The sequence below is a fragment of the Anastrepha obliqua genome, chromosome 1 (assembly GCF_027943255.1).
Source record: "Anastrepha obliqua isolate idAnaObli1 chromosome 1, idAnaObli1_1.0, whole genome shotgun sequence".
In the NCBI taxonomy this organism is placed as follows: Eukaryota; Metazoa; Arthropoda; class Insecta; order Diptera; family Tephritidae; genus Anastrepha; species Anastrepha obliqua.
Genome location: NC_072892.1, coordinates 62,411,427 through 62,483,515, shown reverse-complemented (window position 1 = coordinate 62,483,515; position 72,089 = coordinate 62,411,427). Strand labels below are relative to the sequence as shown.

The window sequence follows — 72,089 nt, the reverse complement described above, 5'->3', positions numbered from 1 at the left end:
GAAAAAGGCAGAGGGGCTTTCGAAAAAAAAAAAATTCCTCCAATTCCATTCCTCAACTCCAAAAACTTATACTTTCCATCCTTACTCCTGCACAATAGTCCGCGCATTATTTGCATTGTGGCTGCTAAAACAAGCAAAAAAACAAAGAAAAAATTGCATCAGTGGCGCCAGCAAGAGGAAGCGGGCGATCGCGGTAATAGTGCAGACACACGAAATTTAGCGAAGTCCTCAACCATCTGTGCGATCCTTCTGCTAGAAAAATGTGAGACACAGATGGCGCTCCAAGCAGTAAGAAGGCGTTGTTCCTAAGCAGCGACAGGTGGGCATTCCCATTACTTCATTCACCTACTCTGTCATAAATCAAAAAACAGATTAACGAAACCAACGTAAAACTGACCTCTTGTCGAGGCCGTATGCTCCCGAGAGGAGTGAACAAGGAAAAAAGGAAACACTCCTAAAAATCTCTCCTTTCTTTGGCAATCACACTAATTGTGGCAATTAAACTCCTTCTCAAGAAGATATATGGAAAAAAAGTTTTGTAAATATGTATAATTTTTTTTTGTAAAATAACTTTTCATATATTGTAAATGTTAATTAACAGCTTAATGCTTTCCATTTCCTGGCATTTTTCACATTGGCCACCCTCTATTGTACTTTGGTGGAGGCCTAGAAATATATCAAATTGTATTTATGACTTGGACAAATTTTACCGGGCTTGAAACGTAATGGGTAATAGGAAATTTTAGAAATATTTATTTAATTGTTTTCCATTTTTTGTAGATAAGCATCTGCATCCCTTGAAGAAGAAAGTAGAAAAATTTGTTTGTCACTGTTTAACCGGCCGAAAAGCTTCTAAAAGAACCCAGTAGTACAACTTTGCTTTTCTGTATGGAAGGAACACGAATATGTATACACACCATATGTACTTATATATATGAATCACATTACTGGTACACAAAATTTCTTAACAAATTTATTTTGCAACTTTAGCAAAAAAATAAGGCATAAAACACAGTTCTGTTAATTATGAATTCTCAGAAAACTCAAAACTCAACAATCAACTCATTAGCAGGCTGGTTGGGAATTCCTGGTAATTTGGTTTAATATTAATAATAAAAAAAGATACTCGTGTAACCCAATAGAACAATATTCATTCATTCATTGGAGGTACGCTCACGTGCTAATGTGCTCGTATAACGTCATTGGCGCTATTATTTCGGTTATTTACGAGTGTATTGGCAGCTTCCATGCATCACGTCATTCATACAGTCAAATTAGTCAAATACAATCAATCTATTTTCAGCTGAAGCTATTTTGGGAATGAGTTTATGTACTTTAACGCCTTTGTAAGGCAACACAGTTATTAATTTTTTTTTTTTACTTTAAATGTGTGTATGCGTTATAGTAACTATTTTTTTGCATACCTATAACTTTTAAAATGATTCATCATAACATTCGCTAAAAATATATTTTTAACTTGTACATACAAACCGAAAATAGTAAAGTTCACACACATACCTCCATACACAGCCCGCGACAAACGATAGTAGCACCGGAACATTTTTACCAGTTTTGAATTTTTTTTTCTTTTATTGAATGTTCATTTTGTGTGTAGCTCTTTGTTTAACAAAGATCATAAAGACCAACTTCTAATTTTACAAGAAATTAGGCAAATTCCATAAAATTGTCATCACAACTCCACGGTTTTATTGTATGATAGTTAGAATTTTTCCTAAAACGTTTGCTATGGAGATTTATAGCTTATTCAATTCTAATCCAATGAAGTGCAAGTTTAAAGTTGCTAAAAATCACGTTGATTTTTTATAATTTTTTCTCCTGACGGTGTTGCGCATTTTCTCTATGCAACAAACGCACGAAATGTATTTTTAAACATGCAAGACATGAATTGTGGAAAGGTGCCCGCTGGAATTTGTTGAAAGCTTCTGCTACCTCGGCTGTACTATCACACCAGACGGCGGAGCAGATGAAAATGTCAACTGTGGACTAAATAAAACAAGGGCAGCGTACGAGCGAATTCATACAAAATGGAAGTGCACTATCACCCAAAGACTACCTTCTTTCGTCAACAAATGCATCTGCATAAGCTGTAGAATATTCTGGCCGAACACCATCAGCAACGACGCGCTATGGAGCGTCGTCACATGAGGAACCCATCCTATGGCAAATCAAATACAGAAAGGGGCGATGAATAGGTCTCGCGCTTAGAAAACCACCAAATAGCATCAGAAGGATTACAATGGACTGGAAACCACAAGGAAGCAGAGGTCGCGGTTGGCAAAGAATATTTCAAGAAGGTCGATCGTACGTGAACTGTCAGATGCCGACATTACATGGGACGGCGCAAAGCAGCAGCCTAGAAAGGTGTACAATCGAAGAATCTTGTCGAGGCACTATGTTCCCGAGCAGGATAAAAATATATAAAAAAGAAAACATTCAGAAAAAAGGAAGAAACACGGGGTGTACCCATAACTTATTATGTGATTTAATGTGGAAGAGTAACATATTTCAACTTTTTCTTTATATTTTTTTAGTTTTAATTTCACTTTTGTACGATTTTTGCATACAAAAAATTATTCGCGGAATATAACGGAACTATTTATACTTTCTTTGATATATTGTGCACTCAACAAGTGATTTTAATCGCGGATAGAGGCACGTGTTGTTAAAAAATAAAATGGAATCTTCGAACGCATATAAAAGGCATATTTTGTATTTTTTCTATAAAAGTGGTAAAAAGGCAACAACTGCTGCTGCAGAAATAAACACTGTTCAGTAACTGTAAGGACTGCGCAAAAGTGGTTTTCAAAATTCCGAAGTGGTAACTGAGACGTGCAGGATGCCCCGCGCACTGGTCGTGGAAGCTGAGCCAAATTTGGCAGTCGATACAATAGCTCAGAGCTTAAATTCATCGCATGGAACAGTTCACAGGCACCTGGTTCAGTTGGGAAAGGTTTCAAAGCTGGGAAAATGGGTTCCGCATAGACTTTCCGTCGCCAACCTTCAGCAGAGAGTGAATGTGTGTTCTCAGCTGCTGCAACGGCTTGAAAATGAAAGTTTTTTAAACCGTATCGTTACTGGTGATGAAAAATGGGTCCTTTATAACAATCCTGTTTGCAAACGCCAATGGTTAGATAAAGATGAAACACCAGAACCGACCCCTAGAGATGGCATTCACTCCAAAAAGATTATCCTGTCTATTTGGTAGGATATGGCCGGTATTGTTTATTATGAACTTCTGGTACCAAACCAGATGATAACTGCAGATTATTATTACCGTCAGCTATCAAACCTGAATGAGGCACTTAACAAAAATCTACCGTCTTTAGTGAATAGACGCAAAGTTTTGTTTCACCCCGACAATGCAAGATCTCATACCGCAAGGCAAACATTAGGCGAGCTGAACGAGCTCGGATGGGACCTAATGCCGCATCCACCATACTCTCCGGATATTGCACCTTGTGATTATCACCTTTTCCGTGGACTTCAATCCCATATGAGTAACAAGAACTACTCCTCAAAAGAAGCTATAAGAAGGGATAACGAAGGGTATTTTGACTCCAAGGACAAAAATTTTTTTGAGTAGGGAATTAAAAATTTGCCTAAACGTTGGGAAGGCAATGTAAATAATGAAGGAAAATATATTATTTATTAATAAATACTTTAAACATATTTTTTATTAATTTAAAAACCCCCTTTCAAAAACGCACGAACTTATGGAGTGACCTGATGTAAATATATATATGTCCTAAGATTATTGATTCGAAATTTCAAGTCGATCAGAGAAAAATTTAAGAAGTTATGGGTAAAAAAAATGTATAAAGACTGAAGAAAAATTCAGGAAGTTATGAACAGAAAATATTTAAGAAGATCAGAGGAAAACTCAAGAAATTATAAAAGGAAAAAGTTTAAGAAAATCGAAGAAAAATTCAAGTAGTTATCAGTAGAAAAAATTTAAGAAGTTATGAGTAGAAAGACTTTAAGGAAACCGAAGAAAATTTTAAGAAGTTATGAGTATTTGAACGTCCGCTAGTCCAGGTCAAATTTCTATGCCTGCTCAATTTTAAGGCGTATTTCCAAAACTTTTTACTTTTGAAGTCTGTGTGGGTTTAACTCAAATTCTGCTAAGCCAATCATTCAGAAATTTTGATTTCTTCTGCTTTTCTTACTCACACATTAACAAATCAGTCGGCCGTTTTTAGCGAAAATTGGGTAAGTCTTATCTAAATCCTTTTTGGCCATTTCAGTTAACTTTAGAGTGCTTGTTGCTGGATTATTTATCACTTGGCGCACTAACTACTGACACTCTTTCTCTATGAAAGTTTTATTTAAGGCTTATCGTCTCTTACTTGCCATACGATTTTCATGCATAAAGCGTTCAATAATGCGCTGAACTGTTGACGAATTTTAATGTACAATTTCAACTATTTTACCATGCGATATTCCTTTTTTGAAATGCTCCAGAACTAACTCATGATTTTCTATCGAAGTAAGGGGTCCTATGGTTAAAATAAAAAAAACGTACATAAAATTTAATATATCTCTATATCAAACAGGCCCTACCCGTTTGTTGAAACTTGCGCCAGAAATAGCGGTAAATTTAACTGTATCATTGAAACTGCGGCGTGAATTCTCTTCTGTTTGGGGTTTTTTTTTTGCCTTACAATGAAATGAGTGGACACTTTTTGTATTTTATATTGAAAAATGAAATAAAGCAAAATATTCGGAAACTCCATTTTCCGATTTTCGCAAAATATTGTGAAATATAGAACACTTAACGAAAAATCGTATCTGTATCAAATAAGGCGCGAGTGACTGTATATTAATCTCGAAGCTGGACTCCAGATGTTCAAAAATTATAGCAAGAAAATTAAATTATAATATAATATTTGTTTGAGAGTTGTTCGAGAGCCATTTGTTGCCATATGACTTGACTTAAATTACCGAATGGGTTGCTAAATATGTAACCATGTTTGCATATTTTATTTAAACAACATTTTTTTCTTTCATTTTATTTCTACACGTGTTCGCAAATTAAGTGAGTCAACATTTTGGCGCTCATATGAATTTACACGATTTTCTGTTAAATAATTCTGTTTACATAGATTTGCATATATTTTTAACTATTTGTTGTTTTTTTCTTACCAATTTATCTTCACGTTTGATTTATGTCTATTTTTAAAACATGCAAAGTAAAATGACAAATGACATTCGATATGCTACGGCTCGTTTCTAAAGCTGGTTGGTTGGCTGTTAATGGTGAAGGAAGGAACGCTGGCGAAGCTAAAGCCACCTGAAGCGAGCTTAACTAATGAAATTGAGATGGATGGAAAAATATCAACATATTTCTGTTGAATTTATTTTATGTAAATTTATTTACTGCATGAGATACTACAAAGAAGTTTCATTTTGTACATAACTTCATAAAGATTCTTTGGGCGCATACACTGTGCCGAATTGGTTCACCTCTCATGAATTCAGAGCTATGACTAGTTACTTCTCATTTGAGCAATTGGTGGCTTCTACACGGTCATACACTAAGAGGCGCAAAGATAGAAATGTCCTTCCTTGTTAATACGAAACTATCAAAAATCAGCGCAAATTTTGAAATATTTAAAACTTGTACTTTGAAAATTCTGAAAAAAATCCTTGAAGTGTTGATGAAAATATGTTGGATTTGTAAACTGTTGTACAAAGCGTGAAAACTTGAGCTATATGTATTTTGGTATAATTTGAATTAAGTTTTTATTTAAAAAAAAATTGAATAAAAACATTATAAAGAAAATTGAATAAAAACATTATAAAGAAAAACAATTTTTAAATAAATAAAAAATACAAAAAAATTAATAAAGAATAAATTCAAAATTATTTCTTTAATAAATTAAAAATACAAAAAAAACATAAATAAATTACCAAAAATTTGTTACATATCGCGCTGCTATAATTGTGGTCTATGAGTATTCTAGAGGATCACCCAAGTCCAAACTAACCCTCAGTTCAATTCGAATTAGTGAGTTATTGCGTTAGAAGCTGTAGTCGGCATACAACGACACGATCGTACTATTTAATGTTCTTTAACTCTTAACCCTAATCTTTTACTCTTTTAATATTTCTCGAGACAGATGTCGATGCTTGTAACATACGCAGCCAAATGGTCTCCAATCGGTGAAAACGTACTACTTTTAAACCAGTATAAATTTCACTACTTCCCCCTCAGGATTGTAAATTTTCATTTCGTCTTTAATTTTTACTATCATTGTTCTTTATTTCATTTCATTCTATGTTTAACGCTGAATAACTTCAGAATCACTATACTGTTTGAGATAAAATTCGCTCGGTTAGAAGATACTTTTTTATGTCACAAGTTATTTTGAAGTTACAATAAAGCATGAAAACATGAGAAGGCTGTTTAAAATAGCTTTAAAAAAATTATGCGAGTAAATAAATTTCTATTAAAAAAAATAGTTAAAAAAATTAAGCATTATTTTATGATTCGCGTATACAGGGAGAAATATTAAAAAGTATTTCGTCACTAAATATTTCTGTAAAATCATCAAATAATTATAAAAACAGTGAAGGTCAAAATAACAGCAGCGCAACATACGTTAGATTTTGACTGTTATTTTTTTTATTTAGCTTCTTTTTTTATAAGAATTGAATTAGTTATTAAAAAATGCCATATAATTCACACCTTCAAACTTTGTACAAGACATGAAAAAGCTCGACAAATTTTCACATCTTTCTCAGAATTTCACACCATTTTTTCACAATTAAAACAAAAAATTCTTGTCATGCAGTTTTGTTATCCATTCAATTTCGTTATAAGCTGCGCACATTAAACATTTGTTTGACGGTGTTATGCATTTCTCTTATATACCGAGTTCCCAACATTTTTTATATGCCTTGCACAAATAAGCAAATGCACAACGCAAAAAAAATTTTCAAATATCAATGGAAAGTTGCAGCTACTACAAATTTGCATCAATCATACAAAAATTAAATGGGCTATAAAACTGCGTACCAAGAATTAAAGAATAGAAGAAAATGTAATTCTAAAAAATTTTGTTAAATAAAAATTGATAAATTGATCATTTTCTTTAATTTTTTTAAATTTTGTGCAAAGTTTACAATTTAAGTTTTGTGGTTATTTTTTGTTATATTAACTACATTTTTTATGAAAAAAGGAATAAAAAAATAAACTTTAGAGTAAACTGCGTACCTAGAAATAAAATAAAGAAAAAAATTTAAGGGGACAGATACCTGTAAACGGCCATATTTTCCCTGATTTTCATTAAAATTATTTAAAATGAAAAGGTCAATATATTTTTTTCAAAATTGACATACAGTTTATTTATACGTTAAAATAATATACTTTTTTTTATTTTAATCATATAAAATGGCGGATGTACACTCAATTCTTCCAGGAAGGTCGCAGCGGGGCTTCTCAATCGGCGTGCATTGTAGCATCAGCGTCACTGACCTGAATACAAACAACCGAAATTTTTTTTGTTTATTAATGTCTAATTTCTATATTAATTAAAAAAAATTCGCGTAATAAAATGCTTAAAAAAAATGAGTTTTAGGGCGAATTTTCCTACTACTTTTGCTTCGAAAAAATAATTTGTTCGAAAAACTTTTTTTGTTTATTAACGTCATAATTTCTATATTAATTAAAAAAAATTTGCGTAATAAAATGCTTAAAAAAAAATGAATTTTAGGACGAATTTTTCTACTATTTTTCCTTCGAAAAAATTATTTTTTCGAAAAATTTTCAAAAACTTGTAAATTCACATAGAAAGTAATATCATAAAAAAGATGTTTGCAAAATTTCAGGGAGATTGGTCAATAACTTTTCGAGTTATCGTGTACGCCAATTCGAAAAATATAGTTTTGAGAAAAACGTGTCTAAAGTTTGAATACAACGTAACTATACCTCTCCCAACGCTCGAGCGCAAAGAATAGAATCGTTACGGTTGACGATCTATAATATAAGAAATTCTTAAATTTAGGTTCTACAATTTTTTTGGCATATTCCTAAAGGATTATATTAGCATTTTATAAAAAAAATTTTTTTTTGTCGAAATTTTGCTGGTATCTATCTCCTTAATTTAAAAAAATTTTAAATTAGAAAATTTAGCAAAATTTTGATAACTTAAATTTTATTAAAATTTTTAAGTCGATAAATGTTTAAATTTTTTAAAATTTTGTGCAAAGTTTGAAATTTTATTATTTAATTATTTAAAAAAAGGAATAAAAAAGATGTAGTCAAACTTGGCAATATCTCGCTCTACTAAAATTTTGGACACCACTGTACTTACAATGAATTATAGCAAGTAACAAGACGCAGTCACAATTGATGGCATTTGCTAGCATATCAAACCATATTCGGCCCAAATACTGTTATATCGCTTTGTTGTGCGCTGGGTGCACAGGAAAAAAATCAACAATCCAAGTATGCAATGATTTTTTGCTCCTACTATCAGCCAAAATTATTGGCGCCACACATTGGAAGAGGAACTCGACCAAACATCTAGCGAAGGAAAGGTGATTTCAAAAGTGAAATTATTCGAACTTATTAAGAAAATGGTCTCGATCTTTAATAACAATCCATTACAAAATTCGTATATTTTTTCGGCAAATAATCGTCCGAAAAAGTTGGCAATTCAAAGGTTGTTGGGAAAATGTGAACAAACTGGTTCTGTCAAGGATAAATAAAGGGCAGGCGGACCAAAAACTGGACTTTCTGTTGAGAATGTAGCTGCCATTGCACAAAGTGTTGCTGAACAAACTTCAAACTCGATATCTCGACGTTCTCCACAATTAGGCATTAATAAATCGACTATTTGTCGGACTTTACCTGTAGACGTGCGATGGTCATGGTGCACTATTTAATGGTGCCATTTTTCACATAATACGGCCTCACAAGTTTTTCACAATTATATTGTAATTCTTAAGATCCATATTTTGAATAAACAAATAAAATAAAAATAGAGAAACCTGAAAGAATATAAATTTTTGCTTGTTTTATTTTAAAACAACATCGAGGCGTTACTTTTGAAAGACCCTTCATACATAATTCAAGGTCACAATACTCGGTTCAATTACGCAACTTATCTAGTGTCCATTACATGGCGCCACACATTACTTTTTTCTATAATACAGGGTGGCTGATGAATTTTGCTACATTAAGAAACTCAAATAACTTTTTTTTAGTGTATGAAATTCATTTATTTTTTTTCAAGTTGAAGGTCATTAAATTTTATTAAATGTAGCTTAACTAGTTTTAAAAATAATTGAATTTAAATGCCCCCCATGCTCGTTGACACAAGTGCGGCATCTTAGTAAAAAGTTGTTCATTGCTGCTTTGAGAGTTGCGACAGGAATAGCCGCAATTGTTGCCCGAATGGATTGTTTTAGTTCATCCAAATTTGTTGGCTTTGTTTTATAAACTTCTTGTTTACATAAACCCCACAAGAAAAAGTCAGGTGCAGTAAGATTAGGCGACTTGGGGGGCCAACGAAATTCGGAGTTTCTTGAAATCAGTTTATTGGGAAATTTTCGTCGCAACTCTGTCATAACAATCTGGGCTATATGAGACGTTGCCCCATCTTGTTGAAGCCACACAGAGTTGAAAGGAATTCTCTTTCGGCGTAGTTCTGGATAGAAAAATTCTTTCAGCATTTTCAAATAACGGTCTCCAGTAACCGTAACGGTGTGACCATTTTCTTCAAAAAAATAAGTCCCGACAATACAGCGTGAAGAAACCGCACACCACACTGTCACGCGAAGAGGATGCAATTCCGTCTCGTGGAGTATCTGTGGGTTAGAAGTACTCCATATTCGACAATTTTGTTTGTTCACATTGCCGTTTAAATCGAAATGGGCCTCATCAGACATGAAAAGGCAGTTTAACATGTTTTGGTCTTCTTCCACCATTTGCAGGATCTTCTGGCAAAATTCCAAGCGAATCGGCAAGTCTGCTGCATTCAGTTTGTTAACCATTTGAATTTTGTAGGGAAATAAGTATAAATCTTTGTGCATTATTGTTTGCAAAGACTGTCGGCTGACACCAAGTTGAGCAGATAAGCTTCTTGTTGAAACCCTTGGATTGCTTTGTATAGCTGCAGCTACAGCAGCGATCGTTTCCTCCGTCCGAACTGGTGGGTTTCGATGATAAGGCCTTCTTGCGACTGTTCCTTGCTCAGCAAAATTATTCACCAGTCTCATTATGGTCCATCTGCTCGGGGGATCGCCGCCAAACATCCGACCGTACTCTCTCTGTACCAAAACTACGGACTCCAGTGCGTGATAGCGGCGGACTATCCAAATTCTTGTTTGCGTGTCCCAGTTATCCATTTTAATAAATTTTAAAGATCAATCTGCAAATTAAAACAAAAATGGTACAGATAACTTAAAAAGAAAAAAAGTTATTCAATTTTTTTTTGGTAGCGGCTTTCATCAGCCACCCTGTATTTAGTTTTTTTGACAAGACCTTAGCTTTATTATGGTACTAATTTGTATTATTTGAAGCTTATCTCGAAATTTTATTTTTATTGTCAATTAAAGCGGCAAAATTAATTTCGTTTGTCGTCGTTTAAGCCTAACCTACAAAATATTAACGTGCCTATAACAGTTCATATGTTCGTATGTTCATTCATGATGTGTAAATATTTACTCCATCGAATATCATCAAAGTAAGCCGCCTCTGAGTCATAACATTTACGACTTCCGCCTTCGTAAAGCGTAAATTAACTTATGTAAATTAACTGAAGCGTTACATAGTTAGCTTGCGCCACTTTCATTCATTCATAGGTATATTCGGCGAGATTTGAAGTTTAATTAGGCGCTCGTGTAAAAACTAATAATTTTCAAGCGCGTTAACCCCAATTTCGGCAACGAAAATCCACTATAGTTTACTATTAATATTACAATTTTATTGACTACAACACCGCACATTCGTATGAAATCACAATCAGTGAGCCGAAATAATTAATACGATTTAACACTTCTCCCCTGCTTGCCGCTAGCACCACTATCCACTTGCGCTGCTTGACTAGGTATATTTTAATCTGCGCTCTAATTGCTTATGATTGTTGTAATTATTTTGAGTATTTTTATTATTGCCACTTTTGTGTCAAATTGCTTGTCCGTTTTGTGTTATTGATGCTGTTGCTGTTACTGTTGTTGTTACGTGCGCTTACTGTTGTTGTTACGACAGCGCTTTTATTGCCAACACAATAATACAGACGGCATTGTTGTTGTGCCTTTGTGGTTAAATTTGTGAGCGAATGATAATAATAAAATTTTCTCAAGTGTCTGTTCTATGTCTGTCTGTATGTATATCTCGCACTCAAAGCTCATCTCAGCTCACTGCGGGTAATAAATTAATTTAAATAGTCTTTAATTTAATTATTTACATCGGAATGTCTGATATTTTGCATACATACATACATATATATTTTGTATTTTTGTCAGCTGCTATGAAAATTTGACGCTTACGGGAAGTCACTGTTGGAAAAATTTATGTAAATAAATGTTTTTTTTTTTTTAATATTTCAATTAATGATTGGTCTGCGCAATGCCATTTAAATGTCGTTATTGAGGTTAAAGATACAAGTAGTTGACGTCTTCATATCATTTCCATTTGTTATTACTTAGTAGTCGAATTGGCTTATCACAAATTAATCTGATATTTCACAGATTTTGTAAGTAATATTTGGCACGAATCAGAGAATTCGAGCATTCGTTATATGGTGGAAATGCAGAAGACCGCCAGCAAGGAAAAAAGTGTGAGAACTCAAAGCGATTTTTGAGCCACTTGTAACTTCCGCTTTCTTATATGGAAATTTAATGGGCTATAAAACTGCATACTCAAAATTTGAGTAAATATTCTGATTTAAAAGTGTGAGATATATATATATATATATAATTGGCGTGTACACCCGTTTTGGGTGTTTGGCCGAGCTCATCCTCCTATTTATGTGAGCGTCTTCATGTTGTTCTACAAATGGAGGGACCTACAGTTTCAAGCCGGCTCCGAACGAAGTTATTTTTATGAGGAGCTTTTTCATGGCAGAAATACACTCGGAGGTTTGCCATTGTCTGCCGAGGGGCGACCGCTATTAGAAAAATGTTTTTCTTAATTTTGGTGTTTCGCCGAGATTCGAACCCACGTTCTATGTGAATTCCGAATGGTAGTCGTGCACCAACCCATTTGGCTACGGCGGTTGCCAAGTGTGAGATATACATGGAAATTTGTTGAAAGTATACCTCGTAAATTTTACTAGCACACTGCCTTAAACACCGTGCGGGACTTGCAACAACTCCACTAAGAATTTCGAACATTTCTAATTTTGTTCATATTAAATAACTAATAGGAACATAGAGGGAAAAGAAATTGTTGATGAGCTTGCCAGGAAGGGGTCGATTGAATTGGTCTCAGAAAATTTCTACCCGGTCATCAGCAACCCCCTGATTATTGTTAAAGGTGGATTGCATAGTTTATTTCTCAGAAAAGTGCTGAACAGATAGAGCTCCATATCTGCGGGTGCTATTTCGAAAACGTTCAATAGACGAATAGTTCTGGGGACTCCACGAAAAAGCAGATGAACTGGCAAGAGGGAAATCTGCCATGAAAAACATTCTTGCAGAATCGGTATTCACAGCACTGGGTGACCACCTACAGATGGTGGACGATGAAAGGACGGGACTTTTAGAGACTCACAGCAGTGCAATGTCGAAGAACAAACAATCAAAATGGATATCCCTCACAACACACACTGTCACAGTTATAAACATCCTGGGAAAAAGGAAACAACCATCCATTTCCTCTGTGATTGACATGCCGTATGGAAGGAGAGAATGTCAGCCCTGGGCGAACCACTGTTCGAGAGTCTCGAGTAACTGAGATTCTGTATAAGTCACCACTTTAACAAACCAGCCAACGTCATTCAATTTCCACACTCGTAGCTGTGTTTACCGGTCATTTGCCGATTGGAGCACACGCAGAAAATCTAGGTTTACCATTTAACCCCGTTTGCAGAAGCTGTGGAGACCTTTCAGAAAAGAAGTCTGTTGAGCACTTTCTTTGTAAATGTCCAGGCTTGGCAGCCAGATTAAGATCACTAGTTGCTTCTTTCTCCGACAGCCTAGGGCAGTGCGACAACATAAGTCCCACAAACCTTTTCCGTTATATCATCAGCTCTGGTTGGCTGTAGTTATCTGCCCGTTGGAGGTCTCAAAATGGAACTAAAATGGCACTTTAGTGCTATTTGGGCAGTGCTCGACTGATTATTCAACCATTTCGCCTGCCTACCTAACTAGAAGGGAAATGTAAAATAGAAATGCGAATCTGGAATTTTAAAGAAGATTCTACTCTTTTTAATCAGATATAAAAGTGATTGCCGTGAAATTTACGAGGTTTCTAGAGTTAAATTTACACAAAGTTTAAAACTTGGTTTTATATGTTTTTTGTAAAAAAATGAACTATATTAAAAAAAAATTATATATTAAAAACGATTGACATAAAACAATTATCAAAACTCGTCAATAATTCCCGGTGCAATATTATTATTTAGCCCAGTATAATTTGAAGACTTTTATTTAATGTATTTATATATCTCCTAATACAGTATGAGCCTAAGTAACTAGACCACATTTACATGACCATGAGCAGCACAGTATGACTGGCAAACTGATTAGATATGATTTCGCGAGATAGTTTCTCCGTTCAAAGAAAATATTTGAAGTCTTCTGCGCATTCAAGGGAGCTTCTAAGGCAGGGAAGCCGGGATTCTCGATGGTGGTGTAGTTCTTAACAGAACACTATCAATGGCGAGCCACTATTATTGCTGCATAACTGGGGAATGTTGATTGAGAATCATGTCAATTGCTCCGCTTTCGCAAGATGCGATTAAGGCATTTTCACCACACCCGAGGACTCTACAATATTTTCCCTTGTATAATAAATAAGAGCAAAAGTATTAAATTTAATGGAAATAAATATTAGAGAAAAAATTAGAAAAGTTCGAATAGCTCGGGGATCTGGCATGCATTTCATTAAATGTCCTATATATTCACATATTTTATATTTCAGTCTTTGAATGAAACTGGGAGCTTATATTATCCTATGATTTACTCCCCGTTTATTAAAATTTTACGATTCCATGCCTTCGTACAAATTGCGTATGTTTCCAATTAATATTCGGTATCCCAAAATATGAAATACCATCAATTAACCATCAGCAATGCCGCTGCAAAGTATTTGTTTTGTTATTATTTCGAGGACTTGATGAGGCCGCCATAACTCAATGAGTTGGTGCATGAGTATAATTCGGTAGTAAAGTAGAGGCTCAAAACCTTGGGCATAAAACACCAAACTATAAAAAGAGTTTTTTATTAGCGGTCGTCCAAGGATGCAAATCTCCGAATGCATTTCTGTTATGAAAAAGGTCCTCATAGAAACCATCGGCCGTTCGGAGGCGACATAAAACCACAGGTCCGCACAAATCGCAGCAGAAGCTCGGCCAAACATTCAGTAAAGGGTTTATATATGTATTACGCAATCTTAATCTATTGATTTCTTATTGTCTACAGACTTCTTTTTCTCTTTGTTATATTCGGCCTATTGGTACATTTCTGTATTATACTATACTTACTTTTTATCTATCAGATATAAATAGTCAGTTCGAGCTTTCTTTGTCGACTTTATGATATACGATGAGCATGAAGGATTCGTGGACTTTGAGAAAGCTTTATCTGGGATGCACTACAGCGACGGGAGTGCCAAATAAAATATCCAAAATTATTGGAGTCCAACACTTTAAGCTCACATGTAGAGTGCTACATAATGATGCTCTTTTCGAGCCTATTGAATCTGTAGCAGGCGTCAAACAAGGCTGAGTACTAATAATACTATAAGTATTAATAGTCATTGACGATATACTAAGCAATGCTCTCGATACCAACTCAGAAAGGAGAATTCTTTGGAATTCAAGGAATTTTTGGAACATCTAGGCGATCTTGACTAGGCCAATGGTATCGCTCCCTCGTCACGGCATAGCAGACACATACAGAGCAAATTTAATTACTTAAGCTTCCTAGATAAAAACGTGGGACTACAGATCAATGTCAAGAAAACCAAAACCATGGAAATCAACACCTTGCACCAGAACACAACTTATGGAGAATCCATCGATAATGTCAACAACTTCACCTATCTAGGAAGCCAAATCACACTGGAGGGTGTAGTAATAGATGATATTGATACCAGAACCAGCAAAGCCAAGCAGACTTTGTAAGCCTCAAAAAAATTTAATTTTCTAAATAATAGCTGAGGATGTGCATCGTTGTATGGCTGCGAAACGTGGATCGTAGACGAACTTCTTGATCGAGGCACACAAAAACCAAGAGGCATTGAAATACGAGAACAGGAATGGAAGTGGATTGGATATACACTGCGCAAGCCAGTGACTGACAAATGGAATAGCACTTGACTGGAACCTGCAAAGATAACGGCGCAGGGGACGTCCTAAAGGATCTTGATGAAGTAGCCTTAATGAGAAACTCTCAGAAATCGAGGAATTCCTTACAAGGACTCAAATTAAGAAGGCAAAACCGGTGATCTAGCAACTAAGTAATAATGGAAGATACACAAAATATGCGTAGCTTATACTCCGGCAATGTTTGCCTTTTTTCTTTCTTTTTCAAACGCGCTTCTGCAAGAGCAAACTTTTACATTTATCAACATTATTGATGGACGTCATCTCAATCCACCGACTTCGATCATGTCTCGTCTTCAATTGACTCTCTATCTTGCATAAATGGATCATGCCACCTACACACTGCCTTTCCTGGACAAGAATATACGTTAAAAGATGACATCTCTTCCATAAGGCTCTGCAATTTTTTTCTTTCGCTAGTGGGAAACTTGTGTGGAACGAAACTCCATTTTCTGACTGTTATTTTTTTTATTACATACAAAAACTTTCAAAACTTAGTATTTACCGTTGTATTGACTCGCCCAATAATGCTTACGACTCAAACATTAGCCCTTCCATCTCTAACCAGTCCATTCCCCGAACTTTTCGACCTTCCTACGTATGACGAAAGTACTTAGATTTTTCGAAGAAATTTAATGCAATAACTTTATTGTTAAATCGTAAAAACGGCAGTTGTAAGTGCCAATACGTTTTGGCGCATTACAATAGGCGTCAAGGCAATGAAAACACTGTTAATTCTAAGGGGAATAATATAAAACATAATGGACTTTAGTGATGCTTAGAATACGTGATTAGGCCATATAAATCGTGAATTTAGCTAGAAGAAATGTGTACAAGTGCTATGATAAACTCACGAATTTACAACCATGTGGACACTTATTCTACAAACAGATAAAAAAGAAAAAAATTTAAAACTATTTGTGAAGTTAAGATATCAGATATGGTATATTTAATATGGAAAAATGTGCAACGAGCAGCTTTGAATTTGCTTAAAACTGCTCTAACTGTTTATTTTTAGCATACTCATATGACTCACATTCTCGCATAAGCACGCTCACCTCTTACTTAATATTTTCCGTTAAAATATAAATAAATAATTAAAACAATTATCACCACTTACCTCGTTAGTGGACCGGGTGATTCGCTAACAGCTTTCAAAGAACGTCTTAGTTGTTTATGGAATGAGCCAAGTAGAGATCCTTTGCGGGTTAATTGTGATTTGCTTTCACCACCAACACTGTCGGCTGGTGGATTGCCTCCACCGCCACCGCCACCACTGTCGCCACCACCATCCGCGCTACTCAGGTTACTGCAATTGCCTTTCAAGCGCTCGAGTGGCAGTGGACTGCTATCTTTGGTGCTGCGCTTTTGAAAATCCACCTCGGAAATACGTGCTGTTTTCACAATGGCTGCATTATTGCCAAGGCTGTCCTTATCGTCGAGCAATTTTGTCCAGGCATGTTCGCCAATATTCTCCGCTGTATCGCCAATCATTTCGGGTTTTTGTTTTCGGTGTTCGTTATAAATAGCTTTGTTATTTGAAGTGATGCTGTTTGTGGCAAGTTTGAGATTCTTTGCAGGTGGATAGTTAAAATATATGTATATATTTTTTAAATATTTTATTTAACGCATTTTCTTAATTTAGGTTATTGGCACATTTTGTTTACCATATTTAAATTTTAAATTTTTTTTTTTTTTGCTCTTTGGTTTTTACGCTTAAGTGGACTATGTGGCTTGAGATATGGCCTGCTGAAGTTGAATTCGGTGAACTGTGAAAAAATTAAAGAAAGAGAAAAATTATTAGATTTAGATTGGAAGTGAAGCAAATTAAAATTAAAAAAAGGAGCGTAAAGCAAGTTTTTTGCTGAAGCTAAGAAAAGCATAGAGTAATGATCTAATCTTTGTACAACAGCCCATAATCATTATTTATTGATTCATGATTATTTGGATAATGCAGTCTACTAAGGGGAAAATAAGACAGCCTCGCTATTTCATAGTAAGTTTAGGCAAGAAGTAAACCAATGACAGAGTTATACTCGTACATTGAATCGCATGATGAACGAGGACAAAACGAAGTACCTCCTTTCATCAAACAAACAGTCGGCGCACTCGGTACCCATGTCACTGTTGACAGGTATGATTTCAAGATTGTAAGACACTTCGCTTATTTAGGAACCAGCATTAACTCCGATAACAATGTCAGCCTGGAAATCCAACGTAGAATCTCTCTTGCCAACAAGTACTACTTTGGACTAAGGAGACAAATGAGTAGCGCGACGAACAAATCTAGCACTGTACACGTTCTATCGTATGGCGCAGAAGCTTAGACGATGACAATATCCTATGAGGTGTCCCCTGGAGTGTTTGAGAGAAAGATTCTGCGTAAGATTTTTGGACCTTTGTACTTTGGTGATGGGAAATATCGCAGGCGATGGAACAATGAGCTATATGAGCTTCACGACGGCATAGACATAGACAAGGGTAACGCCTCCTCTGCGTTGGATAGATCAAATGGAAAATGTCTTAGTTTCACTTGGTGTGTCAAACTGGCGCCGAGACACGAGCGTTTCTTAGCACGAAAAAGAAACGACTAGCGCGTTTTGTTAAACTCGCCCAAAAGCGCGTAAGCGGTTATCGTGCGCCGAAAGGAGGAGAAGAAGGTAATACGTGATCAATCATTTAGATAACTAACTCGTAATCCATTGCACATCACTTAACAGCACCTTGATCAAAAAGTTCCCAGAATATATTCAGAAAATTCAAAATACAAATTTTTCCTCAAAAGTGTTATTATCGCCTTCAAAGTACTCCCTATCAACTGGAACGCACTTACAGGTATGCCAGCGTTTGATCCAACTCTCGAAATATTTCTAGGACCCTATTTTCCATTACTTCCTATCGGCTGTTAAAACGCTTTCCTCGTAATGGTTGATTGATTCGATCAAACAGAAAGAAAACGCGGATAGCCATATCAGGCTGATGGCTGTTGGCTGATATTCGTTGCGTTCTTTGTCAAAACATGTGTTCTTTATAAGGCAGCCCTTTTTTGAAAATTAAGAAATAGAACCTTTTAAAAAAATATTTTGTAGGAAAAGTTATGGCCTTTTCAACAAGTCTCCAGTAATATAAATCAGATCAGCAAATTTTGACTTATTTAAGGTTTTAGCGCCTCTTTATAAGGACTTTTTTGATCTTTGCCACCTCCTTGGGTAAGTAGGTAAGTGAAATCGTTGAAGTATCAGTCTGACACTCCTCAAGTAGCTATAAAGCGCCGTTTTGCTACCATTTGAGACCTTCAACTGGCAGATATTTACAGCCAACCAGAGCTGTAAAAAAAATTTTTTTAAATTGTTCTAAGACCATTTCTGTAAATTTGGCCCATCTTCATAATTTGAAAGAAATCGGGGACCACGTTACAGAAGCTGGTTTCCTTTACTTTGGCATGGCTGTATACTCGTAAAAAAGGGCACCAAAATATTAGAACAAATTTCAAACATTAACAACGTTTTGAAAAAATATTTCTCTGTTTTAAGTCAACTTTTATTTCTTGTCTTAATTATCTTTAAGTTCCCCTGAATGCCCAGTGAGCAGACTTCCTACTAGGCCTGTTACACATAGGTTGCCGAATGCATTGCATAGCCTTGCCGAATTTTTCGTTTGGTTCGTAAGAAAGTAAAGATAATAGTAGAGTCTGAGTACAGTTAAATCGTGCAATCGCCTAACGCCCAATGCCTTGTGAAAATAAGCTTGCCTGGATATAATTGGCACATTTACTAGAATAGTGTCATAATCCTAAAAAGAAAACAAAAATTGAAAGATCTATAAGTAAGCAAATTTGACTGTTTCATTAGATTGAACATTACTAAGTTGAAATTTTTAAATACGGAATGCTCGATATTTCTTTTTGGTTTAGGACAACCGTTCAGGATATGGCACGGCATTAAATTGAATAAAAAAAAACACTTCTGTTAGGTGTTTGGCTGAGCTACTCCTCCTATGTGCGTCGGGCATCTTCATGTTGTTCCACAAATGGAAGGACTTAAAGTTTTAAGTCAACTCCGAATAGCAAATGATTTTTTATGAGTAGCTTTTTTATGGCAGAAATACACTCGGTAGTTTGCCATTACCTAACGAGGGCCAACGCTATTATTTCATATCATTTTGCCACTTTGGATTATTTACAAAAAATCACTGTAACATATTTTGTAGGCCCTTTCGCTTATTCTCATTGAGATTCATAAAAAAAAATCATCGAAAATTAAATCACAAGCCCGCAACGAACATTCAAACAACACTATATTCCACTAGTGCTGCCATAAACTGATTTTTGAAAGAAAAAAATATTAATTGTATATTAAAAAATAAAATTGTTTCTATTCACATTTCAGAATCGAGCACTCTGAAAGAAAGAAAGACCCTGTACATCTATACTATTCCTATTAAAAAAAACGAATAGTCTAACGATTAATATTATTGGAAAAGCAGAAGCATTTATTTAACACACACACACGCGCATAGGTTTTTACTCGCTTAACGATGCGAATTTGCAATAAAAATACACGTTAACCGGCTCGACCCCACACACCAACTATATACATGGATGTGTATGTATGTAAGCATTTACAGCCAGTTGCCTTTTCCCAGACATGCCTTTAGATTAATATTAAATACAAATATATTTTCCCAGCATTAATTCCGACGCTAGTCACTTGTCATTGGCATATCTTTGACAAATTCCTTAATTCGACTGTCAAAGTGACATGAATTTTTTAAATGACCAAGCAAAGAATCCACATTTTCCCACTTATGAAACCAAATACTTAAAAGCAATGCGGTGTGCACACGTACATATAAACGAATATAAGAATTTATTTATTTTTATTTATAAGAAAGTGACCGACTCTTCTCAAATCGAGCGCAAAGTTATTGGCAGGTTGTCCACTCGATAAACATTCACCTCAAACGCATCTAATTAGACAAGGTGTTTTTTTAAGATACTGTGTTTTTTTTGTAAACATAACGAAAATATGATGTTTAATAGTGTGAATCAGTGAGTTCCTGGAAATTAAAAAAGATGGCAGATATTTTAGTGGTCAAGAAACATCTTTCGAAAGAACACACACCGATTTTTGTACTGATCTATAAAATATTTGATATAAAAGCTGTCTGGGGGTAGATTTAAAAAAAGCTCAATTAAAAAATAATTATATATATTGTACATAATTGGAGTGTACACCCTTTTTGAGTGATTGGCCGAGCTCCTCCTCCTATTTGTGATGTGCATTTTGATCCTTTTCCACAAATGGAGGGACCACAGTTTCAAGCCGACTCCGAACGGCAGATATTTTTTATGAGGAGCTTTTCATGGCAGAAATTCACTCGGAGGTTTGCCATTGCCTGCCGAGGGGCGTCCGCTTTTAGAAAACACTTTTTCTTCGTTTTGATGCTTCACCGAGATTCGAACCTACGTTCTCACTGAATTCTGATTGGTAGTCATGCACCAAGCCATTCGGCTACTAATAATTTCAATAACTAAAGTATTTCCTCTAAATGTTGTTCGCTATGTTATTTGAAACTCCGTACGCCGCACTCCGCGTCACTCGCTGGAGAAGTGATGTCGGGATGCAACTAACCTAACGAACTATGTGGCTAAATAAACTGATGTCTTGTCCTACCGACTGTCGCAGATCCTCCTGTCATTAAGCAGAAGGAACTGTAAGCAGCTGGTTGGACTGATGACAGACCACTTTCTATGGGTGAAGTACACGGGAAAGGTAGGGAGCTCAGACAGTGTACTCTGCCCAGCATGTGGAGAGACGGCAGACCACTTTCTATGCGTCTGCCCGGCTTTCGATCGAATCAGGCTTGAGATCTTTGGCACTGATGTGTTAAGAAGCCCAGATTTCTTCGGAGATCAGATGGATTTAAAGAAAATTATAACGGAAACACGAGTGCAGTTCAATGGACTTAATCTTGTTTGAGTGCTATACTTGCAAGTTTTCTCGACACAAAAAAATTATCTGGCTAAATAAATCGCTTGAATGACGACGCTAGTGCGATCCCCTCCCAGCTTATACATTCAGCAGTTAGAAAAAAACATCTAATTCTGCTACCGGACATCCTGTACGAGTACTATTGTTTTTCGTGGACACATCCACTTCTTCCTTACACAATATTCGCAGTATTTTTCATGCTAAATTTTTTATATAGTTCATTTTGTTGAAAAAACCTTCTAAATCAAATTTCCAAACTGTAAAAACAATTAAAAATGATTTAACAAATTTCAAAAACTTATAAAAATTTTCAATTTTGTTATCACAATATGCAGCATTTTTTAATCACAATATGGGTATGCAGTTTTATTGGCCATCAATTTTAGTACAATAAACTTTAATCTTTAAGTTGCTCAAAATGTGCGCCGATTTTAGTATTTTTACCGGTGTTCGCTGCAGAGCATTTCCTGCCATATAAAAGACTCCCAAGTGCTTGCATGAATTAAAATTGTTATAAAAACTAGATTTGCACTTTCAAAAAGTCAAATTTTATAAGAATCAACAAGTTTTCAATAGCACTCAAATATTTTTTTTTTTTTAATTATACAATTTGTTTTTAACTTACAGTTTTGGTTTCAGCTTTCAACTACCAGTAGAAAAAGAAACAAACACCAAACTCAAAAAGCACTAAATTTATTGCGAAGAGCAAAGGGTTGGCAACACAGCACAACTGCACGAATATGACGTCACGCATTCAATCTTGTTTCTCTCATTCTTACCTGGCTGGTAAGTGCTGTTTAAAATTAAAAGATAAATTAGAAAATCCCTCAAAATTTTGACAAAAAATTATACTATTTTCAAATTATATTTTAATATTTTAAAAATTTTGTTTATTTCATTTATAAAAACTTTTTCTATTTACTTGCCTAGAACTATAGTAAAAGCTGTTCCCAAAAAACTTGACAATTTTCAACTTCACTCACATTTCAAGGTAACTCCTTTACATTTCTATACGTGGAAATAACTTCAATTTCTATGCAAACCCTTGGCTAAAGTTCACTTGGTATATTTTCATTGTCATTTATTAAATGCATTAGAAAACGTGTAATATTTTCATTGCCAATAGTTTTGTTGTTCTGAATGTTATTGGAATTTGTTGTCTTTGTTTTACACATGAAATTCTAACTTTTGTTGCCAAGTTGTTTATTGTGTAAATACCCTGCAGGGAAAGGCGAAAGTAATATGGAAACATTTTAATCAATAAATAAAACTAGTTATTCAATTTAGAATTTTTTTGTCTTTTTTTTTAATTTTAGGAATTATTTTTACGCCACTGGAGAGCTGAAAATTTTGACAAGCAAAATAGGTAATTTTTGTTTAATTACTGAAAGTAGAAAAAATTTCAAAAATTTCTTAAAAACATTTAAGCAGCTGCGCAATAAACGAGTTTCGAGCGAGTATCGAGCTACTCACACTGCTCGATACCCAGGTATCTAGTGCTTTAGTAGATACTGATGAATACATTAGAAAAATACAAAAATTAATTAATATTTGTGTAGCCGAATGAGTTGTTGCGTGACTACCATCCGGAATTCGAAGAACGTCGGTTCGAGTCTCCGTGAAACATCAAAAATTAAGAAAAACATTTTTCTACTAGCGGTCGCCCCTCGACAGGCAATAGCAAACATCTGAGTGTATATTTGCCATTAAAATGATCATCATAAAAAATATCTGCAGTTCGGAGTCGACTTAAAACTATAGTCCCTCCAAAAAAATAATTCACAATTATTTTAAATTTGTAAGTTGAATTTGGATGCGCTTAATTGTATTGTTTTCTCGATCTACTTATTTACTTTTTCACTGTTTTGTATTTACAAAGAGCCTCTTCTCGACTCTTCTCAACACTTTTCTTCAAGACTTAAAAGTAAATATACGAAGTTATAATATATTTAGACTTACTACCTTTACAATTTTATCTGGGTAATATTGTAGTTTTAAGTTACTTTATTTATTTTAGTTACTTCCGTTCTGAAGATGTTTTATAAAAGTCTTAAAGTCTTATATATACACCCACATATCTTAAATAAATAAATAAAAATTAATTCCTATTGGTAGAGTAACACAAAAACTGAGAGCGTAGTAACATGGGAGAGAGAGAAGAGCTGTAAAATTGCTGCTAAAAGAAATTTGTTCGCTGTCCAATGCATGTAAATTGTCAAACACAAACGTAAACAAAACCATTTAGTTGAAAACATTTTGCCAATGTCAAGTTTATAAATAAATAGTAAAAACGTGAAAAAATTAAATATTGCTGATGATATGGAAAATCTGAATACTTGAGTGCGTAAACTCAATTTTATTCATAAATTTTTAAATTTTGGGATTACACCAACTGAACTATAATTTGAATAAAGTAAATAATAGCAAAAACTCTATCAGCTGTTTATACGGAAATTTTTACTGGCTTTCTGTGCATTTAAGTTTCCTGATATTCTTTTTATATTTTTCTGTTCCTTCAATGCGACGAATTTTTGCTGTAAAATATAATGAACAAATCAATTTTTATAAGTTGTATTATTATCTATTAATAGTATTATGAATTCGCACACTGAAACTAATTTTAGTGCTTTTTGTATGACCTAAAATAAAGAAGGTAAGGGGAGAAATGTATGGCGATCCCTAAAATCCTTTGCATATCTACGCTGGAAAGCTAAATTGCTATAAGCCGTTGGAATCAAAAAGCAAACATAATTTATAGAAATGAAGCTATTATCAAAGACAATACCTAGGTCGAAAAAGTGTTAAACTGTGTCAAGCTGATTATTTAATAAACTGTATAAAAACGCATAATATTTGAAGATTTAGATTTATTAGTGTGACTCCCCCTAGAGAGACTGTGGGACGGGCACGAACTTTTACGAAAAAGTTTAAGATCATCGACATATAAGTACAATAAGAAATTGGAATATTTCATACAGGTCCCAATATCATTGATAAACAGAGCAAACAGAAGAGAGCTATGGAATATTCCCTATGGAACATTATTGTAGTGTAAGACTCGAGCTTTAATTTCAATATAAGTTGAAGTTGCTAGAGCGTCAGGTTTTTGAGAGAAATAAAAACTCATTTTTAGGTGATTTTAACTCCCACTTTTCTCAAAGCCATGATGCCATTATCACTGTCTAGGAAATACTGCAAAATATTGGTTGGAGCAGTGACGGGACACTATCTCACCCGACATTACGCCGCCAAAATGGGATTAGTCCAGAGCGATGCGTTTAACACATGCATCGAAGCGAAAGCTAGGGGTACTTTAAAACATCTACCTTGGCTCTGCCCTGCTCTCTGTAGGGCTCGACAAATGTGGCTAGGATCAACATATTTTTCATCCTTAAAGGATATTGCAGGCAAAAGGCTAAACGGCATGATAAAACTTGAGAAGACATGCATTACGGATTATTTTAAAATGATATCTTTTACATCTAAATGAGATCTTTTTACAAATCTTTTTTTTTAGTGTTGGCTGCCTAACCTAACCATGCCATGATGGAGAACTATTGAACCTCCGAATCGTGTACATTACTAAAAATTACATCGGAAACCAGTCCCATAAAGAAACTTAAAATTTGTAAATCTCTGTGTATATCAATATGTGCCACAGCTTCATATCATTTAACGAGCCAGTCAGGCTTTGAACCAGCATTACACAAATTAATGAACTAATAAAAATAAAAATGTAGCCAGACCGTCAAAAATGTTATAAATTTTCTTGCGAAGGCGAATACAACAACATACTTGGCAGATATCAGGTAGCATTCTTATATAATCAAAACTCTTTTCGCTTAAATTTTCTGCTCATTTCATTCATATTATTTGAAAAGTTTCGAAATTTTTTTTTATTTGGCAAAAAACTCTCGGCAACTGCGGCCAGTCATAGCATATAGCCGATTTGAAGAATTTTATAAGAATCGCAAGACTTTGGGAATAAATACAAGCTTTATTTTGTGATAAAAGCAGCTACTCGTGTAAAATGATACCAGTGCAGAGAATCCCTCTGTCACAAAGAAAAAGGTGTCTACCTACGAACGGAACGTCCTTAACGCAGAATACTCGTACTTCCATAACGCTCGATTGCGAAAACGAAATCGATTTTTAAACAAGTATGTAAAAATTCAGCCGAGTCTGCTTTTGTCATGTGTTAAAAAATCATAACGGTTTCTATTTATTATTAACAGTATTTCATTATCTTATGTATTAAATTATTTGTACTCAAAAAGGAGTAATAAATTGCGAGTAGTAGTGGTTAGTAGCCAAAACAAATTTAAAATAAAAGTGTTTCAAAAAAGTGAAAATTCTTATAGTAAACATTTACGGAATTGTTGTGGAAAACGTTATTTTGATTAAAAGAGATCGAGTGCAAGTCAAAAAACGTAAACAACGTAAGCGTCCGAAGCAATCAGAGCATGCATTTTACCTTTGAACGAGCACCAACTGTGTGTTTTATAGTTTAACTTTTGATAATTTTGTCCTTTATTATACGAGGTGGCGCAAAAGTAACCTTGCGATGTTTTTTGGCTCTAATTAAAAAAAAAATGAAAAACTTTAATTCTTCTTGTGGATTATTTTTATTTGGTCTTTTAATTTTTTTTACATCAAGTCGAGAATATGATGTGATGTAAATGGCCGCCGCCACAATTGATTGCCATTTGAGCCCTTTTTATGGCATTTTCCATCGCTTCCGGCGATAGGTCCTCACATTCTTGACGGATATTGTATTTAAGAGCTGCAAGAGTCTGAGGCTTTTTGACATAAACCCGCGAATTCAAAAAGCCCCACAAAAAGAAGTCTGGAGCGGTCAAATCAGGCGAGCTTGCTGGCCAGTTCAAATCGCCAAAACGGGAGATTGGGCACCCGGGAAATGCATCCTTCAGCATATCGGTTGTGGCATGTGCAGTGTGTGCCGTTGCACCGTCCTGATGGAACCACATGTGTTCCAATCCCAATTCATCAAGTTGCGGCAAAAATATCTCGTTGATCATTGCTCTGTAGCACTCACCATTCACAGTAACCGTTTGGCCCGCGACGTCTTCGAAGAAAAAAGGTCCGATGACTCATCCAGCGAAAACAGCACACCATACAGTCACTTTGAGCGGGTGTAATGGCTCTTCGTGGGTTATACGCGGATTTTCAGTGCCCCAGAAGCGTAAATTTTGCTTATTTGCGTACCCGCTAAGATGGAAATGGGCCTCATCACTCATGATTATTTTTGATGTAAAATCATCTTCCTCTTGGTGGGGATTAAGGATGGCTTGAGCGTATGTTAGACGCGATTGGCGGTCAGCAGCTAACAGCTGATGCACCGTCTGGACTTTGTACGGAAACATCTTCAAATCTTGTATCAAAATTCGCTGTAAAGACCGTCGACTGATACCCATTTGCGTGACACGTCGTCTGGTCGATGTCGATGGCGCTTCCATAACATCTTAGGCTACAGCAGCAATATTCTCTGCAGAACGGCTACTCCGGGGTCTTCTACGCCTGGCAGCATCTCGTGTTGTGCCAGTCTCTTCGAGGCGTGCGGCTAAACGTCGCAGTGTTTCACCAGTAGGCGTTGGACGGCGAGGAAATCTGCGACGAAATTCACGATGTGCCAAAGTCACCGACCGATTATTGGTCAAATAAATAATCAGCAATATTCCGCGCTCTGGAGCAGTGTAGCGTAATATTGTTTATTAACGTATATTCCGCATGTGTTTACTACACAAATGTCAAAACAGAACTGACATTAGGGGCCAATCGCAAAATTTATAGCATTTTCTGATAGGAGTATTACTTTAGCGCCACCTGTTATAAGCTTTGACAAGAATGAATACAAGATTGCGTCCATCAGGGAAATAACAAAAACAAAAAGTCAATTTTAAATGCGTTTAACTTGGTTTATAACCTGATTGACATGATCTTGTTTGAGAAAACTATTGGTCCGATCGGGACCATAGGATTTTTTACAGTTTAAAAAATATTTGAAATTTCTGACGGTGCGCCACTTTGTTAAACCGATTAGTCCACTCTTTTCTTTTTACTAACATTTTTTTTTTGTTTCAGTCTCCCCAAACTTAAGCTAACATGTCTACTATTTTAATAGGAATAATTTCAGGCAGACATACCAGCCGGATTTATCAGAAATTTTTATTTTTATGTTTTTTTTTATTTTTTTTTTTTATTTTTTGGAATAGTACCTATTTGATGTAAACATTCACGCGTAAAAATCAGAAATCAGTAAAATAAATTTTAATATGAAAATCAAAAATTCTTCAGAAGAAAGAAGAAAAAGTGAAAACTTTGGTACTAAGGAAATGGCTGATATTTTGGCGATCATCCAGTAAAATTGCGATTTTTGCATTCTTTTTTATTCTTAGGAGTAATTCTTTTATATCCCTTCCTTGGTTGTAGAACTTTGCTTCTGCGTCCTTTTCCTCACAACTCAACTTATTTTTATATTTTTATTTAAAAAAACAGTGATTAAATATTTACGTTTCGAGTTACTATCCGTCGTTTGCTTATCTTTCGGGTAGCGGGGCATCGTTCATACTTTCACTAATTATAGTCTTACTGCAAGTGTTTAAAGGTAATTTTTAATACATGGCTTAGAAGTTAAACAGTAAAGTTAAGCTAGCAGTAGGTTTCTGAATCTTAATATATTTTAACAGCTTGCCAACTCAACGAGCTGGGCTCGTTTTTGTCCACGTATTTCCATATAAAGCGAGGCGATATTTTCGTTGTAGACGTAGTGGAGTGCCAGGAGCATTCAAAACCGTAAAACCTCGGATTAGAGTTACAGTGAATAAATTAATATGATCATCTAAGGTCGGTATTTGAAGATGAGTACAAAAGTGTGTCACTTAAAGCGTACGCCACTGAAAGTAGAAGGTGGCGCAAAATTAATCACCCCATCGGCGGATTTATAATTTTTGGGAATGGTGTCGAACGTCAATCACATTTGACACTTGTGAACTAGACAGCAAGGTTACGTTAGGTTAGGTTATGGTGGTAGTCGGTCAGCACGACCAACTCACCTAGACCTTACAGGTCCGTTGTGATACCACTGTGCTACACGGGAACCTCATTTATCTTCCTTCGTGGAACCATTTTGTGGCTCTTATGAAACGTAGTATTGATGCCAACCCCCAGACAGTTCTGAAAGAGCATTAAAATAATATAGTATTTACCTAGACAACCTGCTCTGATTTTAGCTAGGGCTGGACAATTGCAAAGGAAGTGCTCGACCTATTGGTCTCTTGGATAATGTGTTTTTTTTATTATTAGTTTACTCGTGGCCATCGGTATTCCAATGGTACTTTTATCACTGAGCAGTTGGAGAGCAGTACCTTTTCTGGCTAGCTCATCAGCTTTACAGTTTCGCTCAATATCTTTATGTCCCGGAACCCAAATAAAGCTGTCCTTGAATACGTCACTAATATCATTTAGAGCTACCCGGCATTCCTGTGCAACCTTCGATCTTAGTAAAGCCGCATTCATTGATTTGATGGCCGCCTGGCTATCCGAGAATATATAATATTTATAGTCGTTTTTGTTACGGCGTGCGTATTTAGATATGTAGCCACTTCTTTTATAGCTAGTACCTCTGCCTGATAGACGCTGCAGTAGTCTGGTAGTCGAACGGATAGTTCCAGTCCTAATTCCTTCGAGAAAACTTCATAGCCAACCTTATCGTCTAGCTTGGAACCATCTGTATAAAAGTTTAATTCCCCCCTTCTCCATGGCCCTGGTGTCTGCCACTCCCTTCTTGACCGTATACTCGTCTTGAAGAGCCTTTAAAAGGTGAGTCTAGGGATAGAGTAGTCTATTTCTTGTTTGTAACTATTCAGAGAGTGCAAAATAGAAGCGTGACCAAACCACCGGTCTTTCCATAGCGCCATACTTTTGAGTCTGTGTTTCCCTACCAGATTTAGGGCAGGTAAATTGATTAGCACTTACAGCGCTTTGTTTGGGGTAGTTCTTAAAGCGCCAGAGATGCATAAAAATCTGTTCTTTGGGCCTTACTCATGATTTGAATGTAAGTCACCTTTTGAGCAGATGGCCACCATACAAGTATTCCATACATTAAGATTGGCCTAACTACAGAAGTATAGAGCCAGTGCGTAATACGAGGTGTTAGTCCTTAGACAGCAAACAGACAAGCAATGAATCGCATAACGGTCGATATAAAGATTTTCATCACTCAAAATCGTCTTTTGTTTTATTTATAAAATGGAAACTTACACTCGCTTTCATTTATCTTATTACAGCCATCTATCTGAGTAAAGTACCCTCATTCAATTTTAATGTGATGTGACTTTTAGCTCCAAAGTTATAGCTGATTTAAAATTTCATGCACGAGGATGGTACCACGCCGCCTTATATATACTTACCTTATACTTGTACATCACATACCTGGTATCTATAACTACTGTAGTAATGTATTCACACATTGTTTCATAACTGTTTCCAAAATTATAATCCAACAAAAATTTCACGCTAACTCACTTCCTTTCTTAGCATCACTTTTATGTAGCCTGTCACAGAATGAGGTTTCAAGGCAATACTTCGTATTTTTTTTCAAGTGAAAACAGAGGTTTATGACTTTAAAATCAAGTGCCTGATTTTCCCATATATTTTGTGATGTGAATGCGATAAAAGAAAATAGCCATTAAAGGATCTCTTTGAATGCAGTCAAATAGTCTATTTTTAATGCTGGTATTTCACATAGATGGCCCTGCGATTTGCAGGGACCGCCAAGTAAATAAAGCATTTTCTTCGCAAGTTCAGTTATGCTAAATGTAGTAAATAAATTTTTTTTTTGCATTATCATTACATTGTAGATTTAAATTAAACGCGTTCACTTAAGAAATTCACTTCAGCAAATTTTTATTTAAAACTATTTTTTTTTTTAATTTTCTTCAACAATATAATGTAGAATTATCCATTTAAAGTAAATTTATAATACTTTTTATCATTTCTTATATTTCTCACATTAGAACAGCAAAATTAGAAAGAGTTTTGTAGCAAGCGCCAGGAGGAGCATCTGGTAGTAAAACGATGGCGGCAGCACCCCTTTACTGTCCCATAACTTTCAAATTTTAATACCAATATTTCCACTACATTTGCTAGTAAATATTCAAACAGATTTTGTGTTTATTTCTCTAGCATTTTCATTTTCACAGCTGCGCACTTCGGACTCTTTTGACGTTGATGTCGATTTTAGCAAATTTGAAATCCCACGCGCCACAATGTGGCAGTACAACAAAGTATAGAAACGATAGAATAAGCAAAGTGCATACAATTGAATCAAAATTTTCAATTATCAGAAAAAAAAATCAAAGCATACAGTTTTTAAAAGTTCTTTGTTTTCATTTTTTTTTTTTATAGCATTTAGGCTATATATTTTTTTTTTTTTATTATATTCTGTGAATAACAAAAATCGCATAAAGACAGAAAGTTGTTTAAAGACTATTTCCGCTATGGCAAAATTTTTTTAAATATTTTAATTGCATGGAAAGTTTTTAAATAATATTTGTTTACCTTTTTTCGTTACATTTTGCAACTGTCACTATCACCACCAATATAACATTTTTTGTTTTTCTTTTTGTTTTCGTTTTTTTGTTTTTTTTTTTGTTATTATTATTATAATTTTTTTTTTTTTTTTTTTGTTGTTGTAAATCGCTATATCCCCTGTTAAGCCATTCCTTAACGATTCCGGCCTGTCGAACTGCTCAACCGACGGATAGCCTTAGTAACTGTCTCCCGACGACTGTTTGCCTAATCACAACCGACCGTTTCAAACCGCAAGTAAACCGGTAACGCTACGCTACGTTGTTCTTGACTAAACGGCACCGTAATGCTGCCCGATGTGACCGTAACGAGCAACAATCGCATATTAACTTGACACTTGAGTGCGTCATGTTGATTTTATTTTCCAAGCATTCAGTCATTTAGTCAATCAACCGCACACACGCTCAACATAAACAACAAAACAGCGAAACAACCAACTAACCAACCAACCAGCCAGCGACGGTAGTGGCAGTGGCAGTGACAGCAACAACGGTAGCTGTAGCCAACAAAAACAGCAGAAAACCTGTACACACAACTGGAGGGCGTTCATGGTGAGGGTGGCAGTGGCGTTTACAGCAACACAGCACCACAGCACCACATCGACTACATACATACACACGTCGCCAACGTAAGGGAAATGAAAGAATGAATGAATAATAGAATTTTACAAATAATAAGTAATTCTGTAAAGTTGAGAAAAAAAAAACTCGATGCGCACACTTTTTTTCAATTTTATTTTAATAGAATGGAAAAAGAGCGCGATCAGACCGGCAAGAAAACGCCATCGCAGCAGCCCTCGCAGCCCTCACCAAGCTCACGCTGTTTTAAGTGTTTGTTATTGTTTTCATTGTTATTGATATTTTTGTTATGATTACGAGTCGTGCACTCACACTCATACAAGCGCAGATAGCACACATGCATTTGGAAGTAATTTTCCCATTTAGCCGTGACACAAAAGTGGTCCAAAAGTGCTCAGTAAATTTCACTTGACAACCTCACTCAAGTGTGGTAGCCCCCCAGCAGCTGTAAATGTGCTCAGCGAGCACTACAGCCTCACTCAGCACTCAGAACTTTGAACTTACTATTTAACTCCCACTGCATCCACTTGAGTTTTAACTCTTGACAAATTTGTTCAACTCTCGTTGTCTACTCATCTCAGCGTGTGAGTTTTATTTATTTTACATCGAGCGTTTGCCGTTGCTGGTGGCTGTTACGTGTATGGGTGCTCTCGTTTATTGGCTACTCTGCCTATTGTGCCGGCCAGCTGTGTTAGCCAATTTGTTTATATGCCAAAAATGTTGCGGTTAATGCCGTATGGTGTGACTATTAAAATTTCGTAGATAATTTATAGGATTTTTTTTTTCAACATCAAATTGGAAATTACTTGAGTATCGTGCTAAGGAATCGCAAATTTATTTTGATATATTGCATGCGCATATATTCATGCTTTATTGGAGGTTTTATTCAAAATTGTAAAACAACTTCTGCGCGCTCCAATTGCTTATGACAACAAAGGAATATTTTCAGTTTACTTAACTCATGGAAGCAGCTGGCCTCCTTTGGTGAACGAGCCAGGCAGCCGTTGGTAAACCTTTGATTGTTGTGAGTTGCTTCTCGTAATAAACCATATGCCGTTCATTAGATATTTCTATGTAAAATTACATATATTCATATAAGTAATTTGCCAAATGAAATCAGGCTGTACATCAAAATTCCATGGGCCGGAAGCCCACATAAAGAAATTTCTCAACGACCGGAAAGACACGGAATTCATGCAATACTGAATGGAGCACCCAAGACAGAGGCAAGCAAACATTTTATCTTTTCTTCTAGATGATCATCAAGTGAACTCCTAAAAGTGGATGGAAAGCACTTACGAACTCTCTCTGGATACTATACGGGATACTTGTATTGTAGTCTTCGTTATCATTTCAAGCGACTGCGGCTTATAATAAGAAGAAGCAATTAGTAAAAAAACAGCATTTACCGTTTTGCGCGCTGGACGATGAGACGCCTAAACACTCGTGGGTATGTACAGTCACTCACACCTAATTTGATACGTATACGATTTTTTTGTAAAGTGTTCCATATTTCACGATATTTTGCGAAAATGGGAAAACAGAGTATGCAGATATTTTATTTATTTTGCTTTATTTCATTTCTCAACATAAAGTACAAAAAAGTGTCCTCTCGTATCATTGTAATGAAAAACAAAAACACATATAGAGAAATCACACGGCAGCTTAAATGTTACTATTAAAAACAAAATCACCACAGATGAAAGATCTGTATAAAGATATTTATGACTTTTATCAACGAAATCAAAATAATGAAATTTTTAGAGGTATTTTGAAATCGGTCCAGCTAACGTAAATTTTAACATTTTGCACAAATATTTTGGCGAAAGTCTTAAAATACATATAAATAAATTGTATAGTTCTCATGGAAAAAAAGGAAAGTGATTTTGTAATTAAAGTTTTATTTTTAACATGCATGTATGATTTTGTGTGGAGAGTGATACACCCTAATGTGCAAATATAAAGTGTGGTTAAATTTCAAGGGCCGATGTTGAATGTAAACCACACCTAAAGGTCAAGCTTTTTTCTGCATTTTCTTTGACATTTTTCAATTTCAGCCTAATTCAATTTGAACCGTGGAAAGGTACATAATCGAGCAACGCGTTAAAGTTATTCAAGCTTATTATCGTGAAGAAAATCATCCTCAGGGATAAGGCACATTTTCACCTCAGTGGATTCATCAATAAGTAGAATTGCCGCATTTGGGCAAATGATAATCCAAGAGTGATGCCGAAAAACCAATGCACCCACAAAGAGTGGCTGTTTGGTGCGGTTTATGGGCCGGCGGCATCATTGGGCCGTATTTTTTCCAAAATGAGGCCGGTCAGGCAGTTACTGTGAACAGTGTTCGCTATCGTGAGATGATAACGAACTTTTTATGGCCCGAATTGGAAGATATGGATGTGGACGATATGTGGTTTCAACAGGACGGTGCCACTCATCACACAGCTAAAGAAATAATGGCTCTTTTGCGCGAAAAATTTTATGGCCGAATAATCTCACGTCGCGGCGATGTCAATTGGCCGCCAAGATCATGTGATTTGACACCGTTGGACTTCTTCTTTGGGATTATTTGAAAGAAAAGGTGTACATCGATAAGCCAGCAACAATTCAAGAGCTAAAGGATGAGATAATTTGGCACATTAACGGCATAGAACCTCAATTATACCTCAGCGTTATCGAAAATTTGGACCATCGGATTGAGGTGTGCCGCCGCGGCGGCCATTTGGCCAATGTTTTGTTTTAAACGTAATTGAGCTATACCAATATTATCATAATAAAGAGAAATGACAATAATTTCTTAAAAAAATTGTATTTTATTCAAAATCAACACCGGCCCATGAAACTTACCCACCCTTTAGAAATAAGTAAACGATTTTTTTTTTCTTGTATTATTGATTTTTCCCAAAAGTGTAAGAAATATTGAATTGAATTTTCCACTGATATATTTCCTGGAAAATCTCAGTATGGGTCTCTCCAGCCGTAAGCAGTTACTTCTAACACTATTAAACAAATCATTCTAACTATCTTCTTCACTGAATTATAATATGTATGTACATACATTAGGGTCTATCACTCTCCATACGAACAAACAAAAACCAAAAAACAAAAACCAAGAATAAACCCGCTCCATCGCTTCATCGTAGACTCTTAATTAAAATATCAATGGTAAATGAAGTTTTACATATTTCTTTAATAATTTAGATCAACTTGAGATCAAATTAGGAAGACTTCAATGGTCAGTTAACAAAAACTGTAACATTTAGGCATAAAACTGCAATTAATACAATATACTAAAGTTCTTTCTCTTGAATAATTACTGTACCGCATTCTTGCCGGTTTTTGACTGTTGCATGCACATTGATAGATTGCAGACAGAGTTGAAGCGAAGCCGACGACGAAAAACAGTGCTAAGTAAATACAGGGCCCGCCATCTATCGTTACGGATTTTAACTAGGTATTATTTGAAGAATGGTAACACTTAGCTGTCATCTGATTTGACAGAAAATTAGTTTTATTCTTCCGCTGAACGAAAATGGTTGTGTATACGCTCAAAGAACGCTGAGAAATATTGCGACATTACTTTGGAAATCAAGGTAATGTTGCAGAATGTGTACGAAAATTACGTACGGCAATGGGAAGAAGAAAAGCACCGAATCAATCTTTTGCGCACTGTCTTCGAAGATCGCATTATCAGCCGAAATTCTGATATCGTTTGGCCGCCTCGGAGCTGCGATTTGTCATAGCTGAAATACAGCCGCATACAATCGAAAATGTGTTGAAAAATTGGACCGATCGTATGGGATGGTGCATGGCTAGCCGAGGCAGCCATATGAATGAAGTTGTATTCCATCATTAACCGGAAGGATTGTACTTAAAAATAAAAAAACAGTTTGGAAAAATATTGAATAGTTTCTTTTTTATAGCGTTTTTAATTCCGTAAAGTTATATGGCGGACCCTTTATATGTATAAAAGTGATTACAGTGCAAGCTAAGACGAATACGAACACGTTGCGCAAGTGGTCAGCATCAAACTGTGTGGTACTGTTTTCAAAGACTACCCTCTTGCTGTAGTGAATTGGTTACATTTCCTTTAACTGTTTGCAACTGTGAAATAAATACCAGTTTCTGAAAACTTTATTAATGGCAATATATAATAATTAATTTATATAAATAAAATAATATAAATAAACTAAATACTGTATTAGAAATTACTGGCAATGGGTTTCTGCCACATTTTCAAATGGGTCCCCAGGAGTCGCATAAGGGAAGGGTCAGTTATCTTAAATTTTGCCTTCCGTAACTTCAAGATATATTATATTTCGTTCTGCTTTTTGCTGCATAATAGTCCTACTCAAGGGCTACGACGCCAGTGCTAACTCAGGTTAGTATCGTTCGAAACTTTCCCGTAAACGCAACCAAACAAAAATGAGTAAGAAGTACGCGAAGCGTTTTGAGGCGGTATTTTTATGCAGGCAGGGCCGCGGCTGCAAAAGGAATTAAAAATCAAAAAAGTTTGTTGTGATGTGGAATCAGCGCACACTGGGCCAGAAGACCCGAGTGAGTGGCCAAAAATAAAAATTTTCGACTTAATTTAAACAGGAAATTTATAACATCATCTTATTTTGAGTAATTTTTTACACCAAATTATGAAGTTTCATTAGTTTTTATCAATTAGTTTTTTTTATGTAACAGTTCAAAGTCAAAGTTTTAGTTCGATTTTTAACACTTTCAAACAATGTTTATCAATAAGTTGTTGTGAAAAATACTACTCAAGATGTTATTATCGTCCATAACTTTTCTTTATGGATATCAAAAAATAATTTATAATTGAAACCATGTGTATTTATGTTGAATAAGTTTTTTTTTAACATTTAATCAACAAAATCTGTTTTTTATTCATACATGACTTACTTTGAAAACAAAGTTCCCCGAAGTCCCCTATCAAATGAATTAAATTTTATGCCAAATTGTTCGTAAAGAAGTATTAAATAAGGTATATATGCGCCTTTTTGCGCCTTTTCATAAACATGTCTGAAATATCGGTATTAGTGTGATAGAAATCTCAAATAATTCTGACCCACTAATGTTTGAGCCAAAACTACCGAGGGAAAATCGAGTTTAATTCAGTGTTTGCATTTACTACTTCAGAGCAGCAGTAGTACCCCAAATAACGCTCTGCTGTAACTATGTAGTTAAACATTGTCAGAAATGCAGAGATTTTTGCTGAATGCTTAAAGATTGATTGCCAGTTCGTAAATAATTTGAAAATTATTTTAGTTTGCCTTTCTTGTCAGCTACCAATCAACACAGAAAAATTTGAAGAATTCTGCTTAACCACTGCAAGCTTGTATGTTACCTTGTATCCTTGGTATCCAATGCCAGCAACTCTTCATAAAATCTTGATTCATGCTGGAGAAATAATAAGACATTGTACTTTACCAGTTGGTGTATATGGAGAAGAGGCATCTGAATCGAGAAACAAAGATTACAGAAACTTCAGACTCAGGCACAGTAGACAATGTGATAGGAAAACAAACTTAGAGGATCTCTTTAATCGATTACTAGATACTTCTGATCCATTACTGTCTAGTATGAACAGGTTGTCTAGAGCTAATAACAGAAGACGTTTACCACTTTCAGCAGAAGTTAAACAGTTACTTTTGTTAGATACTCAAAATATGGAAAATGATCATAGCAGTGCCAGTGCAAATGAAGACGAATATGAATCGGAAGATGAAACAGAGGCCGAACGCGATCATGAAATGATTGCGTCTAATGACGTTCACAAACTTCTAGATGAACTTGAACTATCAGAAGAAGAAACTTCTGATTCTGAATAAATTGAGCTTAAATGCAGATTCAAAAATTAAGTCAAATTAAAAAAAATTAAAAATTACAAAAATTACAACAAAAAAAATTAAAAATTACAAATATTACAAAAAAAAATTAAAAATTAATTACAAAAATTACAAAAAAAAATTAAAAATTACAAAAATTACAAAAAAAAAATTGGGATACTAAATCGTACCAGAATCCTCCTCGCGGTGTATCCTGGGTGTATGAGTACAGCTAATTCTAGACGTATTTTCTTTGTTCTAAACCCCTAGATTCTGAGTTTGAAACAAAAATACTGATTTTTTTAAATTCATGTCCGCCATTTTGGATCCACCATTTTGAATTTTTTAATTTTGACTTCAGATTCGCATTCATAGAGTTAAAAAACTATAATAAACGTGGTTTTAATCGGTTTTATGGCCTTTTCCTAAGAAAAAAGAGTTTTGGCCACTCACTCGGGTCTTCTGGCCCAGTGTGCAGCGGTATAAGGAGTACAAAAATTTTGATGACTTTTCCGAGCGTGGCTTGAAGCGAGTCACAACAAAAAAGCAGAATAAAGTGATCGTCCAAATTTTTAAGCGGGACCCATTTTAGGGACTACGCCAAGCACGCACAATTCTTGCTAAAAAGGCGATAAATGTGAGTATCAACACCATCGAATGTCTACTGGAGGAGGCGAACATATCCCACTGTCCCACATCATCAAAACCACTACTCTCAGAAAAACACATTGAGAAACAACAAAACAATAAAATGGAATCACCATATTGGACTGGCCTTCCCAGTCCCCAGACGCCAACCCCATTGAAAATGTTTGGGGAACTATGAAAACGCATCTTGCCAGAACTCGTGTGTCAAGTTCACAAAATCTAGTCCTGCTTTTCGTCGAACTACGCAGAAAAGCTGGTTCAAAGCATAAAGAAGATGCCAGGCTATACTCGACAACGAAGGAGACTACACGGCTTATTGAGAAATTGCTACTCGGTGTTTTGTGCATACTGTCATGCAAAAAAATATTTAAATATATATCTTTTATACCTCCACCATAGTTCCTCCTCCCTTAACTTTAACCTCACCCAAAAAAACAAATTAGTATGTTAGTATGTATGTATAGTATACCTATAGATACTTAAGTTTATATTATCATAAGGCGAAGGCCCTGGCAGCCAGCGCTTAGTACTTACGTGTGACAGTTATTTATAATTGTTACTCTTGTAAAAATAAATAAATAAATAAAATATCTTTTATACTTCATGAATAATCGCGATTCCTTTTTTCTGACGCAGACTGTACCTACCTTAAAGTTACAAATAATCTTCCAGAGACCATGATTGGAGTTTTATAAAAATTGTATAGAAATTTTTCCATTGTTTAGAAGGCTCAATTTGTGGCAAAATGTAATCAAACATACTAATTGAAATTTTTGATTATTCGAAAAATTTCTTTTCGTCTTGTTGTAACTCTTCATACAAGTGATAAAATTCTCCAAAACTTTTCCTAGACAAATTTATTTCGCGAATTGCAATGAAAAAAGGTCATTTAGAAACAATTTCTTATCTCAAGACGAATCCATTTTAACTGTTATTACAGGGGATTGAAATTGATCCGCTGTTCAGCTGGAACGCTGCTTGCAACAACAACAAAGAATCGAAACTCTTGAAAATATAGACTAGTGACAGTGGGAAAACCCCAAAAATTATTAATTTATACAAATAATGAGGTAATTAGTGCAGTTGTTATCTGCCCAAATGGTATGGGTAAAAGCTATTATGCATTGTATGGCTAATGGTAGAAGCTATTAAATATTGAGCAAACAGTAACAGTGTGTAAATGCAAACAAGTTGGATATTTCCAGGAATACGAAGCATACTTACATCAAGTGATTAATATTTATTTATTACAAACAAAGGTTTACGTTTAAAATAGTAAAGAAGAGACACACAACAGGTAACTCCCTCCCTCCCTCCCCTCGCCTATGATTCAATGGTTTTGAACCTTTTTCCATTTTTATATATTTGGGCGATGGTATTAATATCCTCTGAATATGCTTGCAATTTCATGATCTTGTAAAATGTAGAAGCTGGACGACTCAATTCTCAATGCCTTGTTTGGTATCTAACACCTCGGAAAGGAGCTTCCCAAGTTTACTGCGGTAGCGATGCAAAATTAATCGTCGAATTTTGTTGTTGGCAATTTTTTACTAAATACAGGAAATTATCTTAAATAATAGAAATCTTTATTTTGGCCTTTACACATTCCATTGCTTCTCTGTTTATGCAGCTGTCTCATTCACAAGTGTCAAATATGACTTCGTACGTCAGTCATTTGTCGCCATTTGCAAAATTTATGAATTTTCCGAAAGAGTGATTAATTTCGCTCCGCCTTGTATAAACTACTCGAGAAAGCAAAAAACGGTCGCTAATAACAAATTTGTTATAACGAGAAAACCAACAGAAGCCGTTGAGTAATTTGAATAAAACTCGGCAGGTGGTCTGGACATATCGGACATACAAGGTGAAGTCCAAAACTAATAAGACTGAACTAAAATAGAAAGGACAGGAGCTTCGTTCTGATAATTTCGAGCTCATTTATTCAAAATAGTCTCCTCTGGCCTCGATACCCTGCTTTGCGCGATCTAAAAGCTTTTCGAAAGAGTGTTTCAGGTCATTGACCGGAATGTCCTTCAGGATGTCGGTACAAGCTTTTTGGGGGGCCTGTAAAACGTTTTCGGTTCATTTGTGATAAATTTACAAACAATTTCGATGGACCTTTCGGTGATTACTGATTTTGAGCGGCCCGTATGTTCATTGTCATTTACGTTCGCGCAACCATCTCTGAAACGTGTAAACCACTCATGAACTCTGGCACGAGATAGACAAGCATCGCTATAAACTTTTTTCATCAATTTAAATGTTTCGGGAAACATTTTACCAATTTTGAAACCAAATTTGATATTAGCTCTTTGTTCGAAACTCATTTTTGTACCGATGACACAAGCATACTGACACTTTAGACGCAATAACTTCGCTTCCACAGAACCGAATGTCACCAAACTCTCACTGGAAGTCAGCTCGGGATGTAACGTCCAACGCATTAATTCATTAAAACGATGGCGCTATCAAAAACATTTTTATGACGCCAGTCTTATTTATTTTGGACTTCACCTTGTAGTATCTGACATATCTACTGATGATAGCATTTTTGGTCCAGTCCGTAATAAACGAGCATGTCTTTTATAAAGTAGCTAAGAATAGTTGCAAAATTTATTTTTCCCCTAATTTCAATTTGCATATTTATATGTTTTTACGTATGGATTGAATTTTTACTGTACACTATTTAAATTTTTGTTTGTAATAAAATATGAATTGTTTTTGTTGTATAAATACTTATGTGATATAGATTTCATTATTCCTTCTTTTGCACGGTTTTTAGAAAACATATTTAGACTTTTTTCATCTTATACCATTTTTTTTTGTTTTTTTTTTTTTGTGGAACCTATACCCCAATCTACCAAACGTTGCATGTATTTTTCTATACGATTTTCCTTTAATGCGCGCTTATCTACGCATATCTACACGTTTCTACGGTTTAAAAAGAGTTGGATGTACTTACTTAGCTAAAAGAGTACATGATTTTAATAGTAATGCAAGTCGGTCTCAAAAATTGCTTCAGGCGCCTTTTTTCTTTTTCGCAAAAAACCGATATACTCAGTTTCAACAATCATAGGCTAGTATTCGTACAAATTATGTATCATGGGGATGTAGCTCAGATGGTAGAGCGCTCGCTTAGCATGTGAGAGGTACGGGGATCGATGCCCCGCATCTCCAAACGGAAAGTTTTTTAAACAACAAAAGTTATTAACTGGAAAAAAAGGATGGAGATTTTAGTATATTGGACGTGATTTTATACAGACGCATTAATTTGTGAGGATATCAAATTTACACAGACAAAATTTCCCTAGCAAAATCTAATAACATAACATATTCAGAGCCTTATTATAAGAAGGGTCATTCAAAAGTGACGCCTAGATGTATTAGTAAAGACATCTTTGACATTTGTCAAGTAAACAGACGTACAATTTTTAACTATAGAAGAATGCGTTAAAATTAGCGAAAGTTATTAGGAAAAGGGTCTCGATCTTTAAGATAAAAATATAGCGAAATTCGGAATTTTTTTGGTGGAAATAATCGTCCGAATGAGTGGGCAAATCAAAGGCTGTTGGAATCATGCTTTATTTTACAACATCTACGCACGTCTTTTGAAAGACCCCTTATTTCTGATATTTAAGCATTGCTCTCTGATCTCTCTTGCTCTGCATCTGATCTATTTGCTGTCCTGAGTTGCGCATTTAAGTTCCATATATTTAAAATAATTTACTATATTGCATGGAGCAAGTAAAAGAAAAAAAGTATAAAATTCACTTTTATCGATCAAAAAATTTTTTATTTGGAGATGCGGGGCATCGATCCCCGTACCTCTCACATGCTAAGCGAGCGCTCTACCATCTGAGCTACATCCCCGTTATATTTGTCACATATTAACACACACACACATGTTTGATACCAAAATTTTAAATTGAATATAACGGATTATTAACGGTGTATTGAAAATCAACGCCAAAGGCTATTATCACACTGACTTGAATTTCAATTCAAAATATTTACGCGCAAGCCTAAGTAGATATGCATGCAAAAAGACAAAATAATACCTATGCATATGTACGTGTGTGTATGTGAATGAATAAAAAAAATCTGTAAGCTGAATGGGCATTGAATATCGAAACATGCGGTATCTTTAGGAGATCTGATATATTTACGTATGTATTGTAACTAATTCGCCAAAAAAATTACTTTGTTATTTTAAGTTCATAAAGCTGCAAAATAGTACGAAAAGTATTTTGAGCGTTTGGTAAAAAATGAATGGGGTTTAAGGTGTTAAAACTAAGTAAAACTTACAAACATATATACATACATACATACATACACACATACATGCATAAATCAATATTTCATTAAATTTCAAGGGTAAGTATTTCTTTTTTTTATTGCCAATGTTTAAAACCAGTTATACAAAATAGAGACAGATATTCAAAATACAAGTAGAAAATACGGATTAGTTAAAATTCATGCGTTATGCCCTCAACTTCCATATGATTTTGAATACCGTTACTGCTTGAGAGTTGTTGCTTATAGCTTTCGGCTTAGAAAAATAAGCGTTACTTGCATTTTAAGTAGTAGGATAATGAACTGCTCAATTTAATTTGATCGTGTTATAGTTTTTCGATCGCATTTTTAAGAAAACTATATAACGGGGATGTAGCTCAGATGGTAGAGCGCTCGCTTAGCATGTGAGAGGTACGGGGATCGATGCCCCGCATCTCCAATAGTTAACAATTTTTTATTTATATAAAAATCTAAGTCAATACGAGGGTTGCTACTAAAGTTCTGAGATGGATTTTCAAAACTACGGAGTTATAATCGAAAATGACTACGTAATTTTTTAAATTATTGTATGTAAAGAGCAATACACCTTTGCATGCTTTTAAACCAATTTGCGTGGCACTCGCCACGAACCTTGTCTACACCTTAATTGACAGTCAAATGGTCATGGTTTTATGAAATGAATGCAAGTGGAACTAATGCCCGAATATGCATCACAAGATGGTCCTGAAATATCAGTTCCCCCACATCATCGTTTTTTTTTCACAACCGATTTCAGATGAGTTTTGTGAAGTTAATCTTCTGGAAAAATGTGGCCAATGATTGTTTTTGGAAAACCATCGGCTAAAAACTGCATACTCGAAAATTTTCTAAGAATGCTGATTAATGTTACGCCTTTTCTTCCACACAAGTTACATGCATTTTATATGCACCGTCAACTAAAAAAGTTTACAAAATTCAACAGTATTTTGTAGTCATTTGAAACTTACACTTTGTTGTACTAAAACTCACTTGACTATAAAACTGCATACTCCAAATTTTTCTACAAATTCTAATTAAAAGTTTGAGGTGTCACGACTTTTATTTTTCGATTTAAAGTATATGCACGAATTATTCTATATGAGAGAGAGGTCTAGTACCCCCTACAAAAAAATGTCCTCAACTATACCAAAATTCAATGGGCTTACTACTCAAAATCGTATGATACACAAAATAAATGCACAATTTTTCATTTTTTTTAGGCAAAGAAACAAAAGACCTTTGAAAAATTCTACAGTATTTTGTAGTAATTTTGTAGTTCGATGTAGTTTGATAAACTTTAAATGACGTTTTTTTAATTTTTTGCAAAGTTTAAAATTTTGAGTTATTTGGTTCTTATGTAGTATGAAAAATATTTTTAAAAGAAATGAGATAAAAATAAATAAATAGTCAAAACTTTCCAATATGTCGCGCTGCTAATATTATGAACACAAATATATTTTGTGCTATTGTACTTTTTAAATTTCATCAATTTAATAAGCTTTCTGATAAAACTCTCCTTGCCTTGTCTGGCAGCTCCTTAATGATCCAGTGTTGCTTATTTATTGTTCGTTCCTAAGTTTTTATTTTGCCTGTTTAAATTTATGCATTTGTACGTTTCCAGGTAATAATTTCAAATTCCTTATTTTTTAACAATGCAATTTTTTGAGATTCATAGCGCTAATTTTAAACTTAAAAAGCGTTTATTTACTTAATAAAATTTGTTACAGTATACTGGCAGCAAAGTTGTATAACTAATTTCAAAATTGTTTGTACTGTACTTTTTGCATACAAATACTTACATTAATAAATTTATTTAATAATGATAAAGTTTTTTTATTCACATGTAAATGAAAGTGTTCTTGAATTAATTAAAACATATATTTTACATTACGCGACCGTTTTATTTACGATTTATTGATGTAGTCTTAGCTAACGGAAATTTATTTTTAATACGAAATTTTGTATGGATTTTAGAAGAAAATGGAAGTTGGAATTGACTGAGACCTTTTCCAATATTAACTGAATGCCCTTAAGGTAATGACTTCAGGCAATAAAGAACTATGAGTTTTTTTGAAACAGCATCTTAATAAAATAATTCATAATCATTTATTAATTATTTAAAAAAAGTGATCCATTTTAACATTTCCAGTGTTTCCTCTTCCTAGCTGGAGGGATGTATGGTAGTAAGCGCATAAAATCTTTACGTTTTTCTTCCGTTACTTGTCTAGTGGTGGTGTATAATGGAAGTAATTTAACATTTCTGCTTATTTTTTTGGTCTTCCTCTTTTAGGTGAGAAATCCAAAACGCAGAATTTAGACTTATCTAAAGAAGTTTTGCATAACATTTTAAAAGGTCCATTTTTCAAGAATCTCATCCATTGTATTTGCAGCCAAGAGACAGATTCGCCCGCGGTATTTTTTTTTTTTTTCTTTTATTTGCTTTTTGCAAATCAAGTGAGAATCCACAATATTCCTGGACAGACAGTTTCTAGCATTTCGTAAATTTACAGCATGATTTTCTCCAAGATGTAATTTCTCTTCTTCAGTATTGCATGCTCCGACTTTTTTTCTGGTTATGGTTTTATAATTTCTATAAATTTTGGATATTTCTTGATTTTTAATTAACACTAAATGAACTCCATATAATGTTGACAGGCTTGGCTGATAAACTTTTTTTTTTTTTTGAATTTTGACTTAGACCAGTTTCATTATGAGCACATATATTTAAATATTAAAAAAATAATATAAATAATGTTAGAAGTAAGGCCTTATAGAAATTAGTGCTGACAATACGAATATAATTTTCTACAATGGTGCCTTCGCCTAACCGAATATGTTAGTTAACATCAGAGCATACAGTTCCATGTTATCGTTCACTGTTAAAGTTAAATGCCCGCTGTTGTTGAAAAAATGCTTATAACATGATCAGGAATTTTTGTGGCACTGCTATTTAAGTTTATTTGCTTTATTTTTATTTCCTTATTAAGTGACAATGAATTTATTTATCAACCAGTGTATTTATTGGATAACATTTTCATTCTGATTGAAAACCATTCAATTAAAAGAAATAAAAAAAAATGAAAATCGTCAGAAACATTATAACTACTTATATAATAAAGAACACACGATAATTCGCATTTTTATAAAGAATCTATGTGCACCTCCCACTGTGAAGCAACATATTTGTACGTAATTTATTTCAAATGATATAAGCACCTACTCAACTACTATAATTAATTGCTTTGAATTACATTTCTTTTTTATATATTTGTCTGTTTTTTTTGTTTTGAGTTTTTATTGCAATCTAAATATAACACATTAATATTGGCAATATGTGCATAACACAATTAGTAATTTATTTATCTTAGCGTAATAAAAATTTAACGGTATTTATAGGTTTATTCTGCAACTTGCATGATTAATGAAGAAACTTTTTCTGTTCATTTTCTGTTGAGTCGAATGAAAATGTTTCAGTTCGATGTGAACTCGGCTATGGGAGGCACAAAATGCGTATTGTACGACGACCGCCGTAGCCGAATGGGTTGATGCGTGACTACCATTCGGGAGTGCCTAGGTTCAAATATTCGTGCAAGAACATCAAATAATAGAAAAAGTTGTTATAATAGCGAGCGTGCCACGGCAGGCAATGGCAAACTTCCGAGTGTTTTTTGTCGCTCGGAGTCGGCTTAAAAACTGTAGGTCCCTGCATTAGTGGAACAAAGATACCGAGACCCACGCCAAAAATAGGAGGAGGTCGAGCCCTTACATAAGGAACGCACCATTTATTTATCTATATTATTTATAAATGAATGAATTACTAATCATGGCTCATGGCTTCAGTTTCTGCAAGAATTAAATTTTATTTTGAAATGAACAAATAAATGTCAATGAATTTACGTAAATATCAGCTACTTATGGTTATGGCACAAATAATACATGGCAGAAAAAAGTGGTTATGGTATTGTTAAGGCTACGGTTAAGGTTATGGCATTATGGTATGGCACCTCTAATTTAAGGTAGTAGTCTGATAACTTATTTTGAAAATTTCGAATTTCGGTTTTTTACATATTTTGAAAGTGCGATATATTGGTAATATACTGTACAAAGTTTAGACCGAAATTCGAAATATTGACGAAATTATAGCACATACATGAGAGCGGCTCGTACTTGCGCGCGCTAAGCCGCTAAAACTTTAAACGCGTTTTTCTCAAAACCACGTTTTTCCGTATGGCCGTCGTGAAAACAAATTTTCTATCTAACGGATTGAGCTGAAATTGAGATATGTTTTTCTACACATCAATAGATCTAGCGGGTAGTAGATTTAATTTATTTCGTCCCTAACTTTCCATTTTTTAGTCCGATTTCCACTTTAAAAAAGGCAATTTTCTTACGAAGTCCGCCATTTTGTTATTTTTTGTCAAAATCATTTGATCTTACTACCCGCCAGAACGACAAGCACACTGATTAATAAGCAATTTGTTTTTTCTGTTTCAGATGACCACAAGTGACGAAATCACGCCGGCCAGCCACTGTACCTCTTTTTTTTGCCGCTTGCTGCAGTGTACAAAAATAGTATCAAAACATTAAAAAAAAATTTTTTTTGTACACCTTCTGATACCTTTAATAACATATCAGAAAATCAAACCGATTGAATTTTATTTTCCCTTCCAAAAAATGTCCCAAACATGGCCTCAAAAAACGTGTAAGTTACCAGACTACTACCTTAACTTTAAGTCTTAACTAATAAATTACTAAATTACACTCTTCTAATCAGCTGGTTCCTTCAAATTCGCTGAGAGCCGATTAACGGTTTGATGTTCACCACACCTTTGCATTTTGTACATTGGATTGAGAACGGCACTTCGCTCAATGTGCGACAAGCGAAATATTTTTTGTTTGTTTGTTGAAGAAATTACTTTTAATGCTAAGCTTGGTTTTGGCAATATTTACATTAGTACTTTCTAGTGATGCTGCTCTTTATTACTCTCATTGCATATTTGTTCAAATTATTTATGCAGCAAATACCGAAAATTGGAGTCAGAGGAGGAAATTTTTCTACAGGAAGTTGCACTTGAGTTAACAAAGCCACATATTTCATATAGGCAGTCCATAAAAACTTTATCAAAAGGAGGATAAAGGATACTACAAGGTGGCGACTTTCGAGAGATATATAATTAATTTTTGCAAATTAGTCGCACGTCAATCATTTTTGACACTTGTGAAACAGACAATTGCAGTATGCAAGCAGATAAACAATGGAACACATAAAGATCTAAATGAAGATTTTCATCATTCAAACTAATTTCTTTTTTTATTTATTAACAAATTTATTTTGCGCTAGGTAGGTAGGTAGACAGGTAAGTATGGTTTATTTCGACTATTTCGTTTGTTTCAAGTCTTAAACATAATTACGGTTTTTACAGACCACTTAGATCTAATATGAGATTAAATTTTTATACTACAGATAATTATTAAATAAATTAAAAAAGAATTTAGGAATTTATAAAATTCATTCTTTCAAATCGAATAGTCAAGTGGAATAGAACTCGATATCTCATTGAATTCTCTTAAGGGGGATCGCCCCTGTAGGAGGTCAAAAATTAGTCTATTTTTGGGAACTTTTTTTTTAAGTAGAAATGATTATTCAAGGATCGGACAAAAAGCAATTTATTATATATGTAATATTAAACTATGTTGATGTATATTTTTATTAAAAAATATTGAAAATTGACAAATTTATGTAAATAAACGTAACGAGTTAAAAAAATGACGTCATCTGGTGGCAGCGATAAAGCAATGAATAATCATCTGAAATCAAAAAACCAAAAATTTTATTAATCTACACAATAGTGGCTATCGTTGTACGTAGCCGTTTTTTTTTTTTTTTTGTGACAAAATGGTGATGATTTGAATTTCGATGTGTGTTTTTCACCATATTTTTGATTTTCAACAGGCCCAACAAAATAGTTATTTTCAAAATTTTGAAAATCGGCTATGTACAACGATAGCCAATGCGATAACAAAAATTTTGAAATAAAGAAAATTAAAATCGGTTCATTAGTCTTCGAGAAATCGTTTCCACCGTAAAAGTCGTTTCGAGAAAAACGCGTTTGAAATAAAGCATCGTATCGTAAGCGCTACGGGGCTGAGCCGACGGGCGCTCACTTAAGTGCACATAGAATCGGAAATAAAACGGATTTCGCTTTAAAATTTTTACCACATTTCTTTGAGTAGTTATACTAACAATTTATGCAAAAAGAATCGATTTTTTTGAATTTTCACAGTGGTGTTCCCCCTTAAATCGAGGACAATAGGAGCCTAATTCGCGTTAGGAATTTTAAGATGAAATGGGTAGATATTGCGTAGAGATCTGTAGGAATATGAAAGTGAATGCTACGTAATAGGGATAAACAATCAATTTTTCCTTTAATTACACTAAAAACGAGAGACAGTGAGAGTATAGACCTTCTAATCTCTAGAGACTTTAAATTAATTAAAATAAAAAAGGAATTATACGAAGGGAGAGAAATTGCGAATTTTAACGACCTGAGACAAATTGGTGGCAAAGCATCCAGATAAGTGTTGCATATTCTAATCCAAAGCGAACAATGGAAGTAAAAAGTAATTTGTGAGTGTAGTGGTCCGAGAACACCGAGCTATTACGCCGTATAAAAATTAAGATAGAGTAAGAAGTGGGCACAATAAAGTTAATGTGACTGTTGAATCAAAAATGAGAGTCAAAGATCACCCCTAGACCTTTGAATTCATGAACAGATTGAAGTAAAGTATTATCAATGCCATAAGATATAGTTATTGCCAATTGACACACCTAGGCCTGCTGTAGACCCATTGTGATACCACCAGCTGTGCTCCCTCCGCACTCTACATGTCCTCATTGAACCAACCAAGCTTTAATGTGTCTAAAAATCTTTGTTAGTGTTAAATTGGCTACTTCTGCCAAAATATTCAAAAAAACTTTTTCCTTGAATAGCATAGAAGCAGTCCTCTACAGTCTCTTCTTCTTGAATGTCGTTACAGCTTCTGCAGTAATCGTTATAGGGTGCTCCCAAATCTGCTGGCATGCCTGCCTATAAGACAATGCCCTGTTAGTACCCCAAAAAGATTTCTCACGTCCTTCCTATTAAGTTTCAACAGTCGGTTTGTACGGCCCGTATTCCAATCTGGCCACATCATTCTACTTGTTGCAGAATTCAAGGACTGCATCCATATCACCCTAGAAGATTTGATGGTTTATTTAGTATTAGTAGCTTAGTAGTTGCTAGAGGTATAGATAGATAGGTATGTTCGCTTTATCTGGTTGGATCATTAATGTGGTACCCAATACCGCTAGTTCATCTGCTTGCAATTACCTTCGATGTCTCTGTGACGCGGTACTGAGAACAGATTTATTGCCTGTACTGTGATAGTTCTGCCAAAACGTCGATTTTTTACTGTCTTCGAGTTAATATTAGGGGATTGTAGTGATTTCAGGGCCGGTTGGCTATCTACATACATATTTCTTTCTCTTGTGATGAAGACACTTTTTTTAAGACCAGCAGGATAACACTCATCTCCACAGAGTGAAAGCCTCCGGCTACGTGTTCATTGAGCTAGGCACTATCAGTATAGATACTGACTCTACTTCTATTATCCATTACCCCATCGTCCTAATCTTCTCTCGTTGCGAAAGTTGTGATAAAGGATTAGTTTTGCGCCACCTTGTATAAAATGCATACCAACAGCTGTAGAAAACCAACCGGCTTTTGTGAGCTACGCTCCAGGGGTAAAGGACGGCGTTTAAAAAATAATGCATTTTATGTCGAAAATTACTCTGTAATAGCCCTTGCTGCCTTGTACTCAACTTTCTTCGAAAAACACATGTACAAAAATTTAGCGAAGTCTACCTTTTGAAATTTTATTTTTTATAATATAATAAATATTTTTTTTAATATACGTTAGTATGAATGCGAATTATTTTATTATGTTTTATTCCAATGGACTAACATAATTTTTCACTTTGAATTCTTTAAAGCATACACAATTACATCTTTGCTATTAGTGGCTAAGTACAACACCAAGCACTAATATTACTACAAAAAAAACTAAATGAGTAGCAATCTAAATTTATCAAAAAATTTTATTATTATTATATATCAAAAGAGCAAAATGCTCATCCATTACAATCCACGCGCCAGTTCTCGTGGATCAAACACAGAGATGTTTTCTATTCAAGCTTTTCAATCGCTGCTTTTACTTCTGCTTTCAAAGACTTTTGTATGCGCGGATCCATTTAAATGAGCTACTTGAATAAGTTTGAATTTTTCTAAAATACAAGATGGGAATTCTACTAAAATATGGAGTGAATACTTGAAATGGGATGCAAAAGTGTCCACTACTTACCTACTTTCAAATATCTTTTTTTTCCATCCGCTTTTCTCCATTCGTATACTCGTAGCATAGGGGGCCATTTTAACTCACTTGTTGCGTGCCATAGAATGCAATCGCGTTAATACTACTCAGGAGTTGTTGAATTTAAGCATATAAGTTCTATAGTGAGTGAATTAATCCTCCGTTGGGCACCCGGAATTGAATTGATTTTTGCATATTTCTATTATAGCTAACGACTTAATTGGAAGCTTAAGGTTCTTAAAATTTAATTTTCTATCGATTTATGGATATAATCTTTTAAAGATGATCCTCGAAGAGGACGAAAAAAGGCTAGATCCGGGAGCTCAACCGAAGGTTTCAAAAGCGCAGGATTAAGAAAATTTAAAAACATTTGTATCTAAAATTGTATAATATGTACCATTATTTGTTTACTTGTTTATTAATTTTGCTGACAAAAAATGCTTCTTATGCAACCGAATTACGACTTGGCATTTCGATCGGCTTCCGAGTTCAGTGACTACGTAGATGAAAAACGAATTTATTTTAATATCAAAATATTTATCTACACAGACTTTCAACAGAAGATGGTTTCTTAATTTGATTTACATTGAACTGCATTTTAGGTTCAAAATCAATTTTTATCTTGCTATTTGCGAATAACCGAAACAAAAGGCGTAGAACGGCAAACAACTGATACAATATGGAATGGCCAGATAAATAAAGGTATGGGTAAATGTACTCATCTGCTAATAAGCACTGGCCGCAATGTAAAATTGTGATCGGTCACAAACTGGCTTGCAAAAGGCAAGGTAAACATATAAGAAATAATATAAAAATGTATTTCGAAAGTCATATGAAGGGAGCTTTGCCCGAGTAGATGTCTGAACAAAAATGATAGCAGAAAGTTGGCTGGCTTATAAAAATTTTTAGGGCACGAAAAATTCGAATATGAACAAAAACGTGCTGGACGAGATCAAACTTAAGAAATGTTGCGTACAGTAATCTACTGACCAAAAATGAAGCTCCATCAGCAATTTTTTATACAAATGTTACTAAAATGTTGAAATATATCATAAGAGAGTAATACTTAGAATTTGACGCAATCTAAATCATTCCGTTCACGCCAGCGCTATCTGCCCTTAAGAGCAAAAAATTCGTGACAACTTTCACGTTATTTGCAGTTAAATGCGCGAAAAATATACTCGTACATTTGTCACAAAACCAATTGTTGAAATGGTAGCATAACAACTTGAGAGAAACGAAAAAAACGTATTTACAACGTGGCGCTAAATTAATCACCCTATCGGTTGATTGGACAAAATAAATAGTAAATAAAAATTTAAAAAAATAAAAATAAGGATCTTCTACATAAAGAAAAAAATTAAAAGATTTTACCTTTCCTATCCAAAAGGTGGCACAAAATTAATCACCCTATCGGAAGATTTGTGATTTTTGCAAATGGTGTCGTACTTCAATTATATTTGACACTTAGAAACTAGGAAACTGTATACAAACAGACAACAAATGTATTAAATTAATTTGTTTTATTTAAAAAAAAAAAATTTCAAAAACACGAAAAGCAAATAATAGCTTTACTAAATTTGTTTACTAAAGTGTAATTCAAAAGTATGAAGCACTATTAGGGTGTTCCCAGTTCGTATGATCCGATGTTAAATGGGATACGCCGTCAAAGTCGAGACACACAAAATTTTGTGATTACATGAGAAACTCGTTTTTCAGCTTAGGAAACAAACAAAGACATTTCCATCGCGAACAAGTTTCCATGAATAATGATGAAAATCATGCGCAAAGTTCTCGAAGCTATAAGGACTGAGGAAGAGCAGCACTACATCATGTTTTTCGGAGTCCCAAATGAAGAAGCACCGAACATTTCAAATGCATGATAACTTTGAAGTATCAAACATCGAATATGTCTTCATTAGTAACCATCGTTACACCACTTCAGGCAGCAATGCCCACCAGAAAGTCCAATCGAAGTCGACAAGCGCTGTGTAATGCCATATTGACCAGAAATATGTAAAGCACAAGGAAAACAAACAAAACAACCAACAAAATATTATCCAAACCGGCATACATAGCGTTTACGGAAGCATCAATCAAACTCGAACCAGGTCGACTACCGAAAATGCAAACAAAAAATCCGCTTCTGAATAAAATGAAGATATTTGCGGCATATGCGTCAAATCGACGGTTTGCTGCCTTAGCCTTAATAATTCGATTGCGAATGCAAGCGAGAGATGTATTTGAAATTACCAGTCAAAATAATTTTTATTGAAAATTAGAAGCTTCAGATTTAATTTTTATTCACAACTGAAAACGTAAGATTTCGTATTTTTTATTCAGAATTATAAGCTTTTTTCACAATGGCTTCTTGCTATAAATATTTGCTATGTAGGCGATCGCTGAGCAAATGTCATTTGTTTAAAGTAAAGCGAAACATTTTGCTTAACAACTTGAATGGAAGCTTTTTTATTTGATTTCAGTTTCCATTCGCAGTTTTTCTTATACTACGCAAACTAGAGTTTGAGGAACGTGCCAGGGCAATCTTTCCAAGATTGTATTGGCAGGATTGGAACGAAGGAATATCTGCACCGAAGCTGGTACCTCTATCTTCACAGGGGCTCCAAGATGGAATCGGGAGTAGGAGCAAAAGTTTTCTCTAAATTAGCCAATTTATCTATTTCCTTAAAACTGTCGACTACTGCTAGTGTTTTTCAGGCAGAAGTCTTTGCGCTCCTGCAGGCATGGAAAATGCTTAGGGAACCAGGGAGCGAGGAAGATATTAATACATATTTTCTCGGATAGTCAAGCAGCGATCAAGGCTCTGACGATGCCATGCATATCCAAACTGGTCACCTCCTATTAGGAGGAGATTAAATATCTTAGGTGTACAGGTAACATTTCTCGGATCTGGATTCCAGGACAAGGGAACGTAGAGAGAAATGAAATTGCAGATGAGCTTGCCAGAAAGGGGTCGACTGAATTGGCCTCAGAGATTTATTGGCATTCCCCTGACTGTTGTTAAAGGGGACTTATATATATATATAACTGGCACTTATACCATTTTTGGGTGTTTGGCCGAGCTTGTCCTTCTCTTTGTGGGGTGCGTCTTGATGTTGTTCCACAATGGAGGGACCTACAGAGATTTGCCATTACCTGCCGAGGGGCAATCGCTATTAGAAAATGTTTTCTCAATTTTCATGTTTCACCGAGATTCACACCTACGCTCTCGGCTATGGCGGCCGCAAAGGGGACTCGCACAACTTCTTTCTTAGGAAAGGGCAGATGTAGCTCCATTTCTTCATGCGCTTTTCCAAAAACTCTTTGACCCCTATACAATAGATGCACTGCTCATAAAGCTCTGGAGACGCCACGCATTCAATTTCCAAACTTGTAGCATTATTTTACAGTCGTTAGGCGATTGATACACACACAGAATTAATCCCCATTGCAGAAGTTGTGGAGAGCTTTTAGAAAAAGAGACTATCAGGTACTTCCTCTGTTAATGTCCAGGTTTGGCAGCTAGAAGATTAAGGTCACTGGGTGCTCTTTTCTTCGACAACCTGAGGCAGTGCTCCAACCTAAATCCCATCAACCTTTTCCATCAGACTGCAGTAGGTCTGGTTGGCTGTAGTTGTCTGTTTGTTGGAGGTCTCATAATTGTATCAAAATGACTCTTTAGTGCTACTTGGGAGTTCTAGTCTGGTACTTCAACCACTTCAGCGAATGTTACTGCTTTAGATGAAAGCTTTGTAAACATAAAAAATTGGTAAGGTTTGGCACCCGTGAAGAACATAGCCCACGCATTGCTATTCTTACCAATTAGATTTCGTGCGAGATTATGAAACCTCAGCAAATGGAATTTTACGGAGTTCTTAAAAAAGGAGTTACTAAGTTTCTTTAAATTTTCGGCGCATCCATGAGGTGCAAGTAGCGTTTCAGTTTCCTCTTCTGATGCTGCGATACCCGCTCGCTTAAGATCCGCGCACATTCAAGTCTCAATACCTACTATTATAGCTTAAAGTAAACATACTTGTTTATACTTGTTGTTGTTGTTTTCTTATTAAATAATAAATTTCGTTTATTCTGTGTAATCATACGTCAATTCGTGCGACTTGCCACATTTCGTTTTTGTTGCTACGGAAATACTCATCAAATAAAATCACCACCATTTAGTTTTGCAATCAACTATTTTTTGTGAGTTTGTTTATAGTTTATCGTCTGAAATACCACAAAATTGGGATTTCGTGACTAATGAAGTGTTTGGGAAAATTGCGCGTAATGAGCCACAATTACACTGCACACCCCTTTTGACGTCAGTGGAAAAAATCATTTCATGGCTCATTAAAATATTTAAAGTTTTCAAAAAATTCATGAAACTAAAATTAATGAACAATTAGATAAAAGTACAAATTTATATGAAAGCACTTGAAGAAATAAATTATATAATATTAGTCGGCTTCATGTGGAAGAAAATGCTCCACTTTGTATACAAAAAATATTATAAAAACAGGATTTTTATAGCAACTTCAAATTTACATTTTGTTGTGCAAAAATAAGTGGGCTATAAAACTGGATGCCCAGAGGTTCCGACTAAAAAGTGGAAAATGTTGATGAGAAGTTTTTAAAACTTTTCTTAATTTAATATAGCACAAAGTGTGGACGTTTGATTTTTACAGGTTTTGCTGCGCAATGAGCAACAACCAGCCTAGCTTTTCTGCGTGTGTGAATCGTCCAACGACCGTTAAATAATGCTACGAGTTTGGAAATTGAATGGCGTGGAGTCCACATGACTTTCTAAACACTACGTCTATTGTACTGAGACCAAAGGATACCCGAAGAACTGGAGCTCCATCTTTTCCGCGCTTTTCTGAGAAATAACTGTTCGCGATTCCTCTTTAACAACAGTCAGGATGATGACGATAACCGGGTGGGAGACCTCTGTGACCAATTCAGTCGACGCCTTGCTGACAAGCTTATCCGCATTTTCATTTGCCTCTATGTTTCTATGTCTTGGAACCCAGATCAGGGAAATGCTACCTCCACATCCAAGAGATTTGATCTTCTCCTTACAGGAGCTGACCAATTTCGATCTGCCCTATTGGCGTCGTCGGAGCCATGATAACTCTTTTACTACCGGAAAAAAATGTAATACCTCCCTCACTCCCACGTTACCCAAATATTTAGCATGCTTGCAGGATCGCAAAGGCTTCTGCCTGAAAAACCCTGTTCCGGGAATGTTTAAATAAAACAAAACCGAGTTAAATTTCAGGCAAATTTATTTTATCTCCTTCAAAATATGACCCGTCTGAAGCAACACACATGTGCCAACGTTTAACCCATCCCTTCATGCACCCCTGGTGAGCTGACGAAGGGATGGCCTTCAGCTCCGTCGTCGCATTCTCTTTGATCTCCTCTATCGACTGAAATCTCCTTCCACGAAGTGGTAACTTCAACTTGGGAAACAAAAAGATGTCGCACGGGGTCATATCAGGTGAATACGGTGCTTGCACGATGGTATTTACTTGGAGTTTGGTCAAATAACCCAGAATAATTTGGTGTCGATGCGATGGCGCGTTGTCATCATCCAACATCCAAGAATTGTTTTCCCACATTTCCGGCCGTTTGCGACGTACATCATCTCTCAAACGCTTCAAAACGGATATTCTTTATTAACTTTCTGGCCCGATGGAAGGTACTCATGGTGCACTACGCCTTGGCAATCGAAGAAAACAGTCAACCCGGTACTTTTCGATCAGAGTACTTATTAATATTTTTGTAAAAGTGTTTGCCATCACTGACTCAACTTTAATTTTTTTTCACTTTACTTTATAACCTCTTACAACGTATTTTACCCTTAAAGGGGGGCGTTCAAATTCTATTAGTGGCAAGCCTGCCTTGAACTGCATTAAAATACAAGCAGGCCCATATAGTGGTTCTTTTATAATCAATTGTAGACTAATGTGAGATCCAGCCAAAAGAACATCGAAAGTGGCGAGAAGTGGATGAGCTTATTAGGTTAAAATTCTCATTAAGTTAGACCAAAGAAGAATCAGTAGGATTAGAGTAGAAGTAGAGTCTCACTACTACAGGGTGGCAAGTAGATGATGGAAGGGACTGCCAAACTATGTAATTTCTAGGAAAATGTGGCTAATCATAACGTATCCAAGGCCAAATATATGCTTGGTTACGGTCGAACCAACATCTCAAGACTAGCCGCTCTTCTCACAAATCATTTGAAGGCTGGGGAGCACGCGGCGTAATTAAGCAACTACAAAAATATACGCCGCAATTGTAGAGTAGAGGGAAAAAGAAAACTCCAGTTTACTGTCTTTGAAAGTGAGCGGATTTATCAAGGGCAAGATAACGAGCTCTTGAGAAGCAATTATTTAACAACATTGACGAAAATTCAGCCTTGGAATTTGGGTATCCGCGTATCTTCCTAGAGAAAATAAAGTTGCTTTAGAAAATAGCGCTCTTGAAAATATAACCAACGAAATAAGTAGAGTATGGTAAGCAAAACACCGCAATAACAACAGGGACCATCCTGTATATAAGCTAACGCAAATACATCTATCCTCCGTGTGGCGTTTCTAGTCTTCCATGGAACGCATCCCTAAATGACGGCTCAACAGATGTGCAGGGTAAGTAAGAAATAAAATACCTCTCTCGGGCCAAAACTAGAAAGCCAAGCAACGTCTGTCTCGTATCGAGCGGCTGCATGGCTGCTTACAGTAATCTCATTACGAGGATAGGAACCTTAGACCAACAACCTACTGTCTCCGAATTTGACTTTTTATAAAAAAATAAAAATTAAATTAAATTGGGTGTTTGGCCAAGCTCTTCCTTCTATTTGTGGTGTGCGTCTTGATGTGGTTACTCAAATGGAGGGGCCTACAGTTGTAAGCAGATTCCAAACGGCGTCTTATTATGAGGAACTTTTTCAAGCCAGAAATACACTCGGAGGTATGGTATTGCTTGCCCAGAAAAATCTTAGAAAACACTATTTCTATAATTTTTCTGTTTCATGTAATATTCTTGTGTTTGGGTGACGCTAAATCGATCCATTGAGATTCGAAGCATTTCATTACAGCCTTTGATTTCCTCACTTTGGATACGATTTCCTTCATTGCCGCCTGACTTTCAATGAAACTCCAAATCGGACGGCCATAAAAAATACTAAGTGTTCTGAAGCAAAGATCTCCGCTTGGAAGGCGCTGGTTACAGCAGTTCGGACGACTACCTTAACATAGCACTTCTCATTTTTTGATGTCTGTTTAGCTCTTCCCTATTCGGAAGTACTAGAAAAATCTCAATAAATGAGACCCAGAACGTCTGCTTATTTAGGGCGTTGCTAACGTCCAATTAAGTTTTCATTCCACTGAGTAATTCTCCTTTCATTTCACTAAAAGCCATTGCACTCATGCATCCATAGTTGACGACCGTGCATCTTTGGCTTATTTTAGGGATGTTGTGTGAATAAAAATTCGTAGCGGCTGTTGCTCAAATGCATACTTTTCTCAAATAACGCTAATCACAGCTTTTGATATGCCGAGCCGTGTGAGCTGCCGTACGAGGCACTGGAGAATGAAAAAAATTCATCTTTAATAGTTGTATTCAATTGCATCGAAGTTTCAAATTCTTATATAGCCACATTTATGTAAAAACACAATTCCTTTTATGCTTAAATGTATCTCACAGAAGGCACAATGAATAATTTATCAGCGCGGGCTTTTACTTTAATCAGAGTACAAAAGCTTCGCAACGCTACTGCGTTACGTTTACTGCACTTGACATTCTTCATATGGATTGCACGGAAAAGAAATAAATAAATTAAATATAATACGAGGTATGTCAGCAAAAGCTATTTACGAGTCATTTTATTATCAACGTAGCGCAGTCAACGTTGCATTGCTTAAGCAGACAACGCCTTTGTTATCACATAGACTCCGGGACTTCGCTGCAAAACTGGCATAAAGACTCGTGACTTCTTGCAGTGTCGCCATCGAGAAGACACACTCCGCATTTATGTTTTTTTACGAGTTCCCACTATCTTAATCAGGAAACTTGTGTTTGTAATCTTCAAATTAATATAAAATTTGTGTGCAAGAGTGAATCACATAATGACAGAGCTACAGAAAAACTTAAAATTCAGAATTTTTTTGTAAAACCTGAAAACACCTGCGTGTCCTCAGCAATGGAAGTTGTTGCATACTCATCTTCATAATAATATGAGCGCTACAAGATACCGAGATTTAACTATTTTTTGTGTATTTAATTTTTGGTTATGTTTTTTTTTTAATTATGGTGCATTCTACAACAAAAACCACATAATATAAAAATTTAATAAATATTAAATGAAAAAACATTAAAATTTCCATCTTTTTACTCAGATTTTTTAGAAATCCACTTTAGGTATAAATTTTTTTATAGACCAACCCTCAAAGTGGAATGTTCAACTGGGTGGAAATTCTCGTTGATTTTCGATAGTTTGTTTTCGCTGAGCTGCTGAGCTTTATCTTCCATATAAAAGTCTTCCGGACGCAGAACGAAACGAGTGCCACACAACAGCCATGGAATTCATCCAATACGGCTATCTGCCATTTTTTTGATCGATTCGTTCCACTACGGGGAACGCGTTTCAACAGGCGAAAGGAAGTAATGGAAAAATCGAAAAAGGCTCTGATGGCTATACCCAAAATAGAGATCCAAAAATGTTTCCAGAGCTGGATCACATGCTGGCGAAAGTGCGTTGCAGTTTATAGAGAGTACTTTAAAGGCGATAATATCGCTTTTGAGGAATAAGCTGGTATTTTTAATTTTGTGAATGTATTCCGGGAACTTTTTGATTAATTTAACCAACAATTTTACTATGAACTATGCGTATAAAGGCGAGCTATGAGTATTTTACGAGTTGGTGCATGAGCAAATGACATTTTCCGGTTACTTTTTAGGCAGCTACCAGGTCATATCACGCTACAGGGAAAGTCGTCCCAGATATTTAAGGGTATTATTATTTAGGTCATTTCTAACTGATTTGGTTACATGGCATGATTTCAAAATTTTACCCGTTTTTGAGATATTCGATTTCAAAGCTGACTTAAAAGAAATATCTAATTTGTTCTTTTTTTTTGTCCACTCCTTTGAAATGTTAGTTGAAGGTTCATTTTTTCCGTGATTTTCTTATCTCAGTTATTATTTTCCCAAATACGGTATCATTTTATATTTTCATTACGTGTTGATGGCATTCTATTTCGATATAAAGGTAAGTAACTATTTTGATATTCAACCACTAGCTTTTACCTTAATTTCTTCTTATTTTATGCCATTGGTCTGTCCATACCGAATTAGTTCATACAAGATTGTACCCCACCAAGAGTTTAGGAGCTTTGCGTACATTAGAAAACTGTTTCTTTTAGACATAAAAATTTCTTTCAATCCAAAGAATATATGTAAGAAAACTTAAAGGTTTTGTGGATTGAAAAGTAAATATTGTAATAAGATACTCACCGAAAATTGAGTTGAAAAGCATCTACACCTTTAGGTTGCTGAAAAAACAATAGAAATTCAATATTAATTAATTTAATATTTAATAATAATTTAATTTCATAATAATAATAATAATAATACGGTGGCCGGCGTAGCCGAATGCGTTGGTGCGTGACTACCATTCGGAATTCACAGAGAGAACGTAGGTTCGAATCTCGGTGAAACACCAAAATTAAGAAAACCATTTTTCTAATAGCGGTCGCCCCTCGGCAGGTAATGGCAAACATCCGAGTGTATTTCTGCCATGAAAAAGCTCCTCATAAAAATATCTGCCGTTCGGAGTCGGCTTGAAACTGTAGGTCCCTCCATTTGTGGAACAACATCAAGCCGCACACCACAAATAGGAGGAGGAGCTCGGCCAAACACACAAAAAGGGTGTACGCACCAATTATATATATATATAATAATAATATTTAATAATACATTTAATATTAATTCATTATTAATTATTCATTATCAATTCTTGTCATTCTCAGTTGAACCAGTATGGAATACCCTAACACACATGCTTATACACAAACTTATTTATCTAAAAATACAATGGACGCTATATATAAATTCAGAAGAAATTTCTTGCGGTAGCAATCGTGTCTAGCATCGCTGTTATAAGCTGCTCATTTTTGTTTATTTTGGTCACACGCAAAGGCTTTTTTTATATGATCGCTCGCACCACGCGGCGTATGATCAACAAGTCAGGTGTATTTTTAACTACCTTTTATTTATTTTAGACTTACGAGTTAAGCTTAAAATGTATCATGAGCGATTAAAACCGCTTCACTGTGCTTCTTGTTATCCATGCAAAGGAACGTAAAAGTAGGCATACACCTTTACCTATTTATGTATTTGAAATTTCAGAAATGGGAATTTTAAAGTAATTATAAAATAATATGAACTCAACAGGGCCCCTAAATCGGTGTAGAGAGGCCTTACGAACTATCACTGGATAACATACGGGGCATTGTTATCGTCTTCATCTTTGTTATCAATTCAGAAACTACGATTAGACGAAGCGGGCTTCGGTCGTTTTTGTGAGCTGGGCGATGAAACACCAGAGTGCATTTCGCAAGAGGAAGTCTCACTCACCTGGGTTGTGTAACTGTAGATCCATTGGTAATATAAAAATAATCCGAGGAAGTATTCAAATTTTTGAGAATACTTCACGGCTTGCGGTCAAGCATAATCATCATCATTATCCTATTGGAGTATAGGGCCCCAACCAAGCCCATTGGACCACATCAGAGAACACAGTGCACTATGCCTGCATAAACTCAAACTACCAGGGATCATTTGAGAAGCATTTCAGCAAATTTTCGCCCACCTTCAAAATGTGAAGAAACATAATTAACAATAAATACAATAACACCAAAAAATTTTCAGAAACAGATTACAGTCAAGTTCATTTATAGTACATTTTATCAAAATTACAAAAGAGTTCAACCAGAAGTCTCTAGTCAGTGATAGTGACTACTAAACACTATTGTGCGCCATTAAATTAAATTAAAGACTAAATATTTCAAATGCAATGTTTTTTTTTAATTGTCTTTATTAATAAAGCTGCTTTTCAAGGATATTAATAAGATGCAACCAACTTATAAAAAGGGCAAGTGTTGTGCGGTTCATCAAAGCTCAAAGACTAAGACTAGGCTATTCCATGAGAATGGGCCCCACGAGAGCTCATCGGAAAATAATTGACGCTAAAACATTTGAACGAAAGCCAGAGGCAGACCAGGATTAAGATGGTTTGACGAACAAGAAGACAACATGTGAAAACTCAAAGTCAAACACTGAAAGGAATCAACCAAGGATTCAGGCAAACGGAGAAATCTTGTGCAGCGGGCCAAGCTCACACAGAGCTGTAGCGCCAAATGGTGATGATGGTCAAGGTCATTAAATAATAATCTGTAGTGAAGACAAGCAAATGTGCTTTCGTGCGAAGCTTTTTAATGGCAGAAAAGCGCTCACCATTCACTGCCAAGGTGCGACCGATGTTAGAAGACATTTTTCCAAATCAAACGAAGAAATTCTTTCACAACTTTCAGAAATACTTTTTTTATGTTTTCTTTCATTGTTTCTTTAATTTTTTTTACATATATAATATTACGTGTAATTTATTGTAGTATAAATCGGAATTTACAGCACTGCAAGAACTGCAGCTAGTGAGTTTTTTTGTATAAAAGACCTTTACCTACACTCTCACTGGTTGGTTCATAGAAGTGGTGATTCTCCAAGAATCCAGTTTGCGCTTCCGTACCATTTTGTTACCCCATCCTCGCTGCCAACAAGTCATACGGGTTATTCCTTCACGACTATATCCAGCCTGGTCTCTTCATCTGCAATCCGCGATTCGAAGGTATTTTGAGGAGATTGCATTCTTGATGTCACTCAGTGGTGCCAATTCGAATTCTGCAATAATTTTATTCGTGGCAGATTCTCCTCTTGCAAGTTTGTCCTCTTTTTCGTTTCATTCAATGTTCCGATGTCCCGAGGGCCAAGTTAAGGAAGCGTTATTGTTTTCACTCAAGATTTTAGAAATATTTTTTCCTTTTTGTTCCACCAACTCAGAGGTTGTTGTAATTGAATCCAGTGATAGATTACAGCTTAGCTATCCGAAATAATAGTGATATGAAAGTGTGCGATTAGTGGTCTAAAACTTCGTCCTGGAAGACACTGCAAGGAATGGGTGGCACAGATTTTCCAGTTCCTTGTCAGTGAGAATATATAACTGCTGCAGCACCACAATCCATTATTGAACCCTCTGTACGTACACTTCATTGAACCAAAATTCAATATACTATAAAGTTCCATACTCGTTAGAAATTTTGTTGAAAATTGGCTGAACTTTTTTAAATTTTGCACAAAGTTTGAAACTTGAACTTGTATGGTTTTTATGGGCAAATGAACTGTATTTTGGTTAGAAAAGTATGAAAATTAAATGCGACTTAATAAGCCAATCATCATCATGATAAGTGGTACAGTCTTGTGCAGACTTTTGCTTCTGAAACTACAGCATCCTACCTCGATCTACCCTCTACTCCGTTTTCCAAGTTTGTGATTTGCACTTTTTACAGGTCAGCTGTTACCTCATATGTGAAGTCAATAAGTCTTGTCAAAAAACCTGTCAATAAGTCCATACGTTCTAGTTATTTAACGCAGTGTATCTCAGAGTTTAAATTAAAGATCCAAACTAGAGCTAGGCAGTACAAACCGCTTTGTGGACCTTTGAAGGCAAAATTAACCACATAAACTAAAAAACATTAAAGTCTGATATCGCCAAAATTCGCACAGCGCTTGCTCCTCACTTTAAAATATATTTCTAATTTCATATTTTAAATTTAATAAAAGGACCAGATCAACCATGTAGAATTTTTCTAGAATATTTTTCAATTAGCATAAAAATTCCATTTATTATTTTACTGGGCAAGCATTTTCCGTTGTTTAGTTTAATTAGGTTTGACAAATGCTTAATTAATTAGTTCTCATGCAACACCCACATAAATCAATGACTTGATGTGTATATTTAGTAAGCAAACATATCTATTTGCAGTGCCATATATTTTGATTTATTATTGGCTATGTGCAGCCAGATATGTAAATTCATATGTATATACAAATATACGCACGAAAAATACCAATCAAACCGGATATGTAAATCATGTAAACGATTCGAGCCACTAATTTGAGTGGATACGCGGAGAATACAGTGGGCGAGCAAAAATACGCAGCATTCACCATAATGCCTTAATGTTTAACTTAATTACTAATTGTCGCGAGGTAAGTGTCCGAAGGCAATAGGAAAATATGCTCTTGATTATAAAATGTTGCAACGGGTGATAATAAAAAAGGGACTTTCTTTAAACTTCTTTAATTTAAAAGCTAAAGCATCGAATTAGTAGACGTTAATTTTTGTCGTTGCCATGGATATTTAAATTCGCTTCGTAGTTTTTGTTAAAAAAAATGGTTTTCATTAAGATGCCGTTTTCACACCCTTACCTACCTTATTAAAAAACGGTTTTAAGTAGCCAATATAATCACCTATTAAATATTCCTAGCTTTTTACAAATATAATTCTCATAAAAATCTATTTTCCCTTACTACTCTCAAGTCATTTCAAGTTATTTTTAGCCACAAATTCTAATGTAATTTGTAAACAATCAACGCATAATTACTAAGAAAACAATAAGAAGCGCCATGAAAGCACAGCAATGAATGAAAATAAAAACGAAAACAATTATGGTAACCAAAAGACATTGCCGCATGAGGGGAAACTTTATAAACTGCGCTGCTTCTTTTTATCAACAAGTCCTGCCGTTCCACCCACAAAGCGGCAAAGAGGAAAGCTGAATTTGCGGAGCAGGGGATGGCTATTTCTTCTCTTCACTTCCCTTGCTGCGAGTGCGAAACTGGGCCATGAACTTTGTTAATAAAGACAGCTATGCAGAATAACAAGAAAATTTAAATTAATCTGTGAAACCTTTTCAGTTCAAGGAACTACAGTTTCGCGCATATATATTAAATAAGAATTTCAGTGAACTGCTTCGAATTATTGTGAATAAACATATAAGTCCTTGTTTGTGTGTGTATATCTTTATTATATTATAAGTATATACGGGATGTGTTGCCAAAGAAAATAATTTATTATTTTGCTGAAATTAGTCGACGGTCACATAAACTGTCCCTGTCTGTTTTTTGTTTTTTTTTTTTTTAAGAAAATATGTTAGTAGAAATAAAAGCATATTTTATTTCTACGATTTATATAACCACCGGAAATACATGGAAATCACCGCAGTCAAATGGTTTCGTGCGGGGTTTTCTTTCAACTGCTCCAAAGCATAAAAATTTTCGGCGTTCCCATTTGTAATACAGTATTACAACATTATAAGGTGGAGCTTGAGGCTCGGTCTGATACCATAAACCCAAACATAAGAATATATATATATATATATATATAAAATTGACGCGTACACCCTTTTTAAGTGTTTGGCCGAGCTCCTCCTCCTATTTGTGGTGTGCGTCTTGATGTTGTTCCATAAATGGAGGCACCTACAGTTTTAAGCCGACTCCGAACGGCAGATATTTTTATGAGGAGCTTTTTCATGGCAGAAATACACTCGGAGGTTTGCCATTACCTGACGAAGGGCGACCGCTATTAGAAAAATGGTTTTCTTAATTTAAGTGTTTCACCGAGATTCGAACCAACGTTCTCTCTGTGAATTCCAAACGGTAGTCACGCACCAACCCATTCGGTTACGGTGACCACCAAACACAAAATGCAAGGACAAAAAAGCACTCCAAAATGTTCACTGTTTGCTAAAGGCCAGGAATTTTATTTAAATCTGTGTTGCCTTCGATCTTTAAATTTTCGGCTCATCATACCAGACTTGTGCGGTGATACCTACAAGAGGTGCATACTTAGAATTATGGCGCCTTCACACAACAACCAAGCAGATCAACTTATTTTGTTTCTCGTTTGGAAGCGTCCGAAAATTTTAAGTTAAATTTCAAAGCAAAGTAGACTAGGGAAGCAATCAAAAGATAACCAAATTTAAAAACTTTTACTATTCTGTTGAATGTTTCTCAATTACACTATAGGAAAGCAAGAATGTCACAGTCTATCATTTTGGTATATTTTCATAGTTTCTTTTCATTCTCTAAAGTCTATGTGTTCTGTGTTACTTTAAAACTTTAATAAAATGCTTTCACATTATATTTCAAAAAATTTATTTTCAAAATTCTCAAATGTTTCAAAGTTCCTCGTTTAATAAATATGACTCTCTGTTTTGAATTGATCTCGCCACGGTAACTGGTGCACATTTTATTCACCTTCAACCAAACTTCTATAAAAAATATGCTAAGTCAAATTAGTTAAAATAAAAAATTTCAGAATATATTTTGCACAGGAAGCCAGGCAATAAAAAGGAAAATATTTTTTAAAGCGCCGAGATCTAAAATTGCTCAACTACAGAAAAAAAGCATCAGTGCCATGGATTAAAATTTACAGATACAACATCCATAATTTATCAATAGAGGATGGTATCGTGAAAAGAGAGTCCGATATGCATACATGAAATGGTTTTTATATTTGGAAAAACGAGCAAATTCCTTGTGGAAAACATTATCAAAAATCGACTTGATTTGAGCTCCTTCACACTTGCTTTTATTATTATTACTATACTAAAGTTGAATGAGCTATGAAGAATTTAAAATTCTAATTAAAAAATTTAAAAGTCTGATAAAATAACCTTTTAACTCGTTGAAGTTTTTCGAACAGTTTCAAACATTTATTTATACGTTTCTTTCTTTTTTGATTAATGATCATAAAAGTCATTGTGAATATTGCAAATAATTGGACAGAGAAATCTGTTGCTAGGTCTATTAAAGGGACTACAATAGAAGTTAAAATCTTAAGCATGAGGAACGAAATGTTTGATTACACACAAATCTTCAAACTCGAGAGGGAACATTGAGGTTCACTTCCGAAGGTAAAAATAAGCTAAAAGTAGATCCTGTGAGCAGTTTAACTACTTGTATAAATATCATTTCTATAATTTTTCTACGACTCGTTTCAAACCCCGAACTCAACTGGAACCGAAACATCGAAGTCAGGTCAAAAGGTGCATATTACGCATGCAAAACAACTATAGATAGGAGTTGGGGCTTAAAACCGCGTGAAAACTATATTATTCTGTTCTATGAGGTCACTATTTGCCTCACTCTTGAGGCTCTATTAAACCTTCCCTTTATAGATATCTCTGGAAAATTTCAAGTTATTGCAACGTTCTCTAATTTGGTTTTCATAATAATTTTCCACTCCAATCTCCGAAAGATGAGAATGGGATAATGTTAAAAACCTGGACCAAGGGTCAATTCTTCACTGATGGCAAAAGGCTAAATAATAAGGTCGGGCGTGGCATCCACTAAGAAGTTCTGCAGCTGAACGTAAGAACTGGACCACAGAGTCTAATTGTGAGATCGCCTTGAAGTAATGAGCACAAAACAAGATCCTTCATCTATCTAGACCGACTTTCTTTTTGAATAGTGATTGGTATCATCACTGGGCACTTTACAATGAGAATATATACGCTACGTTGAGTTTCCATGACATGACTTCCGTCGTAGCTACAAGAGCGAGGAGGAGATGGGGAGCCAAAGTGAGGCATTTTTCTAGTTTCTGCATAGCATTTGAAAATGGTTTTTGTAAGAAAATAAGCTGTAGTTTTATACAAAAAAAATAATATTCAATCAAAGGCAAAGAAAAATAGACAAAATTTGTCAAAATGTTGATCTGCTGTAAATTTAGTAATGCTTCTTCTAAAATATTGAACCATATTTCAGTACGGGTTATCAGCTTTATAAAATCAAAAGTACCTCTTGTATTACTAGCAGTTTATAGTTGCATTCGATAACAAACCAATTTTGGATTTGAAGATTACTCAATTTTTTTTTTTTAATTTGATACTTATGATTCTGACTTAAGCAGCTCTGCAAATCAAATCTAGCAGAAAATTCTTCACGAAATCGTCCAAAAAACTCCTTCAATAATTCCAAAAGCCAAGCTAGTTTTTCAATTGTTTAATTGTTTAAATTACATTTAACCGAAATAAATGTTTATAATTTCCAATTTTAATACTTAACAAAAGATTTGGAAAAATCGCTTTAAATGGCGCACTTAATGAATGAACTTTGTTTCTAATTATAAAAAAAAATAAAAAATAAATAATTGGCGCGTACACTTCTGTTAGGTGTTTGGCCGAGCTCCTCCTCCTATTTGTGGTGTGCGTCTTGATGTTGTTCCACAAATGGAGGGACCTACAGTTTCAAGTCGACTCCGAACGGCAGATATTTTTATGAGGAGCTTTTTCATGGCAGAAATACACTCGGATGTTTGCCATTGCCTGCCGAGGGGCGACCGCTATTAGAAAAATGTTTTTATTAATTTTGCTTTCACCGAGATTCGAACCAACGACCTCTCAGTGAATTCCGAATGGTGATCACGCACCAACCCATTCGGCTACGGCGGCCGAAATAGAAATATGGCAACCTGAACGTGTGTAGGTGTGCATTCTATGCAAGAATTCTGTCCGCTCATTTTTTCACCAAGAATTCTATGGTTGCGCAAACAAATAATACCTTCCACATGCACATACGCAAATATATCTTACACTGCAATGTCCGACAAAATTTAACTTTTTGTACACCCAGGCATAAGATCTGCAGTTTCCGAACGGAGGATTACAGCAAATATAAAGGTGTCTGGCTGTTTTGTTAGATAAATTTTTTAGGTTTTTTAGAGCCAAAATGATGTTTAGTTAATTTAGGAGGTAGTATCAAGAACAAGATTTTTATTTTTAGGACACCCTAGTACATAAATATTTATGTTTATATCTGAATATGAAAATTCAAAGTTAATTGTTTGAGTGGCTGCGACAGGTGTGATAAATATGTGTCTCAGAAAGTTTGCTACAAGTATATTGTACAAAATACATATAAAATTAGTAAAGTTTTATAAAATTACACTTATAAATATATTAATGTTTGTACTAACATGGTGACCGCCATGGTCGTGGCATCTGTAGGTGAAAAACCGACAGTGATACTTGGCTTGAGACCCACTAAGTACTTCAAATATAAAATGACAAAAAAGGTTTTTCCATATAGCAAACGTCCATCGTCAGTCAATCATGGAATAAACAAACTGATTGTACCATCAAAAAATCTTGTCATTAAAAACCAGCGAAACCAATCGAAAATGGCATAAATGTCTAGAATCTCTCATTTGTGAAACCTTCTATCAAGAAACTATGCGGCAGACTTTGTACTATTAATGTTATATTTGTATGTTACTAGATATGCGACAAATAAGTACGCTTTAGCACCTACCTGACTGGCATGGCGTATGAGTAATACATGAGAAAATTTGTCCGTAGTTCAACTCACTGTTTTTGGTAGCATGTTCGATCATTAAATAGATAATTCTTACCAACTTTTAATAGGTTTCAAAATCAAGTAGTAGGCATGTAGTGCTCAATCAATTAAGTATATTTTTTTGGACTAACCCACTTGAGTAGTTATATAAGAAATGTTACTCTTAAGAAATATGCATATATTGATTATTTATTGAAAATATGAGCAAGTGTGTATTTTTAGGAGAGATGTTTTAAACTTATGAATGGGTAGATATAGTCAGTGATTTTTGTGATTTGGTATAGGTTGGTTGAAAAGTAAGAAAGCAAAAGAGCAGAGAATGTGAAATTTTAAATGAAACTAGAATTTTTATTCAGTATAATCGCCCTCAACCTCAATACACTTCTGTCATAATCCTCCAATAATTTGATATCACATTCGTAAGGATTTACTTGAAACTCTCCAAATACTGCTCCGCAGCTTTTTATTGAATTTTTAACCAATGCGGCATCAACTTTCCGAAGCACTGTTCCACATGCAATTCTTCATGCAAAATATACAATAGCATACTCGCTTATCTGAAATGCCTATGGTATGAGGAATTCTACGCTTAGTCAAACCGAGATTTTCACAAGCAACATCAAACATTTGCTCAATGCTTTCTGGTGTTATTGCATCATTTAGACTTCCTCTACGCCGTTCATCTCTTCAACGCTTGCATGACCAGTTGGATAAAAAGAAACATATTCCCTTAGCAATTCCAGCATTTCTTTATGATTTTTTTTGCTGATAAGCCTTTCAAAATAAAAAATTTTATCATTGAATGATTATCGATTGGCCTGCAATCTCATGGCCTTTTGTGCACTCTACTCATCACAGTACCTCATCCAAACCCGGTTCACTCTTTTCGTTGTAAAAAATACACTGACAGACACCTTTTAATGTCTAGTACACAAAACTTTCTGTGCCATACTAAAATAAAAATTTTGTGTATGTTAAATGAAAAATGAGTAACTCAAATGGCGCATAAAACATGATTCCTATACTGGTTAATAGATGTCGGTTGCAATACTTTTCAGCCAACCTGTTCTACGAGGTGGCGCAAAATTAATCACCCTACAAAAAATAATATGACTTTTGCAACTGGCGCCATACGTCAGTCATATTTGACACCTGTGAACTAGGCAGCTGTCTTATACACACATACACAGAAAAGCAATTGAGCTTAGAGTGTAGAGCTCAAAATAAAGATTTGCATCACTCAAAATAATTTTTTTTGTTTTGTATTTAGTAAAAAAGTTAATCAAAAACAAAATGACATGATATTTTTGCGCACCTTGCGTCTTCCAAAAACAATCAACCGCGCAGAGTACAACATAAAATTGCTGTACGCGTTCCATGCTTCAAATGTAATGATCTGGTGATTTCGTGTGCCATTCCATCCTAAGAAGTGGTGAACTTTAATAAAACTAAAGTTCAAACGCAAAATTTAAAAAAAGTGTATGATAAATATTTTTTACTTCTGTTTTTATTGTGCCTGTAGATGGCCCTTGTTGCATTTTGGTGTTTTGCAGTATAATTTAAAGATAATTTTAGATGTCTTTGTTCTTTAAATTTCAAAAAGGAGTTAGTAGAAAAAAAGTTATATAAATAGATGGGATTTTCTTACGAATAATTCTCTAAGTGTACGCAAAAAAATTTGAAAATTGATAAATTGCATGACATTTTTTCATGCAGAATAATTTTGTATCTGTAGTGTGTCCAGTTTCCTTAAAAATCTCCATTATTTTCGAAATATTATTTCAAAGAACTGCTAGCTTCTAAAATCGTTAAAAGAAAGATTTGTGTGCATTTTTTACTATTAGAAAAATGTTTAGTTGAAATTTTATTTATTAATTCTCTTTTTGCATCTCTAAACACTCCAGATATACCTACACAATATTTAAAAAATGGAATCCAGTATCAGAATACTTACTTGATAATTCTCCTAGAACAACCAGCTCACAAGTATTAAAGAAACTATTTTCAAAAATGAGAATTTTTATTCAAAAAGTTCCACACTCACACAAAAATTCACTTCAACTACTTTTCCGCAACAGGAAATGTGCTTCGCCGAGGACGAACGTTGAAAGCAATGAAAAAGCACCAAATAGTTGCTGGCGTTTTTATCTAATCAAAATTACATTTTCACAAAAGTCAAACAAACGGTGCTGATAACCGTGAAAATGGATGCAACGGGTGACATATCAAAAGCAAGATAATCCACAGCGCGTCAATCAAAACTCAAAATGCATTTTAGATATACAAAAACTTAAATTTCTCAAAGTTTCTGTGAAACAAAGTAAATTCTTATCTAGGAATATCCGCAATTAAGGCAAGCATAGGCACAGAGCAGGAGAGCCAGCCAAACGAGCTGTCAAGATAAGTTAAATACTCAAGCGTTGCATTTCACATTTTACTTGCAGGCAGTGAGCCAAATGAAATGAAAATAACCAAGTAAGAAAGAACCAATGTTCGGGCAGTAGCGAACCCGGTTCATATATTGAGTGTGATTTTAGACATGGCATTGATATCAAAATGGCTTCCTAAGACTACCAAAGAAGCAAAAACGATAGGACTAATGGACTTACCTCCGGGAAACATTACCATTTTTATTGATAGTCAAGCAGCAATCAATGCACTAGCCTCAGTGCGCATCAATTTAAGATGTTTTAGGGAAGGCAGGAGGTCCTT

The 72,089-nt window shown here is 35.0% G+C and overlaps 1 long non-coding RNA gene and 3 other non-coding genes across 4 annotated transcripts; 2 read left to right on the top strand and 2 right to left on the bottom strand.

Annotated features, from left to right (window-relative positions):
- Positions 1 to 17,207: 17,207 nt before the first annotated feature.
- LOC129253079 (uncharacterized) lies at positions 17,208 to 71,465 on the bottom strand. Its single transcript, XR_008583695.1, has 3 exons — positions 71,332 to 71,465; positions 60,417 to 60,454; positions 17,208 to 17,287 (listed from the first exon to the last, which is right to left on the bottom strand). It is a non-coding gene; the product is annotated as an uncharacterized LOC129253079 (long non-coding RNA).
- Trnaa-agc (transfer RNA alanine (anticodon AGC)) lies at positions 41,291 to 41,363 on the top strand. Its single transcript has one exon. It is a non-coding gene; the product is annotated as a tRNA-Ala (tRNA).
- Positions 41,984 to 42,056, bottom strand: Trnaa-agc (transfer RNA alanine (anticodon AGC)). The gene has a single exon. It is a non-coding gene; the product is annotated as a tRNA-Ala (tRNA).
- Positions 42,846 to 42,918, top strand: Trnaa-agc (transfer RNA alanine (anticodon AGC)). The gene has a single exon. It is a non-coding gene; the product is annotated as a tRNA-Ala (tRNA).
- Positions 71,466 to 72,089: the final 624 nt, after the last annotated feature.